This window comes from Leucopleurus acutus (assembly GCF_964270905.1).
Source record: "Leucopleurus acutus genome assembly, chromosome: 3".
NCBI lineage: Eukaryota > Metazoa > Chordata > Mammalia > Artiodactyla > Delphinidae > Leucopleurus > Leucopleurus acutus.
This window is the reverse complement of record NC_139145.1, coordinates 173,223,828-173,295,916: the sequence shown is the minus strand read 5'-3', so window position 1 is coordinate 173,295,916 and position 72,089 is coordinate 173,223,828.

The following is a 72,089-nucleotide window of genomic DNA, read 5'->3' as shown; positions in this document are numbered from 1 at the left end:
GCTTCTGAATCTTCAGGGGTAAATGGAGTAGGAGGCACGTCCTGGTTGGGGTGCAGGGCTCTCATTCATCCATTTGTGGGGTGAGTCTTTGCTGGTCCCTGGAGGCACCATGTTGGAAGAGGCACAGTTCAAGTCTTAAAGGAAATCAATCAGGATCACTGAGTTGTCCATATACTTAAGGACCAAACATGCTTCTGAAGATTAAATGCAATTTAGATTATAAGCACCTTCTATAAGTAAACTCTCTTTAAATCCTCACATTCTCCTGCATGGATATTGCTCCACTGCTCAGATTTTTAGTACATGATGCAGCCAATTGTGTCGCCCCTTAAGAAAATTAGAATCTTACAGTTAAGACATTTCCTAAACTGGTTTATACAATTTAAAAACTTTTTTAAAGATTAGATTGTATGCATAATGTAAATAATAATATAAAGTGAGTTAAGACTGAAATACCCTTTAATAAAGAAAAAAAAGCTAAATGGCAAAGAAAAACATTATTGAACTTGATTTGTAACATTTTTTTTCTAATGAGCTAGTGTAATGGTCATGCTAATATTTTAACTCTGATTGTAGTAAAGATGAAAATGTCAGCCTGTTATGTATGATTTGTTCAGTAAAAGAAAAAAAATGAGGAAACTGCAATTCAGAACATTTAATTCAACAGTGAATTCAATTTGTAACAAAGTCTTCAAGAAATTCACCAAAATGGTTCAGAATAAGTTTGTACTTCTCAATTATCTCAGAAAATGGAAAAACAGAAGCAAATGATTTGGATAAAAATATGTTCTTTCACACAATGTTGTACATTCAGAGGAATATATTTCTCATTTGAACAATTTTGTCTCCTTATATCTAAATATTTGTAAAAATACAGTTTTTTAAAGGATGAAACTTGCTGGAAGCTCTATGCATTTGCTAATGAATACAATAAGAATATTTTATGTTGCTTTTATGTTAATGATATTTCACTGTACTGCATAATCTTGTTTATAATTTTAGCTTAAAACTAATTTTTAAATTGATTATAAAATTACTATGCAAAAAATCTTGAAAATGACTAATTTTACTGTTCATTTTATATTTAATGTATTTACTTTCAATTTTTTTCTTTAATAGTAAAAAGAGCTAACATTTAAAGAATGCTTGGAGGATTTTGTATATTAAATTATTCACACACATCTTGTCTTGTAACATATGTAATGATTCTCTGAAGTAGGTAATATTGGTAAAACAACATATAAATGTATGTTTTTAAGTATTTACCAAAATTCTTATCATAGTAAACAGATTTCTACATTGCATTTTAAACTTAATGTTTGATGCTGACTATTTTAAATATAATTTACTTATTTAATATTATTTTATTTATAAATTTATCTGTTTTATATTATTCTACTATTTGAATGGACTCTCTTTAGCTAATCTCTACTACTGGACATTTATATTTTTACCTGTTTTTCCCAATTCATAATTCACTAAGATTCTCCAACATAAATCTTAGTGTTCTTCTTTGATTCTTTCAATCTAAAATTATATATCAAACAAAAAACAGCATAAAAATATTTATGAATTGTCAAAAACTGGCAGGAATTAAGTTGTCTTTCAATAGAAAGGATCAACCATTTGTGGTAAATCCATTTAATGAAATATTCAGTGATAAGAAGAAATGAACAGGCCTCAGAAAGCATGGATAAGTCTTAAATGCATATCGCTAAGTGAGAGATATCAATCAGAAAGGCCACAAATTATTTGATTATATTCACACAACATTATGGAAGAGGCACTACTGTAAAGATGGTCTAGAGACCAGTAGTTGTCAGGAATCCCAGGGCTTGAATAGGTAAATCATAGCAGATATTTTAGGGCAGTGAAACTATTCTGTATGAAATTGATAGGGTGGATACATTACACTTTTCAGTTTTCAAAATCTGTAGAGCTCTACATCACAAAGAGTAAACACTAATGTATACAAAATTTAAAAGTTCACTTGGGAGGTAGAGAAATATCTTGTCTAAAAGTGTAATGTTACCAAATCTAACTGTATTACAAATATATGAAACCATGTCACTGAAGGGGGAAGAGTGAGAAGGTGGTGACCTATACATCTTTGGGAATGGATGGAATTTGTAAGACTTAAAGCAGAAAGGAACTGCACATAATCACTGTACTCTAATTGATAAAGTTGTTTTCCACAGGGATGTATGTTAACAACTCTGGAAAAACTATACACATCCACTTGTATTGAACAATTATGTAAATGGATACAGATCGTGAGAGCCAGTTTTCTGACTCTTGGAGTGGAAGGTACAGACAAGCAGGTGAGAAGGCTAAGTTATCCATATGTAATGACTTAGACTGGGAGACATCAGTAGGAACCTATATTGAACTTAGTGTAGATACAGATAAGGTCACATATAGAAATATATATAGATATAGATACACATAAGTATATATGCATAAGTTGGTATACACTCCTATGTTTCTTTGCTGAGAGGACTGGGAAGCAATGACACCCCATCAGCAACAAGAACAGCTAACACTAAAATGTTGGTTTCTCATACCATTCTCTAATAAAAAGAATCAGGGGTATTTGGAGAATAGCTTCTTGTGGGACTGGGGCAAGAAATAGACAAGGTGAGCCTAGATTATCTTACATTAATCTTATATCTTGTAGCACAAAAAATAAGGAAGTGCCAAAGGAAAAGAATATGTGTTCACAGAGGTATGTCAAAGGGACACAGAGCCCACTGCAAGCACCAATAATCAAATCTGGGACAATTTTAACAACAAAATATATACCGTAGTATTGTATCATAATCAAAGTATGAAATAAATATCCATGAGTCCAAGCTGATATAAATGAATGAAAAAATAAATGAGCAAACAAACTGATCAGGAAGTGAATGTGAGATCATAGAAATATCTCCTGTGCAGAAGAATTCCAAATAATTTATGTAGACATTCTACCCTGAAGGAGGCGAAGCATAACTTCTCACATATTAAGTAGGAACTGCACATAGTAACATCATTCCAAAAAGTACAATATGAAAAGGGGAAAAAAAGACTGAGTTTACAGTTGAAAACCCTGAGAAATACGAGAAATACTACCTTAGCAGATGATCAAGTTTACGATTAACAGTTTTAAGTCATGTTGATAGTATTTACCCTTACTGTGATGTGAGCAGAATGTCAATTTACCTCTTGCACTCCTCTGTCAAACTAATCACCCCATCTAATCATGAGAAAACATTTAAGACTAATACCAATTTAGTGACATTCTAACATATGTGACCAGTGTTTTTCAAAACTCTCAAGGCCATCAAAAACTAGGACAGTCTGATAAATCATCACAACTAGAAGAGACATAGCAACTAAATGTATTGTGGTGTCCTGAATGGGATTCTGGAACAGGAAAAAAAAAAAAGAAGACATCTGGTAAAAACTAAGGAAATCTGAATAAAGTATGGTCTTTAGTTAACAATAATACATCAGTCTTCATTCATCAATTGTAATAAATTAATGTAAGTTGTTAATAATAGGTAAAACTGGGTGTGAGCTATGTGGAAAGTCTCTGTACTATCCCTTTTGTTTTTCAGTAAAAGTAAAACTATGATAAAATAAAAAGTTTATTTAAATCACTCATTTGAAAGGGCTTAATATTGGACCTAAAAATAGAACATTGGAGTCTACATAAGAAAGGGTCATTAATTTGAATGTATACAAATAGAAATTTTCAAATATGAAGAGCAGAGAGAATATATATTGAAAAGAAATAAACGCATCCTCGATGACCTGTGAAAACATTTTTTCTATAATATGTTTAATTTTAGACCCAGAGGGAGAGAAGATATAAATTGGAAAAAAAAATAAAAATAAAAAATTAATGACAAAAATTTCCCAAATTTGGTGGAAAATGTTAATCTAGACAACCAAGAAAAACATGAATCCCGGGAAGAATAAATACAAATGGAACTGAACCTTGGCAAAAAGTATTCACACTACTGTATACCAAAGATAAAACAAAGAGCTTAAAAGGCAGAGAAAAGAAAAGACACATTATCTGCAGGAGAGCAATAAAACAAATGATGGCTGACTTGTCATCAAAAACAACTGACATCAGAATTATACAATAAATTTTTTAAGTGCTGAAAGGAAAAGAAAAAATACCCAGTCAAGACCTCACTTATAAATGAAGGTGAAAGACAAGTTTTTTTTGTGTGAGCAATAGCTGAGAGGTTATGTAGCCAGCAGATCTGCACTACAAAGATTGCTAAAGGAAATTCTTCCTGCTAAAGGAAAATGAAAACAGATGGAAAAGAGCATAATAAATGGTCATTTGTGGGTGAACATATAAGATCATCTTTAAAAAAAAAATTGAAGACAAACTGTAAGACCAAAAAAAAAAAAACTTTGTATTTTTTTATGAATGTACTTATAAAATAAATAACATTCACACAAAGGACAAGAATAAAAGTTATTTTACGTTTGAGACTTTCTTATATTTCACTTGAATTGGCACATGTGACCTCCATGTAGGATGTGGTGAGTTGAGAATGTATATAGTAACTGCCAAAGAATCAGAAAATATGAATATCTATAGCTGCATACCCAATAGAGGAATTAAAATAGAGCACTTTTAAATATTACAGTAATCCAAAAGAATTTGGAAATGAGAGGAAAAAACAGATGAGACAACTAGAAAGCCAATAGAAATATACTAAAAATAAAATAAACCATATCAATAAATTAATTATGAAAGGCATTTTATGTATAAAAAGACACATATGTATGTAATTATAATTACAACTACAGGCAGAGATTGACAAATACAACTAAAAAATATCAGAACCCATTCATTAGCTATCTAAAATAATGCACTTATTTATTTATTTTTTTAGTTTTTTCAGTTTTTGGCCATGTCACACAGCATGTGGGATATTAGTTCCCTGATGAGGGATTGAACCCACGCCCCCTGCATGGGAAGCACAGAGTCTTAACCACTGGACCACTAGAGAAGTTCCTAAAAGAATGCACTTTAAATGCAATGGCTAAGATACCTTAAAATGCTAAGATTAAAATTAAATTGTGAGCATAAGAATGCCACTGTGGGTATATTTAATACCAGAATAACTTGACTTGAAGACAAGAATTATGACCAGAGGTAAAGAGGGGCATTCCACAATAACAAATTTAACAAATTGTCATATAGACATAACAATTGCAAATGTATATATGCGTAATAGCAAACTTCATTTACATGAAGCAAATAGTAACAGGACTAATGGGGACTATAGTTAATTCACAATCACAATATTGACAATAAAATATCTAGATTATTCTCATTAACACATTAAACAAAAAAGAAATCACAGAAGAAATTAAGAAATATTTCAAATAAATGATAATGAAAATACAACATATCAAAATTTGTGGGATTCAACTTGAGCAATTTAGAGGGAAATCTATATGTTAAAATGCTTATGTTAGAGAATTAAAAATGTTTATTATGCTTGTTTTTGAAAAAGTGAAAGAGTAGATCAAACAGTAAGAAGAAAGAAGAAAATCAGAAATGTAAGAGTAAAAATTACTGAAATAGGTAACAAAAAGAGAAAAATAATTGACAAAGGCAAAAGTTGGTTTCTTGAAATTATAGAGAGATAATGAATTGAAGTATTATAAATGAAAGGAGAGATACACTACAAACCCTACAACCATTCAAAAGATAATATAATAAATAATTTGTGACAATGAATTTTGCAACTTAGAAAACATGGAGACATTTCTTGCACTACGTAATTTACCTAAAGAGATTCAAGAAGAAATAATACAAATAGCTATGTATATACAGAAAATTCACTACATAAACAAACAAAAGAATCACCCAAATAAAATTCCAGATTCAAACAGTACTCTCAGAATGTTTTCAACCACTTAAGAAAGATATAACAAACATACTATTATTAGTATTTTTACAGGGAATTGGAAAGGTGGCTATTAAGGTAGATTAAATAGAAAAAATAAAACTCTATTTGTAGACATTATTATAAACATTATAAAAATCCTAAGGGCTGTACATAAATTTTACTTGAACTAATGAGTAAATTAGGGTACTCTTTAGAATACAAGGTCAACCTCCAAAAATTACTTGTTTCTTTTTGTACCAGCAGTAAACATTTAGAAATAAAATTAATAAACTATTATATATAAAATAAATAACCTACAAGGATATATTGTACAGCACAGAGAATGTAGCCAATATTTTATAATAACTTTAAATGAAGTATAATCTATAATGTATTGAATCACTATGTTGTACACCTGAAACAAATATAATACTGTAAATCAACTGTACTTTAATTTAAAAAATAAATGACATTAACAAAGCAGTACAATTTACAGTAGCAACAAAATATGATACCCTTAAGCATAAATTTAGCAAAATGTATACAAGTTCTGTATCCTGAAAATTTAAAAATATTGTTCTGAGAAAATGAAGATTTAAATAAATGGAGAGATATACAATGTTCATGGATCAGAAAACTTGATATTTTTAAGATGTGAGTAATCCTTCAAACCAATCATTTCTATGAGTTTGAAATGAAAATCTCAGCAGAGTTTTGTGGAAATTTGACTAATTGATTTCAAAAATTTATGTGGAAATGCAAACAACTATTATTAGGAAACAAAACAACAAGAAAAAATGACATCATGAACGTAAACAGAATTGTCAAATGAATTAACTGAAGTTTTTTTTTTTTGTACTGTGTCCTCAAATTTAATTGATTTATGAGTCGTATATACAAAAAGAAAACCTCTAAAAAAATAATAGTAGTAACCAGAAGTTTTAAAAAATGAAGAATGTAATAGGAGGACTTAGACTATTTAATTTCATGACTAAGTGTAAACTACTGCAATCAAGTCTCACTGGTGTAAGAATAGATGCTTAGGTTAGTGGCACAGAAAAGATAAGGCAGAAATCAATGCGCACACATATGATCAAATGCACTAAAATATTTCAATGAGGAAAGAATCTTTTCATCAAATGATGCTGGAGAAACTGTGTATTTTATTCACACACACACATACTGGACATCAATAAAAAATAGACATATGACTTGAACATTCCCTTAACAAAGAAAATAGATAAAATGGCCAATAAGCCCATGAAAACATGCCCAACATCATACTTTGCTAATGGAAATCTAGTATGTATTCAAGAACTGCAGCATAATATTTGACAACTGCCAATAAAGTTAAGCTTACTGCTGTTTTCTGATCCAGAAATTCCTCCTGATATATTTACCCAAGAGAAATGAGAACGTGTATCCACCAAAGAACTTGCTCAAGAATGTTCATTTTGGCTTTATACGTAATAATCAAATATTGGAAATGAATAACTATCAAGAAGAGAATGGATAAACAGATTTGCTATATTTATGCAATACTTATAGTACTGAGTAATAAAAAGAATAAACGTCTAATACATACTTCAATATGGATAGACCTTACAAACTTTGCATTGAGTGAAAGACGGCAGAGGTAATAGAGAATATACTGTATGATTATATTCATATCAAGTTTAAGAACATACAAAGTAAATCCACGTTGACAGAAATCAGAAAAGTGGTTGCCTATGGAGTGTATGGCAGGCATGAGAGAAATTTCTAAGGTCATGGAAATGTTCTAAATCTTGACAAGTATGTGGGTCAAACGGTGTCATGAATTTATAAAATCTGTTTAATTATACACTTACAAACTCCTCATTTACTCTATGCAAATTTCACCTCAGTAAATAAATGGATTTAATTACTTCTCTATTCTTTCCATAATATAGAGCTGTGTCTATGTTACCTCACATTATCTATTTCTTGTAAGATAAAAGAATTGATACATAAAAGTGTAGTTTTCTTATATTCAAACTGTTTTTATTCATGCATTTTTTACATCATTTGCCAAAAAACTTGGTGAGAAGTTAGTCACCATTTTATATGTACATTTTACCAATATAAATTATTCTCTTTGTACTGCTTACCTTTCTAAAATTTGAATTCTACTTTGGCATTGATATCGCTACTCTGTTTGCTAATATGTTCCTTAAGTCTTTATTTTACAGTATTTCTAATTCTTCTATATATTTTAGTTTTAGGGTTGTCTCTTGTAAACAGGTTTTAGTTAAGCTTAATTCATTTTTTAATATGGTTAATCATTTTGTATTTAAAACTGATCATTTGAATTATTATCTTCACTTATGTTTTTTAAATTTTATTATTATTATTATTGGCTGTGCTCCATCTTCATTGCTGCACTCAGGCTTTTCTCTAGTTGTGGATAGTGGGGGCTATTCTTTGTTTTGGTGTGCAGGCTTTAAGCACGTGGGCTTCAGTAGTTGCAACATGCAGGCTCAGTAGTTGTGGCTCATGGGCTTAGCTGCCCTGTGGCATGTGGAATCTTCCCAGACAAGGGATCAAACCGGAGTCCCCTGCATTGGCCACTTAACCAGTGGTCTTAACCACTGGACCACCAGGGAAGTCCTCTTATGGTTTATTTTTATTAGATGTTATTTTCTTTGCTGTTTTGGCCTCTAGTGATTTCAAGGGTACAGTCCTAACTATTAAGCTAAAGGATGCCTATGAGTTAATTTTTTTCCTATCAACATGAGGAGCAAAATAGCCTTTATTATTCCTATAACACATAAGATGAGAACTCCAGGACCTTTCACTTGTTGACCCTACTTTCTTCCCACTCTACTTTTTAATTTTCATTCATGTAATAGTGGACCTTTCAATGGTGTAACTCAGTGGACTGAGTTATTTCAATAAACATGTTATTCATTATTGTTTTCAAGCCTTTATTTGGTATTTATGGATTATAATTTTGGATAGGATACCCTTCTGCTGTTGGAGAACTTGGAATCTAAGGCCGTGTTTCCCAACCTCTGGATTTAAAAAGTGATTAAATTAGCAATATAGATGCCATCCATCATACTGATTAAACATCAAGGGCGCTGAATCCATTTCTTAAATTTTATTAGATTATTTCTGAATAGTAGTTAAACAATTCAAACTTCATGTAGGTTTTTTTTTAACATCTTTATTGGAGTATAATTGCTTTACATTGCTGTGTTAGTTTCTGCTGTATAACAAAGTGAATCAGCTATACATATACGTATATCTCCATATCCCCTCCCTTTTTCATCCCCCTCCCACCCTCCCAATCCCACCCCTCTAGGTGGTCACAAAGCACTGAGCTGTTATCACTGTGCTATGCAGCTCCTTCCCACTAGCTATCCATTTTACATCTGGCAGTGTATACATGTCAATACCACTCTCTCACTTTGTCATCCCAGCTTACCCTTCCCACTCCCCATGTCCCCAAATCCATTCTTCACATCTGTGTCTTTATTCCTGTCCTGCCCCTAAGTTCTTCAGAACCATTTTTTTTTTGAGATTCCATATATACGTGCTAGCTTATGGTATTTGTTTTTCTCTTTCTTATTTTAGGAGAAAAACAATGTGCTTACAGAAGTCACCTATTTCCAAAAATATAAATTGGTGTCCAGAAGTTCAGGCCATATACATGCAATGCATCAACACGAAGTCACAGGGCCAGAGGACACAGGGCACAGTTGTCCCTGGTGAATCTCGTTCTCCTGAATGTGCACATGCCCCAGACACACAACAGGCACATCACCATCAGCCTGTTCACTGCACAACCTACAGCTGCAAATACCATCTGCACGGCTTGGAAAAGCATCCTCGCTCATAGGTAGATATAAGAAAACACTGAATAGGACACCTGTATGGGAGGAGAGAGGTGGAACGTTGCTAACAAAAATTAATAGAAAAGAAAAATCCTCCAAATATATGGTATTTAAAAGATGAATGTTGAGGATGAACAGCCATCTGCTCTTCTCACTTGGGCTAACAGCTTCTCCAGTGTCACAAATAAGGAACCAGTGGCTGCATTTGGAGTCTCGATTTTTTGTTGTTGATTTCATTCCACATAGATGTGGGGTGGTCAGTTACACCAGAAACAACAGTTATCTCCTATTTCTTGTTTTGAGAAGAAATCTGGCTAACTGTATGGTTGTCTTTGGGTCCCTTTCTGTGCCTGGTGGAATGGGGAGGGTGGTTCCTGATCTTCTAGAGAAGGAATTACACATAAATTACACATTTGCTAGCAGAGCTAATATACTAAGTGTAGTCTTGTCTATGAAGAAAATAAATCACTGAGAATATATCATTAATAAAGACATATGAAGCCTTTCACATTATGTCAAATTACTAGAATTAAGAACTCTGAGAGAGGGAGGGTGAACCAATAAAACTTGAATATGCTAAGTGATCATTAGAGCTGGGTGTGATAATTGAAATTTGCTTTGCAGTAATTTAATTAAAAATTCATAACTCTTCTGGCCTTTCCTGTCTTCTCTCTGTCACAGTGAGGAGTTTAACCTGTTGGTAAAGGTTGATTCAGATGTGTACACATTGGTGACAACAAAGCTCAAAGCAGGAGACAAGTGACAAAGGTAAGGGAAAGACATTATGCATATTAGCTAAAATACTTTCTTTGGATCCTAAGTTTCATTCTTTTCCTGAGGAGTATGTCCCTACCATTCTGTTTGATACTCCTGGAGAAACTATTTTTTTAAACTTATAATCTCGTAATCCCTTATACAATGACTTGTGTAACAATAAATACTTGTAATTAACCTAGACAGATTAATTATACAAACTATTTCACCCCTTATGGTGATATATTCATTATCTTTTAAATTATTATTTAAAAAAATACACATGTGGGAGAAAAATAATTGTCATTAATTTATTCTCCTCTGAAAGTTGCTCTGGGAAATTTTAGTAACAGACACACCTTGTACAAACACCCAGTGTATATCCATTTATACAGGAGTTTCTATGGCATGTTCTTTCAGAAAGGTGTCTGATGTCATCTTTTGGTCATCATCAATTCATGGATTTATTTTCCAAAACTTTGGGTGTTGAGTCTGAGAAATGAGTTATGGTTTAAATTCTTCAAAATTCTATACTTTGTGTTAAGATAGGTCTGTTAAATTTAAACTGCATTTTGCTGAATACATTTTCCTTTAAAAAATAGGTCCTGTGTGTTTGAAGGACAGTTTGACCATATGTTTTTAATCCATTTAAGGTTAGCTTACTAAAATATTTATTTGTAAGAGCTCTTAGAAGTTCAGGAAGGCTTACAAATTTGATTTACCAGCCATTTGAAGCTTTTATCTTGAGAAAGGGTATCTCTCTTTGTTAAGACCTAACCAATTAGAATCTCTCTGGGCTGGGTTTTCCATAAATCTTAAACTTGCAAATGTTTTGGTACATTCTAAAAAATTTAATATTCATTGGTCATTCTCATCTTAAGACTTTAAAAGTTAGAGTCTAGATTTTATAATCATATAGTGTACTAGATATCAATCTGTTCAAATCACCCAAGATATGCACCCTAAAAACACTGATGTATCGAAGGAACAACTGTATAATTATATACCATGGAAAGCAGAGTTGCATCCATGTATACATTTCTTAAATGGGATTTGAAATGTTAAAGTCCAGCATTTGACAGGTTGATGTTACTTAGTAAATAATAGTTCATACCCCTGATTACCCTGTTTAGCAAAAAATAAACAAAAATTTATTTGGACTAAACTTGGATTCTACCAATTCACTTTTGGCCTCATACACACTTGCACAAAGGATTTCTAGAAGAGTTGATATCTAAGGGGCATATGAATAAAAGGTGGAGAATTACATTAAATTGTATCACTGATTTTATTTCCTAAACAAACATCAGTAATCAAATCTTCTTAGAAAGTTTCAATAAATTAGGGCCAAAAATATCCAGTACTCACCATCAAAAATTTAACATAGATTCCTTACATTGTTTATTTAGATTATTTATTTTTCAGCCTCTATAAATCTGGGGAAAATGTGCAGAATCCTGTCTGTGGGGAAAGCATCATTCTATGGGTTACCTCCTTAGAGGCACCATGTAATGAGCTGGAAGAAAATCAAATTACTCTCCAGAAACCGTAGTTAATGGAATTTTACAGGACCTAGAAAAAGTCTTCAATTCCAAGTATAGACCTGGTGGACTCTCTTGCAGTCATCTGCTCTTCCTTTAGTTCTCCACCTTCACAAAAGACATAGGACTTGATGAGCACTTTTCTTCACCTATTATCTTCCCACAGTGTTCACAGAACGCTTACATTCACTTCTCTCTACTTGCCCAACCTCGGAGGGTATTCTGACCACGAGTACCACCTGTGATGCACACACACCACTCTCCAAATTCCTTTTGTTTTGCATGGTGTGTCTAGCATAGTTGGCAACAAGAATGCTGATCCATCTACACACTCAAGGTGCCCAGCTCAGGTCACTGATCTCTGATCCACATTTTAGAGCATCCTTAGAGATTTTGTATCAGCATCTCTTTTCCTCTTGCCCAGTGAGAGTTCCAAATGTTCATGTGCTGTTTCCTAATTAAGTAAATTGAGACCACCTGGGAGGAGAGATTTGCCCATCCCTGTCTCCTTCCCACCACTAATTTCTATCTGCACTTACTTTTCCTTCCTTCTCTCAGTTTTTACACTAATGTTGGTCCCTCTACCTAGAAAGTCCCCCCACTCTTCACCTGTGTAACCTATTCTTCAGGAGGGGTCCTTCATTAACCTTGTCGGTGTGCTCCCAGGATGTACACACCTGTATTCCTCTGTCATAACAAGGACATTTTGTCCTACATTATCAGTGTATAGATCGCTCCTCAATGCACACTCCCCTCAGAAACACCATGAGCCCCTAAATAAGGAGCATTATGTCATACTCATCTTTGTATTCCCTCAGTGCCAAGCAATAATGGTCCCAATATTTATCTAATCATACATTATGAGGACAGAAAGTTGGTGTTTAGTGAATGAATGTATGGTGGGGTCTTCTTGAGGTCAAGGGAATGTTTGAGTGGCTCATTTCACTTAGCATGATGGTTAAGATTCAAAACAGGTTATTGAACATTAATTACTATATTTCCAGAGTTAAAGATGCCAGTTTTAAACAAATTTGTTCACTTATTTACAGCCACACTCAAGTCACTTTCTCCAGGTCATGGGCTGCATGTCAGATTGCTAACTCTCAAAGTCCTCTGATGGTTTCCATTGTTCTACATCAATAGAGGTTTTCCTCAGCTTTCTAATACATTTTTCTTCTCTCTGGAATTTCTTTCTGGACTATCTGATCCAAACCTCTTGATTGATTCTCTGCAGTTATCTCAAATTCATACCCCTGGTTTCAATGTCTCCCCTGATGGTCAGTCTGCTAAATACCTCTAACTGGATCAATGGAAAACCTCTAGCTCTCAGTCCATCTAAAGCACAATATATGATCCTCCTTGTAAAATCATGACACTCTTCCTGGTTTCCTGTCTTGGTTCATGATGTCCAACCAATAAAGACAATTTTCTCTGCTTCTTTCTTGTATTCTACAAAAGATCCAAAAAACCCTGCCCTTTAGAAGACATGTACTCACCCTACTCCTGCTGTGATAACTCAGGCCTGGGAATACAAACACTCTCATGACCTGAATTCTTCCCCCTTGCTGTTCCAGAAATGGGACCGTTTTTGTGTCCTACTCAGGATGTGCCAGTTCTGAGCTCATGCTTCCCTTTCTGCCTCAAACTTATTTCTCATATTAAAAAAAAATCTTTATTGGATTATAATTGTTTTACATTGTTGTGTTAGTTTCTGCTTTATAGCAAAGTGAATCAGCTATACATATACATATACCCCCATATCTCCTCCCTCTGCGTCTCCCTCCCACACTTCCTATCCCACCCCTCTAGGTGGTCACAAAGCACAGAGCTGATCTCCCTGTGCTATGTGGCTGCTTCCCACTAGCTATCTATTTTACATTTGGTAGTATATATAAGTCCATGCCACTCTCTCACATCGTCCCAGCTTACTCTTCCCCCTCCCCGTGTCCTCAAGTCCATTCTGTACATCTGTGTCTTTATTCCTCTCCTGACCCTAGGTTCTTCATAACCAGTTTTTTTTTAGCTTCCATATATATGTGTTAGCATATGTTATTTGTTTTCCTCTTTCTGACTTACTTCACTCTATATGACAGACTCTAAGTCCATCCACCTCACTACAAATAACTCAATTTCACTTCTTTTTATGGCTGAGTAATATTCCATTGTATATATGTGCCACATCTTCTTTAACCATTCATCTGTTGATGGACACTTAGGTTGCTTCCATGTCCTGGCTATTGTAAATAGAGCTGAAATTAATATTGTGGTACAAGACTCTTTTTGAATTATGGTTTTCTCAGGGTATATGCCCAGTAGTGGGATTGATGGGTCATATGGTAGTTTTATTTTTAGTTTTTTAAGGAACCTCCATACTGTTCTCCATAGTGGCTGTATCAATTTACATTCCCACCAACAGTATAGGAGGGTTCCCTTTTCTCCACACCCTTTCCAGCATTTATTGTTTGTAGATATTTTGATGACCATTCTGACTGGTGTGAGGTGATGCCTCATTGTAGTTTTGATTTGCATTTCTCTAATTATTAGTGATGTTGAGCATCCTTTCATGTGTTTGTTGGCAATCTGTATATCTTCTTTGGAGAAATGTCTATTTAGGTCTTCTGCCCATTTTTGGATTGGGTTGTTTGTTTTTTGATATTGAGCTGCATGAGTTGCTTGTATATTTTGGAGATTAATCCTTTGTCAGTTGCTTCATTTGAAAATATTTTCTCCCATTCTGAGAGTTATGTTTTCCTCATGTTTATGGTTTCCTTTGCTGTGCAAAACTCTTAAGTTTCATTAGGTCCCATTTGTTTATTTTTGTTTTTATTTCCATTTCTCTAGGAAGTGGGTCAAAAAGGATCTTACTGTGCTTTATGTCATAGAGAGTTCTGCCTATGTTTTCCTCTAACAGTTTTATAGTGTCTGACCTTACATTTAGGCCTTTAATCTATTTTGAGTTTATTTTTGTGTATGGTGTTAGGGAGTGTTCTAATTTCATTCTTTTACGTGTAGCTGTCCAGTTTTCCCAGCACCACTTATTGAAGAGGCTGTCTTTTCTCCATTGGATATTCTTGCCTCCTTTATCAAAAATAAGGTGACCATATGTGTGTGGGTTTATCTCTGGGCTTTCTATCCTGTTCCATTGGTCTATATTTCTGTTTTTGTTCCAGTACCATACTGTCTTGATTGCTGTATCTTTGTAGTATATTCTGAAGTCAGGGAGCCTGATTCCTCCAGCTCCATTTTTCTTTCTCAAGATTAATTTGGCTATTTGGGGTCTTTTGTGTTTCCATACAAATTGTGAAATTTTTTGTTCTAATTTTGTGAAGACTGCCATTGGTAATTTGATAAGGGTTGCACTGAATCTGTAGATTGCTTTGGGTAATATAGTCATTTTCACAATGTTGATTCTTCCAATCCAAGAACATGAATCTGTTTGTATCATCCATCTCCATCTGTTTGTATCATCTTTGATTTCTTTCATCAGTGTCTTATAGTTTTCTGCATACAGGTCTTTTGTCTCTTTAAGTAGGTTTATTCCTAGGTATTTTAATCTTTTTTGTTGCACTGGTAAATGGGAATGTTTCCTTAATTTCTATTTCTGATCTTTCATTATTAGTATATAGGAATGCAAGAGATTTCTGTGCATTGATTTTATATCCTGCCACTTTACCAAATTCATCGATTCACCCTAGTAGTTTTCTGGTAGAGTCTTTAGGATTCTCTATGTATACTATCATGTCATCTGCAAAGAATGACAGCTTTACTTCTTCTTTTCCAACTTGGATTCCTTTTATTTCTTTTTCTTCTCTGATTATTGTGGCTAAAACTTCCAAAACTATGTTGAATAATAGTGGTGAGAGTGGGCAACCTTGCCTTTTTCCTTATCTTAGTGGAAATGGTTTCAATTTTTCACCATTGAGAACAATGCTGGCTTTGGGTTTGTCATATATGGCCTTTATTATGTTGAGGTGAGTTCCCTCTATGCCTACTTTCTGGAGGGTTTTTATCATAAATGGGTGTTGAATTTTGTCAAAAGATTTTTCTGCATCTATTCAGATGATCATATGGCTTTTATCCTTCAATTTGTTAATATGGTGTATCACGTTGAGTGATTTGCATATATTGAAGAATCATTGCATTCTTGGGATAAACCCCACTTGATCATCCCTTTAATGTGCTGTGGATTCTGGTTGCTAGTATTATGTTGAGGATTTTTGCATCTATTTTCATCAGTGATATTGACCTGTAGTTTTCTTTTTGTCTAGTTTGCCTTCAATATTCAGATCAAGGACCACATAATCCAAAGTTCCTCTGATAGTTGGCCTCAGTGCACACATAGACAGATCTCATCTCTATTATAAGAACATCTAAATAGTTTTAACTTTCTAATTAATTTCACAATCAACTAAGATGACCTTCCATCCCAGCTGGCACAAATATGGGACTTTTGGTGCTAATCCCAGTAAAGTCCAGGAAAAACTAGGGAGGTTGGTCACTCTATATTTAACAAATTATTTTGTCCATAAAATGCTGAAATATTGAATAGATTTCATTTTCATTGAATTTACCACTATGGGATACTGAAATAATGTCATATAAGTGGAATGATTGTTTTACTCTACTGCTAATATCTTGTAAATAAATCTATGCCATTTGTAGTGTTCAATGTGATTTTAATGTTTTATAATAGCCTTGCAAATAGTTTTCAAAAGACTCATATGTACTGTGAATATTCTATTTGGATTTCCATTTTTCAATCAGTTTTTCTCCTATTTAGTGCTTCCACAATGATTCCAAACTTTTCTTATTTCTCCATCCAAAGGAGCATAGAATTTAGACTCCCTGACAGTCAGCAGTGCATCAAGATTCATTCATGACTTTTTGGAGCCTCATCAAATTATTTCTACAGAAATGGTTTAGTTTTGTGGAAAAATGTTTCAAACAGTGTATAAAATAAGTGAACACACAGAACTGTGCATTCTATTGTCTCCATCATGCCGTCGTCCCAAAGGCAGCCTTGTGAAGGGGGGAGGGAGAAGATTCACAGGAGAAGTCGTGCAGCCTGGTGATTAAAGATGCAGAGCATGGTTCCTGGAGACTCAGGCCTGAGTCTCTGAATCTGTTATGTCATGTAAAATCATGCATAATAGCATCTGTTCTTTAATTGCTAGCTTAGGTACACTATTGCCCATACCTATCTCTTAGGTGAATATAACCCTTAACAATCTTGCATGGGTTTGCATGAAGGGTGCTGTGAGAGTTAAAGCTAGTAACCTTGCAGGGTAACTGGTAGGACCCCTCCCCTAGAAGGGTCAGCAAATGGTGGCTCTTATTAATAATAACCTTGTCATCTGTCACCTTATCTTCCTTAGAGCTGGCAGGGGGGAAATGTCCTAGAAGCTGATATTTAAATGTCTCCATTACAAATACTATATATTTGGATTACTTTTCAGTTTGGACAGTTTCAACTTATACTGAACTCTTTACATTGATATCCATTAAGAGTATCATAACTATATCCATAAGATATAGTCGAAACATAAGTTATATCCATTAAGAACACCAAATCTATAGGCATTGTACAATCATTTTCAAATTATTCCTCTCTTGGTTTGTAATCTATGCTACCCAAATACATAGATTTGTTTTGATTTTGCTTATTTAAAAAAAATAGTAAAAATTGTATATATTTAGGATATACAACATGGTGATTTGATACACACATACATAGCAAACACATGGATTTTAGACAGTACTAGTCTGGTTAATACTTAACATCTTTAAACTCCAACAATTCTTCCTCTCATAGTAAATACAGAGTGCTCTGTATCAATGAAGTTGAAAATGATTGGAGTTGTTTTTATAAGTCAGAATTTAAAGACTGACTGGGTTCTAGTCTTGACAGAATGATCCTTTGTCTATAGGTTTTAGCTGACTGAATGGATGATGAAGAAGGTATCTGGAGCTTGAAAAAACCACGAGCCTCAGGAGGAAGACTGAGCTACTTAAATCTCTCCAGGGCCTTTTTTGCTAAATTTTTTACACACTTTTTAACCTTCAATCATTTTCTTGTATGTCACTTGGTCCCTAATTTCACTGTTAGTGTTCTTGAGGTTTGTTTTTATTTTTTCTTTTTCTTTAAGTTATTCTGCTTAAAAAAACAAAACAAACAAACAAACAAAACAACAACCGACTTGCTGTCTTGGCTTATCCTGTTTCTACAAAGGGAGAATATTATTTTTGAGTCATTGTTTTGGAAAGTTGCTATCTGGCCTCACTCATTTATAACAAACACAGATGTGGATTTCATACACCGAAAGGAGATAAGCCACCTTGTTGCTGCATGTAAGAAAAGACCTCCTTTCTGAATAATTGCATCTTATGTCACTAAACAGGTTCACAAGGACGTCTTACAAGAGAAAAAACATTGACACTAGTCTCTGATGGGCTGGCTGAGTGTGTGGGGGTGGTTTCTGTGTGTGAGGCTCTGGAGGAGGGGAAGAGAGAGACCACAGAAGAGAAAGGGCAGAGGAAGAGAGAGGAATTGCAGAAATAAACACCAGATTTCTTGGCAAAATATAATAGTTTGTATGTAAAGTCTGGAGATGATAATAACTTAATGTCATGTATATCAGGAACGTTAATTAAATAAAATTAAATACAAAAGGAAACAGATATTAAATGTTGAATTTCGATGTAAACATTGGTTGAAAACTATGAAACCTGGGAACATGAGGACACACAGGCTTGGAGGCAGCTTGGAGGCAGCTCTCGCAAGGCAGATAGCAGGTGTGAGCACAGCATCAGGATGGGAGACCAGAAGGTGTAATTTAGATGATGTTGAAGAGGAATTTGGCGAAGAATTTGTTGCTCAGGCAGGTAGCCTTCACAGTTGCACTTTCATGGACGAACAACAATGAAAAACTTGCCCCTTTTGTTCAGTGGAGACCCGTATACCACCCACCCCCCAACTCTTCCTGGACACAGGATGCTTCACTGCCTGGGGGCTCCCTTGAATTCATGGTACTTTCTGTGTAGGAGATGTTTCAGGCTGTATGTAGGAGATGTTATACCCCCAGGGAGAAAGAAAGTTAAGGTTCTTTTAGGGTGTCTGGTTTCTGATTCCAGAGGAACTATTAGCAATATCTTCCATGTATGTGATGTAACATAAGCTGCTGCAAAATCATAACCACATCTGGTAGTGGAGTCCTATGTCCTGGTACTTTAAGAAACGTGAAACCATATATCAACATATCCAAAGTAGTTTTGAGGATCTACTCTGTCCTATTAACACAACATGTAGGCTATTGAATAAAACAAGGTCCCTACCCTAGAGATGCTCGTGTAGGTGCTGATACCAGGGACATAAATATGAAATGGCAAAGGAGAGGAACATCCTGTAATTCAGAACACGCCATTCTACTCTGCTGAATGTTCCCCTCCCCCCACCCCCACACACACCTTCTTTCTCTCTGTCTTTCCCGTTGAGCGTCCACCAGGGCTTCTGCAGTGCACCAGCTGGGATGAAACATGGTCCTGGGGTTAAGGTGCTCTGCAGCGTTTTACCCTGACTTACATTGTCTGTAAGACAACCGTGGGGGGCACTGGATAAGACTTACCTCCTCACCAATTCTTTTATCCCCAAAGCCTCTGCTTTTTTTTTTTAATTTATCTTATTGGTGACATAAGTATAATTTTTTCCCCTTCCAAGGACCCTGTGAAGATCAAATGACAGGTCACAGCCAAAACACTTAGGAGACAGATACAGGGAGAAGAAACCAAGTGCACAAAGGATTTGGGCTGAACCACAGGCACCGTAACCTTTACTAAGAAACATTTTAGCTATAAATGGTAATGCTTACCTCAAAAGCTTGTTGTGTGGATTAATTCAGATCCTATAATTTAAGAATTTAGTACAGTGCCTGGCACAAAATAAAGCCTCAATAATTGCTGTTACTATTTTCTTTATTTTGTCCGTGTGATTTTCTTATCTCCAAATACACTAAAATTATAGTCCCTAACAAAGTCCCTGGCTAATGGAACCAAGCAAAATCATATTTGAAAAAAAGGAGGGGGATTTCAACACACAATTGCTTTTCTTCTTAAGTTTATCCCAAAGCTGCTTTTTCATGCTAAACGTCCCCTTAGGGCATTTTTTTTAAATTTTTCTTACTTTTAAAAATATGTTTTCATTGTGGGAAATATATTCAAACCTGGTTCTTACTGTTTTTCCTACTGAGAAACCTACTGGTTTTCACTAATTATACTTGGTTACTGAAATTTCTTGGAAAATATTTTAATGGTCACTATTTCAACTCTACCATGTTGATTTTACTATTCCCTTATATTTGTATTTATATCTTTTCAAATTTTCTATTAAAAATAATGCTACAATAAAATCATTGAATAGAAATACGCTCTTGATTATTTCCATTGAACATATTTCTGGAAATGAAATTACTGCTTTTACTTGTATATGTATGAATTTTTTATATGTATCAATTTCTGGATACATTGTTAAATTGATTTTAAGAAATGTCGTATCAATTGTTACACCAACAATCTCCAAAAGAGGCTGTATTACCAAACCCTTCCAGTACTGAGTATTATAATGTTCATGCTTTATTAACTTGATATCTTGATAGTTTATTTTGTTTTCATTTATTTTTATCACTGGAAAAATTAATTTTATGCTTATTACCATTTTTCACTTTCTCTTCTGTAAAATGTATCTTCATTTTATTTTCTCCATTTTATATTGGGGATTTTAGTGATGATCTTACAGGTAGCTTTTGTATATTAAAGATATTTCTATGGTCACATTTGTTACAGAGATATCTTCATAGTTAGTCTTTCTCTTTTAATTTTATTGCTGTTATATATGTGTTTCTCTGAGATATATTGCTGGTTTCCTTCCTTAGAAAATGTTTCCTCACCAAGAGATCAGTCGATTATTTGATTCTATGTTCATTTTGTTGGCGTGATTTAAATTTTACATATTTCTCTATAATTTAATTAAAATGTACTTGTGTTTTAATAAGAAGCAAATATATATTTTATTTAAAATTTAAAAACCCCACAAATAGGTCTGTATATTTTTTATGCCTCACTCAAGTGAAAGGGTCAGCATCGCACTTTTAAAGTTATAACTGTCAAGTTTTATGCTCTGGGTAGCTAATTCTAAATTGGGTTTTATAAGTGTGTTGGTCATTGTAGGTCTCAGTAACCATTTGAAAATCAACATGTTATGTTGTTTCTTTGGGTTCCAATGCACTCACCATGAAAGTACCCTTAAATTAAAACTTGGCTTCTGAGCTCTAGTCCTGCTGGCCTTCCAAAGGCTGTCCCTGTAAGCCAGAGATGTGCAGTCAGAAATGTGCCTTCTCAGCTCAAGATGCCTAGTCAATAAGCTAATGGCATGAATCAGTGAGAAAGATTTGGAGGAGATCTTAATTAAAGAAACAACTGTTAATACAAATTATGTTTCCGATGTATTGATAGAGCATGGGATGCCGGTGGGCGGCAGTGAGCAGTCATCTGTGGGTAGTGACAGAGTCCCTCCATCACTTCCTGGTGTTTGCTCCCAAACAGATAAGGGAATATTTAATTGATCAGGGATAGCTCAGGCACACATCCATATGAGAGCAGAGTCTCTAATAGATTTGTTCTTAGTTTCCCCATCTTTTACTTGTTAAAGTGCTGGTCAATGACTTAGAATTCTCTTTTCCTTCTTTTTAAAACTCAGACATTAATTTAGACTTTCTTATCTACCAAAATCACCAAATAATTAAGTTTACACTATGACTTGAAAAATCTCATTTTAGTTCTCTTAGCATTATGTGATAATAGCTTTCTTAATGAGCCAAATAAATGTGTCATTAAGAAGCTTCATAAAACTTTGCTGTTCATACGAGAACCATTCCAAGCTGTACCTGCACATCCAAGTGAGAAAGATACACCATTTCGGAGAACAGAAAATTTAAAAGTTGACAGGGTAAAAATAAAATAAAAAAGGGGGAGAAGTGGGACAGAGGGAGAAGGGTGGGGTCTAGGACCAGGGGATGGGGGAGATGAGGAAGGGGAAGGAAAAGAGGCGGGCAGAGCAGAAAGCGCTCTGCCCTCTGGCAGGACACCACCACCATTTCAAGTCGATAGCCAGAGTCCCCAAGTGGTTTCCTCTGAGACGTGGCTTAAAGAGGTGTCCATCTGTGCTGTCAGCAGTATTCAGTGGAGAGCTAATGGACCTTCAAAGATCAATATGCAAACCTGCCCATTGTAATGTCTAAAACCCACTCCTCCAACAGCCTCTGCTGACCAGAAGGAACAGCTGATGTTAAATAATCCATTTCTAACCGGCACTCAGACAGGCACAGATGCTATGGTGAGAGGAGTATTTCTCTTCCCTTTGGTTCTTTAATTGTGGGAAAAGACGTTCTTCTCTAGGAAGCTGGAGGGGAATCAGAAGGGCAGCTCATTAGTTGCCATGCTGTGCCATCTTATTTATATGTCAGGGTTTTAACAAAGTCATGAGCATCCCCACCCTGGTGACATTGTCATCTAGAGCTGTGTAAGAATGAGAGCTGGGAATGCAGGTCTGAGCTGAGACTTTTCCAGCCACTGTGAGGTTCCAGTATTGTTTGGGCAAGGGAGTTAGGAACCCTCCAAATAGAGCAAGTATTTAGAAAAAAAAATCAGTTTGTAGGAAAGTCACCATGACTTAGAAGATATTAATGAGAGTATAGCTCTGATAATTAATTAAATCATACTGATCTTAGGGCAGGGACAGAAAGAAATTTAGGATTTATTTGTGTGACATTACACTGATATTAAATGTGTGCAATCAGGAACCTTGTCACTGGTTGTTTTTGAGTGCCTAAGTGGCCCTGTTGTGAAAATTTTATGAGACAGTGATCTATCTCCACCCATTCACAGATTGCTAAGGAGGGAATGAGGAGAAACATTGTATTCAAGTCCTATTTTACCCTCCCTTCTTCCTTGAGGAATTAAAGAAAAATGAATCTGAGGTTAGGAGTATAGCAACCATTCACATATTTTGTTGTTAATTCAAACATGGGCTGAAGTTCATTTCTTTATTTGAGAGAAAAATACAAGGGCTGCTGAGCATTCACTCCATGGCCTACGTTGCTAGTTTACTCTGCAAATGAGAAACCCAGGGTGGGTGTTTGCAGATTGCCATTTGTTAATCCATGCATACACCAGAGAGAATCTCCTGCTAGACTTAGAGTTGGGGGGTAAACTCTACCTGTGTGGTAAACTGGAAGGAGAAATTTCTGTTCCTGAGGAAAATCATATACTTTTTGTACACATATGAAAGATACACCTTATATTTAAAGGTCAGATATGCTCAGTGGGTCTCCTATTCTGAGCACTAAGATTTAGATCCAAGTCACGCATGAAGCTTATCAGCACCCAACTCAGCAAATGCACAAGGTGTTGCCACTTGTTAAACAACATAAACTGACACGTGGACATTCAGAATCCAAGTCTAAAGCCACTGCCAGCTGCTGTTTCCCTGTGCCTGGGAGTGGTATGTGTGAGTGAATACTCTCTCATCCAAAGTCTCTGGGAAGGAGGGGTTGGTTGACTATTTGAAGGTGGAGATTTGGAACCAGTTCAGTCAAGCCAAGTCACCTTATTACTCCATTGCTTCCTATTATGGGAAATCACACTCCTTCCAAAATGACATTTGAATACATGGGTAACAAAGTTCTCATGTGAATATAGAAATGTTGACCTGTTAGGCTCAGACGTGAGGCAGGGAGGTGAGTTTGATAAACACGTTATATCTCCATGGTAGTTCCCTACGCGATTATTACCCCAATAATCATGCAGTTTGAAGGTTACAACATCTGAACACTTAGCTCCTTTCTACAGCACTTCTTCCTCATGGACTCAGCCTGCAATGACCTTAGGAGTTAAAGAAGTGCTGGACACAGCCTGGACATGCTCACAATGGGGCTGGTGACAAATGCATATGCACCCAAGAGAGACACCTCTGTCCCTTCCTTACTAATCAGGTTACAGACCCTCCAACCAAGAGCAAGGGGCTGGCAAAGAGCATACGGTATTTGGGGGTTAAGCTGTTTAAAGAGAACAACTGCTCTAATCACACCTAAACCTCTGCCCAGATTTCCAATTTAGAAATGGTATTTCATGGGTAGATGTTGCCAGCTAGAATTGGCAGCTTTCAATATGTTAGCCTTGTTTCTGTTGCTTCCAACATTCAGTTTGAATAAGCATCTCAAAAGAGGGAAATTGAGCAGAAGAAACAAATGTTCACTGATCCCTAAAAAAAGTCATTTCTGATCTTTTCAGCCCATAAAGATTGAAGCTGGATGATGTCATATATGAGACTCCATGCTTCCTGGGAGGTTCAGGAGAATGAAGAAAGATACATGTAAGAGTTATGCTGTTGCTGGTTTTTTCCCCTCAAATCTGCAACGGCTGAGAGCCAAGCTTGACTGCATACTGTGAATCAGCCAACCAGACCAACCTGATCAGGATGTTTCTGGAGTCCAAAGCAAGGAGGCTCTGGACAGTATAACCAAGCCCTGTCCTCATTTCCGGTTCTGCCATGGACAGGCAGTATGGGTTTGGACACATCATTTTATTCCTTAAAGCCCAAGAATTCCACCATTTAAAATGTGTATAATGGTAGTAGTCACTATCAGCATGTTCTATAAAGAAAATATATTTACTCTTATATTAATACAGAATTAATAGTTGCAATTTATGTGTATATATACATAAACACACACATATCACATTGAGTTCTTCATAAGAAACATATCATTTAAATGCAAATTGACATTAATATTTTGTAAATAATTCAAGAATGAATAGTGGCTGTCATAGGAAAAAAAATATATATATATATATCCCTTATGCATTTTGTAACCTGCGATAATTAAGGTGTGCATGTAATTTATGTTTACATTGGATGATTCTTTTCCTTATGATTTCTGTTATTAAATACAAACTGTAATTTGGTGTGGGTTAATTGGGTGATAATTTATTTCAGACCACTTGAGTCCTAAAAGTATGGCTAAAGAGACCAGCTGCAGGTTCTAGATGAAACAGCAAATAAGCAATGAGCTGACAGAGACACGTGGAGATCTGTGATTGCCTGCTGCACGCAATTTATCTCTTATGTGGGGTTGGAAAGAGCACCAGGTGTATTTTCCAAATCTCAGCTGTCTGAAGGTGTCCTGCCTGGGGTGATTGCTCCATGGTTTTGTGCTGAGTGCAGAGGGCATTCAAGTTAGGGGGTCTAAGATCTGTCTCCACTGTTGCAGGGCAGGAACGCATATCAGGATTAGAGCTGACCAATCAATCAATCACCGATCAATAAACAAATACACACAGAGAAACTCACCATCGGATTCGTTTATATAAAGCCATATAACTAGCTTGCCTACTCACCCATGACAGAAATAAATACCTAGAATCCATGCTAAAATGGCTGTATTGGCAAAGAGGCTTCACTCTTATGAAGACCCAGCTGAAAACCCCTGTAGGCCATTGATAGAATTGGTGCTTATTAATCAAACCTTCTTCTTTCAATGACAGCTTGATGGACCGTGATTCACTCTGAATTCATAAAAAGAAGCAAAGGCCATCAATGTGTTCTGTGCAGTGATACATATTTTGTACCCCCATCCTTCTTCCCATAAGAAGTTCACCACCTCCACCAGGCAGAGTTCTAGGGGATGGGGCAAGCCCATTCTTAGGAGAATGTGAGCACCTCTGGAGGTTCAAAGGGTTGCTTCTCAAGTGACTCACCCACTCACACACACATTTCAGAGACTCTAATGCCTTGGACACCCCCCACCATTGCTGAGAACTGTCACCCTCCTGCACCCAGTGACTTCAGGGTCGACATGTGCATCTGGTGGTCAGTGGGAAACCAGCGAGGAGTGAAGACCTGAGAGCCAGCACTCAGGGCCCTGAAGCCAGCCCAGCCTTCGCCAGAGACCCAACTTGTTCCAAAGCACAGTCATGATGCTACAACAGAAAACGAACACTGCCCTGCATGCATGCAGCCATCTGGGCTTCCTTATTGGGTTTGTTCCTTATGAGTCCAACAATCAGCTCAATTTCAGGTTAGGAAACCAATGCTGAAGTTAGGGGACAAGGTCAAGATCACTGAGGGTATCCTGAAGCTGCTTGTGGGCCACATAACAATTTCTTAAAAGGGGAGCTCCATTTCATTACAAATTCAGTGGAGTCATAATAGTTTTTAAGGAAACTTCAGATACACTAAACAATATTTTATAGGGTGTTGATTCAGTTAAAGTACACACTTGCACACAAATACACACACACAAAATTCCCCCAATATAATGAAAGTTGGTTTTTTTTTTAACCTCACTTTGTCTTTATTTCAGTTGGCAAAGGCAAACAAGGAGATTGTATACATCAGCCAATGTCTGAAAAGGTATATCTACCCTTTGAATATTGTTTAAGCTCCTGAAAAGAGAGTTCAAGTGTGTCTTTAAGGTCTTGATTTTGTAAATAAACACTATGAATGAGAATTTCTTAAATACCAGTGTATTATCTACCCACTGCCAATGAAGGGTGTGGAAAGTGAGAGGTTTCCAGAGAAAAGTCCCTCCAGCACCACTGCCAAGGGGTCTACACATACCAAGCATGTGGGCCTGGAACACTGGACAGCATCACACACTTTGGATAGAGACGAGGTGGCGTGAGAGCTGAGAGGTTCCCAAGCAAGGGAGCTGAGGTGCCAGGTCCCAGCCCAGGTGGCCTGTGACTCCAGAACCAATACCAGCTTTTACCAAGAGCAGGGTGGACTGGAGGTCAGCAGCAGGTCCTGAGATCCTTCACTTGTCTGCGTTCACCTTTCCTCTCCTTGTGGCCTGGATGCTCAGGCCCACAAGTGGGTGGCGCTCTGTCCAGCTGCGTCCAGGAGCAAGAGATCACGTGATGATCTTCACAGTTCATCATGCTGAGCACTTCTGAGGACACAGCACCTTCAAATCCCTGATGTTTCATAACCACTTCTCCAATGCCTTTTCCTACAGGATGTGTTTTCCATACCTAGTGTGTTGGAGTGGAGCGGGTGTCTAGTAAAAAGGACTATCAATAAAGAATAAATCGTCCTTTCTTAGCTATACATATGCTTGTGTCACCTGATGAAGCAATTTCCTTTATGGCACACATCTGACCATTGGACCAATTCTGGGCAAAGACTGATGTAAGTAACGGGAAGGGGGAAATCATTCATATTAATGTTGAAAGAATGTCAGATGTGAGTGACTTCTCATGAGTTCTGCGTATCCACTCATAGATTTTACAAGTGAATTTCAAGAGAGAGAGTGGTGTGTTTCTTATTTCAACATTTAGACTGAGAAGTGGCAAAAACATTGTTCCTATCTTGATTGAAATTAGTCCTTAGGTATATTTAAATGGATGCTGAGATTAAACTCAGATGTTCAAAAGATAGCAAAATGCTACAAGTTACAAAAATGATGCATCTGTCTTAAATGGATGTCCTATGAAATAAAACATCTAGGATAAATATCAGTGATCAATTATTTTCCAGCAATGTTTAAAATATGTGTTTTCTCCAGCGGAAGATTGAAGTCTTCTTACAGCCAGGGCTTGGGTTTTGGTCCATCCTGCTGACCAGAGAATAATAGTTTTCCATGTTATTAAGTGAGAGACTGAACACAGCAAGGGGGAAATGAAGAGAGAGCCAGCACCACATCTTTCCAGAAAAAGTGGGGCGCACAATGACCTGGTGTTAGCATTTTACAAAATATTTCCTGAGCAATGTTTTCATTAGTAGCCGTTCAACACTTCTCCAAGCCAAAATCCATTTGTGTTTTTCTGGTGGTTATAAACGGATGGGTGAAAGATAAAGATATTTAAAATGATCAGATAAGCTCTTCTCACCCCCAAAAGTTTATGCATATAAGAGCAAAAAACACTTTTGTATCTTTGATTTAACTCTTGAGGGAGAGAAAGAAAAAAGTCTCCAAATATGTCCCACAGCTTCTTAGAGAAATTAGTAACAGTTTAGCAACTCAAATTTTCAATTCAGACTTGCTTCATTGGCAAAAGCCACTAGAAACTTCCTCAGGAAACCATTCCCATAGACGCCTCACCATACAATAAGATATGGGAAACTCCTCAGTATTACAAGCAGAAAGAGTGCTTTAGTTGATTCTGGGAACAGGCAGGAGGGCTGGTTCGAGGACAAAACCAACAGGAGAGAAAATGAAACAACCACAGCTCACACCAAGCCCCTCACCCTGTCTGCACCTCCTTCCTTTAGAAGCTAGTGAATTCAACCAACTGCAGGTTAGAACCGGGTCACCACAGGCTGCTGTGTCCAGTGATGGCATTTGCATGCTGGAAACTCCAGCAGCGATGCGCAGGTAGCTCGTGAACGTTGCCCACACCCAGAGAAGAACAGAACTTCACCCCACATATGGCTTTAGAGGTGTCTATTAGCTGGAACAGAGGATGTGTTTCTACTCAGCCCTATACCTCCAAGCTCTGGGTTCACTTGGATCCTGAGTAAAGGGCAGGTGGGGTCGCCTGAATTTCAGTTCATCCTTTGATTCCCATCATGCTTCTTAGAGTCACATTCTGGAGGGAAGTGGCCTGGTTGCCAGGAGGTGTCCTTGGATGGGGTCCACTCCACAGGTTTGCTTTGGACTGATCAGACTGTAACCATGTCAGCAGGCACTGAGACTGGGAAAGAGAGACCTAAGGTCTTGAGCAGGTAGAATCAGCCGGGGACGCGGACCCACCCCAATCTACAGCACGATGTGTGTTAGTCCCACGCACACCCCACATTTTATTGCTCTCCTGTCCAGAGTGAGCTACCTCAGATGCTTTCTCGGATAACTTCCATGAGACAAAACGCTCTGACATAACGTCCACAAAGCTGCCATCCTGGGTTTCAGCGTGGGAAGAGCCGATGATAAACCTGGTATGTTCCAAAGTTCACGGTTCTTAAAGTGACAGCAGAAGCGTGAATGTCCCTTTCAGGAAGCAGCGCCACCACTGTCAAAATCAGCAGCCTCCTCTGACAAATTAGATGGAATCACATGCCTGGTATAATCCTGATAAAACTCCAGGGACAGAACTCTGGGCAAGGCCTGGATAGATTTTTTTTTTTTTCAGACAGCCAGATGATTCAAAATTATGGCCATCAGACACTGGTGAGGAAGAAAAATGGTGCTACGTTTAACTGAAAGCACTTAAATGCCACACGTCTCGATAATGTAATATCTCCACAACTGTTTCTGTTTAAAGCTAATGAAAGTAAACATAAGACATTCCCGTCCTTTCCTATCAAATTTATTACTTTGAGTGACAAAATGACAAAATGATTAGCAGTTAATAAGGCCTTGGCTTAAAAGATTGACTGACATTGCATTACTCATTTAATTTCCGCTTCTCTGAGCTTTTTTTCCCTCTTCCTTCCAGCATGGAGGGAATTAATATTATCACATCAAAGGCTTTCCTTTAAATGGGGAAAAAAATCATTTAAAAGGACACAGGCTGTGATTATTCAAACTAGGTTATTTGCACCTTGTATATATAACAATATCATGGTACAACTTCATTTCACTCAAATTGCTGTCAGTCACTAATAGAAGAAATTTGCTCCCGTTTTATCAGTGCCATTGTGTGGCGTCAGATGGGGGAGGGGTATGAAATGCAAAATCTGATAAGAAGCATATGAACTGAGAGCTGGGCCTGGGCCACGTGATAGAAGACAGATTTCTAGACTAATGCTCAGTATGTAAATTCTTCTTCTCCCGCCTTTTCTCCTTTTGCCTCTTTCTACTCTTTGTTTCTCCTCCATCCCCGTTTTTCTTAAAGCACGGTACACTCAGAGAGATAAATGGCAGCCTCCGTAGAATTCAGGATGTAATGCAGTGACACGACGTTAGTATTTACTTCCTTTCACTCTGAGCCTGGCAGACAAATTACACCAGGGCTGATTTAATACCTAAAGAAGTATGTCATCTTCCCATAGAACTGAAGTGTCCGTGGGTGAAATTGTGAATGACCCAACACTTGGCCCAAGTACCAGCCAATGATCTATGAGCATTTAAGCCTTGACAGATGGAGGTACTACCCTCTCTAACTGTCACCGTGTTAGAGCATGCATGACAAACAGTTCGTTTGTCAAGTGTTTATTCTTTCTCCCAACAAAACGAGGGGGGAGCAGGTGCTGACCAGTGAGTTGGGGGGTGCTAGGAGAGTAGGGAAAGCTGACTCCTGCGTGAAAGATGGAGCATCCATCACACAGAAGGCAGAACTTGGTTACCAAGGCTCCAGGTGGATTGAATCCCGGGGGTCCTGGGGGAGGAAGTGGAGGCCGGCAATCAAGTAAGATGGGAACAGGGTGTCCCCACGTCGAAAGGTTGGAAGACAAGCCATGTTAATTCAGGAAACTGCAGAGTGAAATTAGTCCAGGACCTGGTGAAAAGCAGTGCTGCCTGTTGTGCCAGGGAGATAAATTTCCCCTCGCCAGCTCTGACACACCGGCCACTGACAGAACACTGCTGTGCGGGGTTCATTAAAATGTCCAACTCACAGGAAACTTTACAAATTTATAACGCTTCCTATGGATGGTGGGGTCAAGTTCAACGGGAAGGAAAAAGCAATCAAATAGCTGAGGGAATTATTCACGGATTACTATTTCAACAAGTTAGCATCTATAACAAAAATTAAGACCACCATAATTGTCTTTGGGATTATAACACTAAATCACAGAAATAGACCAAAGCTCTTTCTTTCCTTTAACTTGATATTATTCAAATAATGTCTGAGAATGCAATGGACTACCTGCCATTACCAAAATGACAGAGGATGACTTCTGAGCTGTTCTAGATCTCAATTTAAAAGGATGGATATATGACCAGGAATGGGATTGCTGGATCATATGGTAATTCTTTTAGTTTTCTGAGGAATCTCCATATTGTTTTCCATAGTGGTACATATATACAATGGAATAGTACTCAGACATAAACAAGATGAAAATAATGCCATTTTCAGCAACATGGATGGAACTAGAGATTATCATACCAAGTAAAATAAGTCAGAAAGAGAAAGACAAATACCATATGATATCACTTATATGTGAATCTAAAATATGACACAAATGAACCTACCTACAAAACAGAAACAGACTCACAGACATAGAGAACAGACTTGTGGTTGCCAAGGTGGAGGGGAGTGGGGGAGGAATTGGAAGTATGGGGTTAACAGATGCAAACTAGTACATATAGGATGGATAAACAACAAGGCCCTACTGTATAGCACAGGGAACTATATTCAAAATCCTGTGATAAATAGTAATGGAAAAGAATATGAGAAAGAAGGTACATATATGTATAACTGAATCACTTTGCTGTACAGTGGAAATTAACACATAAATCAACTATATTTCAATTAAAATTAAAAAAAAAGAGATGGGATGGTGGTTTAATTGTATTTTAATGCTACAACAGGATTTCCCTACTTTCTTCTGATTTACTAATATGGCTTGAAAATCAAACAATACTGCCTTCCCATAGGAACATGTATTTTCCTTGGTGGATTTTTCTTCTTAAGGTCTGGGACTGCTCTCCCAGGATGTATAAGCTCTGAGTAATTATACTTGTTTAAGTAGCACAGCATTTTGTTTAAATGCTCACCTAGCATGCCCACGTCTTGCTCCAGGGTCTACTATAACAACCTTCCTTGTTGAACAAAGATACTAAACAGGACATCAATAGTCAAGCTAGTTTGAGATCAACTCCAGGAGTCACAGAAGAAAGAAGAAAGTCTCAACTCATTAATATTCTGTTCCTAAAGTCTCTCCTTGGGTTAATAACCAAAATATATGAGAAATACCTATAACTCAGTAGAAACAAAAAAGTAACCTAATTACAAAATGGATAAAAGACTTGAATAGACATTTCTCCAAAGAAGACATACAAATGGTTAAACGTATATGAAAAGGTGCTCAACATTGTTAATCACCTGGAAAATGAAAGTCAAAACCACAGTGAAATATCACCTCACAGATGTTAGAGTGGTTACAATTGAAAAAAAAAAAAAAAAACAAGCAAGAGTTGGTGAGGATGTGGAGAAAAGGGAATTCTTCTACCATGTTGGTGAGAATGTAAAATGGTACATACTATGGAAAACAGGATGGAGGTTCTTCAGAAAATTAACAATAAAACTATCATATGATCCACATAGACAGTGGGATATTTAACCAAAATAATTAAAATCAGGTTCTTGAAGAGATCAATGCATTCCTATGTTCATTGCAGTATTATCCATAAAAATGCAGTGATATGGAAACACCGTAAATGTCCATCAATGGATGAATAAAGAAAATGTGGTGTGTATATACAATGGAATAGTATTCGCCTTAAGCAGGAAGTCCTAACAGATGCAATGACATGGATGGTCTTGAAGGACATTATATTCAGTGAAGTAAGCCAGTCCTGGAAGGACAAATGCTGACTGATTCTGCTTACATGAAGAATCTAAAATAGTCAAACTCAGAAGCAGAGAGTAGAATCATGGCTGCCAGGGGCTATAGGAAGGGAGCAAGGGCTGCTGGTGTTCGGTGGGCATAAAGTTCCCCTTATGCAAGGTGATCAGGTTCTAGAGATACTCTGTACATCATATGGCCTGTAGTTAACAGCACTGTGTTATACATTTACATTTGTGAAGCGGGTAGATCTCCTGTAAGTCTGCTTGCCACAAAAAAACAAAGTAGATCAAAATAACAAAGGGATACACAAAACTTTGGGAGGTGATGAACATGTTTATAACCTTGATTGTGGTGACTGTTTGAGGGGTGTGTGCAAGTCCAAATTCATCCAATTGTGTACTTTAAACATGTGCAGTGTTTCGTGTATCTATTAGACCTTAATAAAGCTGTTAAGTAGAACTTACTTAACTCCTTCAGTGGTCCACATAATTACAGTGATGCTTGAAGTTACTACTGTTTCTATTTCAAAGGTAATCATTTTTGGAGAAGCAATAATTCATAATTTTAATCATAGTAATTTAAATAAAGTTTAATTTAATCCTCATCAAAAACATATCCAAACAGATATATATATAGATATATAGATATATATAGATATATATAGTTTATGCATGTATATACACTTTAAAAATACACTGAAAATCTTGACAAACTATCGGCTTAGCTTTTATTCCTTAAGATTTCAGACACATGTATTGACACCTGTTTACTGTAATATAAATCTTGTGTTCTATAAAGATTTTGAGTAAGTGTTATGATATTTAATCAGGAGCTAAAACTAAATGAAAACTATAACCTGGTCAGAACGGTGTGTTAGAAACCAGATCTCTGTGAGCCTCCAACCTGTTTCAATAGCAGCTTGCTGTCCACGTCCAATGTCTGCGTACATCTCTATAAGGCACAGGACGATGGAGCAACCAAGTTTCATGGCAAAGAAAAAAAATAAATGAAAGTATAGCACTCATATTTTGAAGAAAAGAGAGTGAAAACTCCCCAATTGATAAAGTCTTAAAGGCACAAGGGGAGGCTGCCCCCAGTCCCCTGGCTCCCCCGGGCTGGCGATGGAGGGTGTTCCTCTCTCAGACCCAAGGGCAGCAGGTGGAAGGGGCTGCAGCCAGGCATGGCTCCCGGAAATCGAGAAGGGTTCTTAGGCTGAGAACATCTGCCGCAGGTGGCCTCACTGCCAGGCTCTGAAGAGTAGCATTCCAAAGAGAAAGCTTTGCGTCCAGACGTGATGAAGTTTAAAATGGCTTCAAGGACATGTGTTTTGGGTTTGTTTTCTCGTGATACGGAGAAAGTTCTTAATTATCCAACATAGGTATTGAAAGGAATAATTGTCTAAAAACAACCATGGAACTTCACAACTCCTCGGACGCGTAGGAGTGATCATAAGTCCAGAATGTTTTCTGAGGTCCACTCTGAGAAGGAAGGTGAGACTGTGGGACTCATGTGACCTTGGCCATTGTCTCCTAAACAGAAGTCACCTCTAAATGATGAAATTCAACAATAATGATGACACTTCCCGTTTGTATTATGCTTCACAACATATTAAATATTTTAAGATGTATATTCTCAACCAAGACTGCTGTCCTTTCATGAAGTCAGATTTGACGACATGGGGACTTTTAGAGACATGTAGGAAAAGGCTCTTTCCAGGAAGACCAGAAGTGAGTGGGTGAGGCTGGAGATGGTTGAGATTCATCGGTGATCACCTGTCAGGAAGTAAGTTCTATTGTCACCTCGGTGTTTATGATCTGTCCTAAAAAACATAAAAACTGCATTAGTCTATAATGCACTGGGCCCGGAATCGATCTGAATGACACTTGAGAATTATGAGGTCAGGGAGGAAAAAACAAACTAGGGAGAGTCCAGGTGTTGTTTTGGAAACATATTTAATGAGAGACTATGGGTGGGAGAGCGATGGACTCCACAGATCCCTCTAACATGATGGATGAGATGGAACTGGAGTGGGTCTCAGGAACCGGAAAATACGATGGTCTGGAGACAGTGGCATCCCAGTCCCACTGAAGCTATGGAGCTGAACTCCAGCTTGGAATGAGCTGAAGCACCAGTCGGAGGAGCAGCGAGCCCTGTGCAGGAGTTGGCCCAGGAAAGCAAGACACTAAAGGGGGCAGGGGTAGCTGAGGTGAGAGGTAAGGGAGTGGTGGTTGGGGGATTGTATGTTTGTTTGTTTTTAATAGGAGCTACTGTAGAATCTGGGATTCTTGATGGAAATGACCTGACAGTTGTGGGGAGGATGAATGATGATACAGGAGAATGAGAGGATGGCCAGAGGAAGGCCGTGCAAGGCTGGCCACTGGGGTAGGTTCATCTGTCGGGAGGTGAGGTTCCCTTGTCCCATCCACTCTACTTCATGGACATGTGGAGCCACAGAACGTACATGCCTGGGTTCTAATGAATGCTGGGGAGAGAGAGGGAAGAGAGCTGCAAGAGAGAGATCCTATGAGGGTGCCTTGGAGTCTGGTCTGCAAAGAAGGGAAGTGAAAAGAGGAAGGGGCTGATGAAGGAGGAAACAGTGGAGATCTTCCAGCCGTCACCTTGAGCATGGGTGTGTTTAACCAAGTCTGCTGGAAGGGCAAAACATAGTGGTCAGAGAGCGGAGGTGGTTATCATCAAGGGTGATAAATCATACATTGCAACCTTTTGTTTAATGTTTAAAATATTGTTAACATGAGTGATGCTTGTAGCTGTCTTGTTAATTTTTTAAGGAATAAGTGGCAACAGATTAAAAACAAAAACATGGACTTATAAAGAAGGCAGATAATGGGAGACGGAATTAATATCTCAAGTAACAGTTTTTCCAACTTTCTAGATATTTCAACTGTTCTAGAAACTCATGCCTCGTAACCATAAATCTCCTAGCCTGAGTCATGATAATGGTACGAGACAGGAGGTAACAGTTGCTGAACAAGTGAAAAATACCAAAATAAATGTTTTGTGGCCAATTAAACACACCCTGCATTTTAAGCATCACCAGAAACGGTGCTGAAAACCATTGAGGGGTATGGTGGCCTAGATATATTTCCTGGGAGTTTCACAAAAGTGTTGATCAAGGATCTTTTTCACTTCAGTAAATTCCACAAGATCTGCTTCTCCCCGTTCTCCATTAGCTAATTTGCTCTCACCTGCCATCCTACGAATGCAGATCAGCCTCGTCCCGCCATGCCGAGTAGGCAGATTTCTCCTACAACCTCGAGTTCTCCCCCTGGGCCTGTGGGCATTGCTCGGTCTTCTAAGCTGTCATTTGTGGTCCCTGGGTATCCAATCTGTTAAATGAATTAGCCCTCAATTGTTCTGTTCGGCCTGCTTGAGCTGGCTTGGCATTTTCTACCACTGGTCCCCATCCATTACCGATGCACGGCCAGGGTACTGGCGCTGTAAATCATCGAGAGACGGGTTGCCCTTTCTCCGTCTGAGAGCTGGCGGCCCCCTTGCTTTGCATCCCTGCATTTATGTCAGTTTAGCCCTCGAAGAGCCTGTTTGGGTGTCCACATAGTGTTTGGATTTAAGTGAATTAATCACCCAGTTCCTTTTCTCTGAGTCTATGACAGACCTGGAAATAACTTTCAGTTCCAGTATTGGATATTTCCTATAAAAGTTCAAAGCCCATCCATGTGCACTGATGACATCTCACATCAGTCAGGGATGCGTTTATTCTCGTCACACATGAGCTAGGTGGGCAAAGATAGGTGTGAAGGACAAGAATCGAGAGCAAGCCCTGATTAGGGGATTCTGGTGCTAGACGTCCCGAGAGCCTGCTCACTCAGCCTGTCTTCGCCTCTGCTCCATTAATTTGTGATGTCATTGTCACCTCTACGTGTGCCTTTGTGTGGCTGCGTTTTCTCACATCCTCCCATAGGCCTGGGCTGAATGATTGTACAGTAAATAGAAGCCCCTTTCTGAGGGCTTGTGCTGAGCCGATCTCTGCTCCAGGAACCTGACATACTATCCTGGGTTTCCTGCTCAACCCCTCCACCCCTGGCAGGTGATCCTGTTATGCACATTTTACAGATGGCAACACTGAGGCTGGGAGGGGATCCGAGACTGGTACAAGGACACACACAACAAGGGTTGGAGTGGAAGCTCATCTCGCAACTGGTTACAGAGGCTCTGCTATAAACAATATTCATATGGAGAAGATGACACAATGAACCACACATGGAATGATAGCCACTCTGGTCCTTCTGGCCACCAACTCAGCAAGTTGGCTTGATGCATCTATGTTGTTTATCTCTTCACTACCCGTAGCTTGATTCAGGTTCCAAATGCTTCCATTTTAATCTAGGTATTTTACATCAAATTTCCTTTTCATTTTGTGTTAATTCATCCGATTACCATGTATTAATCGGCAGTGATGCATTGGTTTGGAATATAGAATAGAAGGGAAATACATTATCCTGAATGTACAGTTACCACCCAATCTGTAGCATGATGTGGTGTAAAATGTAGGGTCATGTGCATCAGTGCAGGATGGTCTGCGGGAAAGGCGTGTCCCTCCTGGGCTGGGGAAACTCGCTCAGAACAGCAGGAGGAAGGGTGGTTTAGAGAGAGGTGTAAGCCCCCTAGGGGAGAAGCAGGCAGAGTCCGGAAGTAAAGTCATTTACTATGTCAAGATTCTGATGCTGACTTTATTGAACGTGATACTACACAGTCTTTAAGAAAAGCATCCATTATGAGTGACAGAACCCATGGGAGGGGCTCTGAAGCTTCCAGGTCAACCAGCCAGGAGCTGCATTGGGGAAAAAGGTGAGGCTACTGATGGGGAGTGAGGGGGTGGGACAGAGAGTTTGCTGAGATGGGGAGCGTGGATCCGAGCCATTTAAGGGGGTTGCGCGTCATCAGAGGTGCCTTCTAGAGGGCCCTCTGGGAGCTTAGCAACGTCTAAATGGAAGGCACACACACAGGTTCACATACATGTGCACGCACACACCTCGTGTACACACAGTGGCTCATAAGCACACCACGAGTGTGCATGCACACTCACCTCGAATGTGCTTTCACACGCATACATACACAAGCCGGTCACAACAGTGCATGAGGAAAATGATCAGAACAACCTCAGAGTTGCTGTGATTCGGACGTAGCACAGGTTTCAAATCCTGTCACTGCTAGATGTCCCACAGAAAGCACTTTAAGAGATAAAGAGAAGAAAAGGGCAGCATACACTTTCCTGTCTAGTCTGCTTCCCCGAGTTTCTTGTTTTGCTTAATTCTGGGGGCAGTTGTCCATTTCTGTCGCTGATTCACCACCTGAGAAACCCCAGGTCTCTGCAACTGGTTTCTTTTTGTCATTTTCCTCCATGTGAAATTACCATCCAGCTTAAGATATTCAGGGTATATAAGCCCTAAAGTCATTTTTTGTTTCAAAAGTAATAAATTCCTGTAAATCGAGAAAAGGGATGCCACCTCCAACTCCCTTCTGGAATTGCTTGTGTAATGCCGTGGCTCCGTGATTGTACCTTGTTTTAAATTCATATGTATTCATTTCTTAAAAATATTCTATATTTTATACTGATAAAATTATCAATAGAAAAAAGATATCACACAAAGATATAAAAAATTACCTGCCAAAATAATGATTTATGCTGGTTTTGAGCTTCCCCTCTATTATGCATGTGCATAAGACTTTTTTTTCTTTCATTTTGACATTTACTTCGCATTATAAAAATGTGCTCCTCTCCGAGATGTCTTCATCTGAATAGCAGGTAGGCAGGAATGGACCAGAGTCAGGCTCCCGTGTCTGACATCCTCTGTCAGGACGCAGCCCTGTTGTGTGGCGAGCCCGCCACGTGGGTAGATCAGAGAGGGCAGGCAGGCTCACAGCCACCAACGAGGGGACAGATGCCCACAGAAGCTCCAAGCTTTGCAGGAAGAAATGATCCATCCACAAGCACCTTCCTTTCCCAGGGCTGATTGGTAACAGGGCTGTTTTCTCTGACTTGAGTCATGTTTATTTGGAAGATCAAAGGCAGCATGAAGCCATTCATATTAAATTGGAAGAACAAGGGATTTGAACATTGAACAGGAGCTGGCAGGAGGGTCAGAAGCCAAACAAAGCCTGGGGGAGGCAGTACCTGTTCCTGCTTCAGTTTCCCCACATGAAGTTCCAACGGTGAGTCTGAGTTCAAAGACGTGGGGAAGCACATGGGACACTGAAAGTGCCCACCTAGGGTGGGGCGGTGGGTCGTCTGTGCAGGCCACTGGGCTCCATCTGGAGGGAGAGTGGTGTGGGGAGGGGACGACGGAATGGGATGAGAAGGAGCCTGAACCTTCAACACAGAGGAGTCCCTTGGGGCTCCAGGTAGAGACGCTCATGTTCAAAGAACTGATGGAGTTTTTCTGGGGACCACAATCCCCTCCATCTGATCTTGGTCACAGTGTCTTCTCTTTCTTACCTAAGTTCCATCACCTGATGTCTTTGGGTACCGAAGCCCAGGTAAAACCTCCTACACGACCTGGCTTGCACTTGTATGTAGAATGGGGATAAATCTCAACCCATGGACTCAGTGTGGAGGAAATAGAGCTCTCTGCAGACTCTGCTCCCATCTCTATATTGAATCTTCTTTCCCCTGGGGTGGCAGAAACTTAAACCTGTATCAGATGCCACCATCCCTGCTTTGTGTGTAGGTGGAGGTTTATAGAGACCAAGGCATGGGGGATTATCTTGTCCTCAGTTGTCTACCTCCCTAGGACAGTGTTGGGCGGGGGACCTTGGTCCAAGCAGGTTGTTATCATGTGCCCCTCCTGTGGGTCCTCTCTCCAGATTACATCCTGCAGCTCTGTCCTGGAGGACTCTTTCTATATGCAACCCAGCTCTGGAAAGATCTTGAACCCTCCAGCATGAAGTACTACCAGGAAAGTGCTGGGCTCCAACCCAAGCACCATGGTGTCTTCTGCTCGTCGGCAAACACATGCTCCAGTATTTCCAGAATTGTCCTCCTGGCAAACATCCCACATCCCTCTTCTCTGAATGTGCACTGGTCTGCCCACACTTACCTTCAATGATGACTTCCTGAATGAGTATCAACCCAAATCCACTTTACTTGGGACAGCACTGAGGAAAAGGGGGCAGTGCTACGTGACATTTCCTACCCTGGGTGTCTGTCGCATGTGTACTAAGGCAGCCGCCAGGGTTTTTGTTGCTGTGTTTGCACAAACAGCTCCAGGATATCTGGGGCTGTGTTGTTTAGTTTACTACCCAGTCCCCAGTGTGGACCATCATGCTTTGCACATGGTAGGTGGTTGGAAAATATTCATCAAAATAAAAAGAGTCTAGTTGACTCTACTTTGTAAATTTACATTTATTGCTGTTAATTCATCTCCACCCTGTATATCTAAATATGCCTTTAGAGTCTAAATTATGTTTGACCTACAAACAGCCAAAGCCAACCCACAGGTTTGAGGAACCTGACTTCTATATGGTCCTCAAGTCATTGATGGTGGTGGGACACACAGGTGTGAGGTCCCCAAGGTCATATCACTCTACTATTGAAACCTTTTAGATATTGGTATTCATCTAGGGATGGAGGAACTGATTGCCCTGTCATCCAATCCCTGCAGATCCAGGCATCTGTAGGCTATATTTATTTTTTATTCTTCTACTTCCTTCTCCATTTACTTTACTTTTTCTTTCCAGGTTTATTGAGGTATAATTGGGGTACAGAAAACTCCACAGAATTAATGTAAACAGTTTGGTGTGTTTGGATCTACCATCATGTGGCCATCACCGTAGTAAAGGTAACAGGTATATCCACCACCTCCAAAAGTTTCCTTATGTCCCTTTTGTTTTCGTTTTGTTTTATTTTTGAGGTAAGAGCACATAACAGGAAACCTACCTGCTTAACACATTTTAAGTGCATGACACCTTACTGTTAATTGTGGGCAGGATGTTGTAGGCAGACCTCCGAAAATGAAACACCTTATGTACCTACAACTTCTACCCACGGACAACAGCTCCCCTCCCCGTGTGCCCCCCCCACAACCCAGCCCCTGGCAACAACCGCTCTGTTGTCTGCTTCTATACATTGGACTATTTTCCATACGAGAGGAATTGTGCACTGTTTGTCCTTCTGTGTCTGGCTTATTTTGCTGAGCATAATGTCCTCCAGGTTCAACCACCTTGTTGCAAATGGCAGCTTTTCCTTCGCTTTTAAGGTTGAATAATATTACATCATGTGTAGAAACTACATTTTTAAATTGAGTCCTCAGGGAGTTATCGGTCTTGTGTTCTTATCAGAGACTCAAGGTCACAAGTGACAGATGCAAGGATTACGGGATAATCCAATGGTCAACACAACTGTGTGAATCCATAGTTATCATGGAACCCATGATGCTGAGAGAGTTACTATTAAAAATAATAGGATTTACTGAGTTTTGGATATTTTGATACAAACATACAAAAAATATAGACTGCATTTAGTCCCAACACTCACCGTTTTACACTCTGAAGGAGCAGTTTTAGCTTCTTTTTCTTTTCTTACTTGGTGAACACTCTGGCCATTGGCTTCAAAGGGCTGCCTATGACCCTGCTAAGCGTGGATTTGGGATACAGCTGCACATTCCAGAACCCAGGAATTTTCCTCCTTCTTGTCAATTCTGACCTACTAAAGTCCATTTGCCTACTGGAAATCCCACTGTCAGGTTTGGGATCTATGGTGTTTAAAATTTGTGTCAACTTGGTTGTGCTATAGTTCCCAGTTACTTAATCAAACACCAGTCCAGTTGTTGCCACAAAGGTATTTTGTAGACGTGATTAACTTCTACAGTCAGTTGGCTTTAAGATAAGGAGGTGGCCCTCCTTAATGTGGCTGGGCTTCATCCAATTCCTTGAAGGTTTTAAGAGAAAAACTGAATTTTCCTGGGGAAGGAAGAATTCTGCCTCAAGACTGTCCAATAGAAACCCTGCCTGAGTTTCCAGCCTGAGGGCTTGCCAGGTCCCACAACTGCAAGAACTAGCTCCTTAAAATAAATCTCTGTCTATCTCTGTCTCTGTCTCTGTCTCTATCTCTGTCTCTATATGTATCTCTGTCTCTGTCTGTATCCCTATTTCTGTCTCTGTCTCTATCTGTATCTCTGTCTCTATCTCTATCTCTATCTGTCTCTATCTCTATGTTTATCTCTATCTTTATATCTATCTGTATCTACATCTATATCTGAATTGTGAAATAAAATTCATTTTTTATGGCAAGACAAGAAAAATTTAAACATAAGAATGTTTCTCTGCCCTTTGGCCTCCTCCCTCCCCCCACTGTACATTGTGTGTCTGCATTAGGCATCAAACAAACCTCCCCGTCAACAGAAATACCTGCTCAACCATAAACAGCAACATTCCCCCAGCACCCACAAGACAGCTCTCTAAAGATAACATTCCTTCTTGATCTCGTAAAGAGGCACGTGATGACCCACCACTTTGCACTTACAGATCTAGATTGTGAAAACTATTTACATCATTTAATGCATGGCCCTCTGTCTCAAACAACCTAAATAACTGTGCTTTGACCTCTAATGGGCAAAAGACCTCTTGAAGCTACTCCCTGGTTATAATCCTCAATTTGTCTCCAGTAAAATTTCCCATTTCTTTCTTAATCGACTGATTAATTTTTTGCTAACAGTATAATCTACATCATCCATCTCTCTCTATCTCTCTGTATATCTCTGTATTGTCTACGTACCTACCCATTTGTTTCTATATCTATATCTATACATACACATCGTGCTGGTTCTGTTTCTCTGAAGAGGCCTGACAAACACAGGGTCTATGACTTAGCTCTACCAAAGATCTAGTCCAGACATTTCTAACATTTTCCATAGAGAGCATCAAAAAGTTAGGTCATCTTCTTTTTCCTGCACTTAGAGGGGCTATTTCTCTCATTTTCCTCCATTTTCTTCATATTTAAACATTTTTTTTGTCTGGCACTATTTTACTTTAGTGTATATTATACATAACAATGTACTAAGCTATGTAAAACTTCCTGTATATCACACTATACCCTATTACATTATCCTATGTTGTGTGTGTGTGCGTGAGTGTGTGTGTGCCATCTGTCTCTACCTACAACAGGATGGGAAGGTGTAGGAGGTCAGGGGGTTCACCTGTTATCTTCTCTGTCATGGCCCATCACCTAAACTCATTCTTGGCACAATGTAGCTGCTCAGTAAATATCCGCTGAAATAATACAGATGAGGTTTACAACTCTGCTCATACATATTCATTTGATGTGTAGATCATATTACACTGTAAACACTGAAGGAAACAATTCATGAGGCTCCTTGCCTTGTCTTATAAGTAGGTACCTTGGTGAGCAGTGAAAGTACATCAGTCAGTGTGTTAATGCAAAATAAAAATGAGTCTCCAAATGGGGTGGGGGTGGGGCCCACCAGGAGAAGGGGTTGGTCTGTTGGGGGTTTGCACACAGGGAGCTAGGTGAGCAGAGCATCTCACTGCTCACCGCATTCCTTTCTCTGCGGGGTTGGCTTGGGGGGTGCTGGCCCTGATCCAGGAGGCCAGGTGAACCCAGGTTCCTCCAGGTACAACTGTGTGGCTTTCCTGCTCTGGACCTCCTTTTCCTATCCTAAAAGGGGGTAGGACACAGATGGACCTAGAGGTGATGGTACTAAGTGAAGTGAGTCAGACAGAGAAAGACAAACATCATATGATATCACTCATACGTGGGATCTAAAAAAAAATGATACAAGTGAACTTATTCACAAAATAGAAACAGACTCACAGATGTAGAAAACAAACTTACGGTTACCAAAGGGAAATGGGGGGGAGGGATAAATCAAGAATTTGAGATTAACATATACACACTACTATATACAAAATAGGTAAACAACAAAGACCTACTTATATAACACAGGGAACTATATTCAATATCTTGTAATAACCTATCATGGAAAAGAATATGGAAAAGAATATATATATATATATATATATATATATATATATATATAACTGAATATATATATATAACTGAATCACTGTGATCTATACCTGAAACTAACCCAGCCTTGTAAATCAACTATACTTCAGTAAATAAGGAAATAAATTAATAAATAAAATAAAATAAAATAAAATGAGCTACAACAGTGCTTGCCACAGAGGGAAGGATGAAGAGAAGGAGCTAGCCTCAGAGCTCTGCCTGGCCTGGGCCTTCCTACAGTGGGGCAAGCTCCACGAATGTCAGGAAGGGCAAGCTGCTTCTGTCACTATAACACACCCTCCTTCCTCCACCTCCTGACCTTCAGGATCACCTGTCAACGGCATCCAAAATCGGGCCACAGAGAACAGGATTGTTATTTAATAGTCATTGAACCTTAAAATAGCCTTTTAATTTTCAACGAATTGCTGTTCATCTTAGTTAGCTAAGATGAGCTAAGGGCTAACGTGTTGGTCAATGTTCTTCATTCTTTACACTCAGTGGGTGAATGACCTCTCTATCCCTGAATTGAAAACCTTCCTGACTTCAAACTTCTCATCTTCAATTCCAGGCTGGACCACAGTCTTCCTGAGGAGCATCTGTTCTGTGTTCAGCACTTAGTGAGGTGAAATACAGAGTTTGACATAAGTCAGTTAAATAATATATGATGAATTAGTTAGATACACAGATGATAGATGGATGGACGAACAGTTACATAGGTAGATAAATAGATACATAGGGGACAGATAGATAATAGATTCAAACCAAGAACGTCATTGAGTCTGTTGGCAGATTCAACATCAATCTTCAGTACTTGCTGAGTTTCATGTCACTATAGAGATCTCCAATATAATACACATCTAGAATCATTTTTACTCTCTATTTTTAAGCTATAAGACACAGCTCTTTCAAAACTAATACGGTATTGTGATGCATACTTAAGTCATTCACAAGTCATCACAGCCTCTTTTGTTAAAAATGTTGAAGCCACAACACCCCTCTCAGCTCTGCCCACCCCCATTCCTGACAGTCAAGGAAGAATCCGTCTCAGATGGTACATTTTTTAAGCCTTTGAACAAAGACACATATATGCATAATGTTATAATATTCAAATCCTTTTCCAGCACAAGCTTGCAAATCTGTTTTCAGTGTGATCTGATATTTGACTTCTTGAAAGAAATATATAAATAACAAATTGACTAGTCATAGATATTTATCTTTTGTCTTGACATATGCAAAGCAATATTTTTTAAAGTAATAAAAGGCCAGACTGAAAGTTGAACTATAAAGATGTGACATTTGAGAAAAGATGCCAAAAAATAGTGGGTGACCATAAAAAAAAATAAGCTGTGTTTTCCAAACGCTAAGAGGGCTGACCTCAAGAGACCTCTGTGATTTGCTGCTAGAAGTCTGGTGGTTTACTTTCATTTAGGAGCCGCTGGCCATCCAGCCATGGGACTTGATCTCAAGTATAAACTAGGGATTGAACGCCCTCAAATTGCCAATCAGACCCCCGTCAAGCAGGGGTGTATCTCTGTACACACAAAGCTGTATTTCACATTAGTGCCTCCCAGCTGAGTGTGGAGTCCTTCTGTTTTATCCGCAGAAAACTGTGCCAGAGGAAAAAAAAGCACTCTCCCCGAGATACCTGAGACAGGGCTGTGCAGATGAAATCTCAGTGCATCCCCTGAGAGGTGCCTCAGTCACTGTCTTTTCAGCCTGTAGCATCACCCCAAGGCTGGGCTCTGAACCCCACAGTGTAGGTCTTCAAGGAGGCCCCAACATGCAGAAACCCTAAACAGTTCAGGTGGCTTCTCCTACCAGAGGGTGACAGATCCCCTGTAACCCCAAAGATGGCCTTGGGGAGCGAGGGAGGAGCTTCTTATGTGAAGCTCCATCCAGCTGGCACCAGATTTAAATCCTTTAACTGTTAGCACCCCTTGGTCAGGGGCGGACTTTCACATGTGGGCATGGGAGAGTAAAAAGGGGTCACCGCCCCCAGGACTCCCAGTGTGGCCACACAGCGCCCTTCCCCCTCCGCTCTCTAGCAGAGATTGGGGGTGATGCCTGGGCCCAGGGAGGGCTGAAGGAAAAGGGCACCCGCGAACACAGAGGTGCAAAGCTCAGAGTCAGCCCAGACATGGAGGGTGTTCCAGCAAAGGCAATTCTTTTTGTTCCTACTGAGAGGTGAGTCATCAAAGATCCTTGACATCTCTTAGCCTTAGCTTGCTTGCATGTAAACTCCCATGACCTTTATGTCTGAATTTCACAGGCCAGGGAGCTGGGGCAGGCACAGCAGGACGTGGTCACCAGGAGGGACCTTACCTGTGGGGGACTCACGGTGACAGCAAGCTGCCAGCACCACCCCGCCAACTCGCGGCAGCATCTTCACACGGATCGGGGTCTCCCATCCCTCTGTCATCTCTCCACTGATAGCCTTGAGGGGAGCTGTTTATTTAAATATCTTGGTAAAGATGAGATATCAACTAGTTCTGCTAGCAGACAGACCCTCATGGGCTTTTTTTCCCTTATCCAGTAACCCTCCTTTAATACAGAGATTCCATCATGGGCAGACGTATCTGCAAAACATCTGTAACTATTTTAAGCTCAAATACCATTATTTACGTCACGTTGAAGACAGTGAATTGCCAGTACAATGGGCCATCTCACAAGTTCTGGAGATTTTACTTCCCTGCAAAGTTTTACTTTCAGGTATAACTGCAATAGATCTTTGCTTTTGTGTAATTCACACTATTCCACATTCCTTAATAAATGGATGTTTGGGACAATAACGGAATAAATAAGCCCCCGGGCTTCTGTCTCCTAGGCCTCTTCTGTTCTTGCTGAAAGACCAGCGGCTCTGTCTTGGTCATTCCTTCTTCCATCCAAGACAGGCAGAGGCTACAATTGGTAGGACCTCCTGCCACAGGCTCTGGCCAGCACGGGTAGTGGGTAAGCACCACCATCGGTGGTCCTGGCTGGTGGAAGTATCACTCACCTGGAGAACACAGCAGGTGTATCCAGCCAAGGCCCAGGTGAGAACCAGGTGGCCGGAGAGTCAGTGGCTCAGGTACGATGAGGCAGGGAAGACGGCAGGAGGTCGGGGCAGAAGGCCTGGCCCTGCGGAGTCCAGGCAGAAATGCCTTTACCTGCAGGCTTCTCAGGTGTGCCCTGTGGATTTTTTGGCTCCATTTTGGTGCGGTCCTAGAGAATTGCATTAAAGTGTTTTTCAGGTATTAGAAAGCAAGAAAACAGCTCATTAGGCGGAAAAAGGGCTGCTTGGTAAAAAGCAAAGACCCATACAAACTCAGTAGAAATCCCATCCGGGGTTTTTAACCCCTCACAGCGTTATGCAGGCAATTTCAGGATGATGTATCAAAGATACCAGGCTAGGTTAACTTAAAATTCATACCCAAGCAGAATTTTTTTTAACAAACATTTTGTGTTTGTTAAAACTAGATGCCAGGCTATGGACCACTGAGAGCCATCCAGACACCTCTGCTCTCCTGAATTGTTTGTCAGAAGGAAAGCACATCAGAGAACATCACCTATTTTAGGAAGATTTTTATTAAAACACCTAGCAGTTAAAAGAAAAAAGGTAGTAAATTTCCACTGAACTGAAATGACTTATTTCTGAATTATAACAAGTCCTTGGTGGTTTGTACGTAACTCTTAGAAAGATTTCCAGTTTCACATTTTCTGGGGAAGGGTTTCTTGCTTTTATTAAGATTTCCTTGCTTTTATTCTGAAAATGTAAAAGAGAGGGGAGGATACTTTTTGAATGAACGAAAAGATTATTTCATTATTCATACCCCACATTGTGCGCTGCTGATTTCAACCGAGGAGCCAGAAGAAAGAAGAAAAGGAAGAAAGTTGTTTGTAGCTAGTGTGTGCTTTCCGCGGCCTTTTTGGCAAAGGGACACAGGCGATGATTCCAGCATCCTTCACTCCTCCTCCTCTCTCACCTGAAGGTCTCTGCTGTGTGACAAAGACAAAGACAGCATCCTCCTCCTTAAGGTCTTGGCCCACTCAGCCTGGTGGTGCCCGCACTCCCGTGGTCCGTGGGGGGGCATCCTATCACTTCCTGTCACAAACAGGGTCACCTCTCTGCTGGGCTCTCTCCTGAGCCCTGCTGTTCAGGGTGAAGAAGAAATGCAGAGCTGTTGAATGATGATAGGGGTAGTGAAGAAGGAAAGAAAGAAAGAAAGAAAGAAAGAAAGAAAGAAAGAAAGAAAGAAAGAAAGAAAGAAAGAAAGAAAGAAAGAAAGAAAGAAAGAAAGAAAGAAAGAAAGAAAGAAAGAAAGAAAGAAAGAAAGAAAGAAAGAAAGAAAGAAAGAAAGAAAGAAAGAAAGAAAGAAAGAAAGAAAGAAAGAAAAAGAGAAGAAAGAAAGAAAGAAAGAAAGAAAGAGAAAGAAAGAAAGAAAGAAAGAGAAAGAAAGAAAGAAAGAAAGAAAGAAAGAAAGAAAGAAAGAAAGAAAGAAAGAAAGAAAAGGAAGAAAGAAAGGAAGAAAGAAAGGAAGGAAGAAAGGAAAATTAAGTGGCGGCAGCAATCACAAAATAAAAGGCGGGTGTGAGAGAAAATGATTCCTGAAGAATGTGAGAAAGATAAATAGGGCCAGGACTTTGTTTTATTGTCAGGAGCACTCTGGGGTTATTGGAAGCTCTTATTTATGCTCTGTAAGCAGAACAATACTGGAGAAGAAATGATTAAATACCAGCTCTGTGAGCAGCAGACACCTCATTGTGGCGTTGGGTGGTTTTGATAAAGGCAATATGAGCTGGTAACTGATACAGTTTGCCAGGGAGTCATCTGGGGCTGCTGACAGCTCCAGCCCTTTAATAAAATCATTAGAATGTAAATGTTTTTATTGCGGAATAAAGAGCCTCCAGCGAAGGCGACAGCGCTCTCCCTCCGCCGGATGGGAGCGCTGATTAGCATTCAAATGATATCATGATAGGCTGGTTATCTTTATTAAAATTTCTCAAATCTAGTCTTCATTTTGCATGATTGAGTTTTAAACAAATGCAATATCCAGTCGGCTGGTGAGCTGGCCTGAACACTCCTGAAATAATTAAAGTGTTCCTTTTCTTTTTTTTAAACATGTGTTTCATAAGAAATGAATTGGATTTGCTATTTTAATATGACAATATCTAGTTAGCTTTGCATAAAAACAGGGATGTTATAGCATAATTATTGAAAGTGTACAGATTTTAAACATATGTTTCATAAAGCTGAATTCAATTTTCTGAAATATGACAATACCAGTCGCTTGGTGAAGTGTGAAATCAAGAGATGGCTTGATTATTGAGATCAATCCCGCAAAAGTCTTCGTAATTGATGGCAGCCCACAGCGCTCATCCGCGGTGTTTCCAAAGGAGAGAAGTCTCTTTTCCCTGAACATTTTATGCCCCAGCTCTGATGGAAGGAAGGGCCTCAGTATATACTTTGATCACAGGCTCTTGGTCATGAAGGCATTGATTACCTAGAACAATCTAAACCCTCATTAAGGGCTAAGAGACTCTTGGGTGGATAAGAGCAAAACGGCATTGTCTCTCAGTAGAATCCCTTTGTCAATGGAAGGGCGATCGGGTCCATTTCACTTTGCATCTCTAGCCACCCTTTGCCCTGAGTCTGGGCATCCTTTTTCCGCACTGACCATTCTTAAAGGTCACACTGTGTTGCAGACTCAACCATTGTTAGCAAGACTAACAATAGGTCGTTCTTGGTTATAAAGAGCTGAGAAAATCAAAAGGAATATTTCTTAAAAGTATGTCCCTGGAATAACTGGGCTACAGAGCTGAATTCCTTTAAGTGAAGCCATCTGAAGAGCTGGCAAACCATGGTTTGTCTGTGGCTTAGAGAGGGGAAGGGTCAGACCATTCCACTTTGATGTGAGCTGCTTTTGCTATTTGTTTTTTGGCTGAGATAAAAACATATATTGAGATGAATGACACTGTATTTTGTCAACCTATCCTATCATATTAGCAGACTCTGAATTTTGTAATAGTAGCTTTCTAACCAGGGTATAAATTATTAATCAGATGATTTTGATTGATAGGTAAACACATATTGGTTAGTATGACTAATAGGGCCAATATGTATATAATAAGTTAGGAGTTTAGAAAGTCTGACGTTAGATTCTGAATTGGCATATATGCCATACTTTAATCTTTCTAAGTCATAATTTTAGAATAGAATGTTGAGCATTCAGGGAAAATAGAAACAAGTCTTTTTCTCACCAAATCACTATCACAAAGAAGAGGTGTATTGATGGTCAAGATAGAAAATAATTATTTTGAAAGGTACTCATAAGGGCAGGTTAGTGTTTTGGAGCTGTAGCCATTAGAGAGGAATTCTTAATATCCGTGCAAAGGACAGAACCATGTACTTCCAGGAGCGATCTATAATCCCGACTAGAAAACAGCTGGTGTGGTCAGTTGAGTATTTCTATCACACGGAGAGAAAGCCAGGGCCAGGGACTGATGAGGATTCACAGAAGAGAATGGATTTAGAAAGTCCTTTGTGGCAGGGACCTCAGTAAGGGTCCTCCAGCATATTAACAACTCAAATTGAGACGGAGAAACAAAAATGTGATGTGATAAAGTGAAAAATGACCCTCCTTCTAAAAGTCTGACTGTGATGGAGGAACTGGGAATTGAAGCAGAAACCACCACTTCAAAATAGGCTGCAGGAGGAGCTGCAAAACAGATAAACTCTAGCAAAACAATATAATACCGATCGCAGATCATTGGGCTCAAAGTCCTTAACCCCAGAGTGCTCAGATCTCATGTTCTAGGGTCAGACCACAAAGTGATGAACAAGTAACTCTGCTTGGACTCATGTTTTCTAAAATAAGACCAGTGATTGTACCAGAAATACCTAGGATCAGAAATACCTGATCCTTCCCCGCCAAGATGCCTTATGAGTAACTCTGGTTCTTTAAAGGTCATATGTAGACTTTTCTAAAAACCTCCTTCTGAGTTCCCTGTAACGTATGATGTTCCTTGCTGCAGCAAGTAACATACTTATGGTAATTGACTTTAGGGGGCCTTTGACTGAAGACCATTGTTGTGAATCTTATTTTGGGAATCTTAATTCTTTCCATGTTCTCAGAGTTTTAGGGGAGGAAAGATCCACAAATGAACTTGAATTTAAAAGACCTCCTCTGATCCATGGGCAGAGAGAATCAAGTGTGTCGTGCCACCGTGGTCCAACAGTCCCCTGGTTGCAAGAGCCCAAGCACTTGTACACTCTAGGTGGGGCTGAGTGGGCTATCACCATCCACTGTGGGTAGGAATTATTTCTCAAAAAGTGCTCTCAGCCCCTGGCAGAACACTGTTGCTTCTTGATGAAGACCTTTTTGAGAGCTGGGTGCTGAGCTATGTGCTGCAGAAGATGCTCAAGATGGGAAGAGGCCCCTGCCCTCAAGGCCAGAGAGGAAATACGCACAGACCAGTGCTTGGTGTGGGTCCTGTCTGGAGGTGCTGTAGAGAAGATCAGTGTAGCCTAGATTTTAGCCTAGAGGGCATCAAATCGGGTACACTTAGCAATAAATGAATAAGGAGGGAGAAAGAAGAGATGACTCATGTTGTAGACTGGATGGACTTCAATGTCAGTAATTTCCTTAACACACCATGTACCCAAGGAAGCATTTAATAGATGTCTACCTAAGTGGTCCAACACCATGCTGGAAACCCAAATTGCCAATAAGGTCTTCAAGTACTTATCTGTAGTTCTTAGTGCTTCCAATAGCTTTTCCTTTTCTTTCTTTCTTTTTCTTTCTTTCTTTCTTTCTTTCTTATCATTTGACTTTTATCTGGTCATATTTTGAGAGTTGAGTTTTATGACTCATTTGATTAATGTTGACCACATGTTGGGTTAATGACAGTTCACATTTAAATTAGGGAGTTTTCATCACAAATATTATGGTGTGACTTACTTCAGAGCAATGGCTGTTTTATCCTATTGCAATCTTTATACCAGACATTTTACCTTCCAGGTACAACAAAGAAGTGAATGAAAACATGAGGAAATATGATCCAGGTCTCTTACCTGCATCTGAGTTTTGTGTTTTGTACATTTGGAATTTCCCACCTCTGAAACTCATGGTACCTGTGTGGGCTATACCAATATGATATTTTATTTTCAGTTTTCTTCAATTGTCCTGCCTTAAATTGTTCACTTTCAGAGTTGAACTAAGTCTTGGGTGAAAACACTTTGTTGCCAAAAAAGGAAATAAAATAAAATGAGTGCTGCCTGGCCTGCAGCTGATCATGTCCATAATCTGGGGAGTACAAGTACTCAACTCTATACACCTGCTGTCAGGAGGAAGCAAAAAGGACAGACACAGGGACCAAGGAAAGAAGACTCTCAGAGCCAAGAAGCTCTCCTCCAACAGAAAAGGCTCCCATTCCCTTCAGACTATTTTATTCACCCAAAGATAAAGTTATTTCAAAAGAATTCACTGTGCTTAACTCAACAACAGAGATATGAACTCAGTGTCATCCATGGGTGTGAATTTCTCATATGACCTCGTGGCCGTGGGTACCATTACAGGATAGCAAGCCCCCTCACCCAGGAGGTGCCAGAGGAATGGCCCACAGGTCAGTGGGTTGAGCAAGAAAGACCATGAAGATTCCTGTCAACAATTAGAGTCTATTATAATGTTAAATAGGAACTCAAAATGTTGTTCACCTCACATTTTATTTAAGTGGATGCTGGTGATTTGATATCTTCTTTAGCCTGAGAATGGAAGGGTTTGAAGTCGCATAGCTGAGCACCTGGCCTTTGAAGGTGGATGTTGAAGGAAAAGGAAATTTATGTGCTTCCCATCTTAAGGGAAGTCAATCCGTAACTCATTGCAATGTCTCGTTTCATTTTATATTTTCTGTTATCACACATGATAACCATACGTATGAGTCTAAAATTAGGACGTATAGCCACGTGCATGAGGTATGCGTTCCACCTCGTTTCTAGGTCTCACAAGAAAGACCGTAATAAGAAAGACCCATTGATCTTACCTGTGTCTCGGACCTCCTCCAAACGGGTGTCAGATTTTCCATATTGATGTCGTCAAACGTTGGCAGTCTCGGTAGTGACTACGCTAGACAAATTGTCAGGGGAAGAAAGAAGGGGATTTTTTTCCCTCTCAAGCAGCTGGACTTAGAAAAGAAGACAGGCATGAAATTTGTGGGTTTCAACAATGGCAAGAACTACCAATTGTGTAATCCAGTTTCAACAGGGGATTTCTCTTTATCTTAATAACTAGTGAAATGGGTGGACCTCAAATTTCATTTCAGTTTGGAAACACGCCTGACATTTTGGAGATGTTTATCCCAAACTCAGCCAACTATATAAACCTCTCCAGGTCCTAAAATCTTTCTGGGAATGGCACCAAAGCAGATTTTTTGGTGAGATTTCTAATACTTCCAGCTTCTGGAACAGCCTCCCTCATAATCTTTCAGTAATTCAGCCTCTAATCCAGACCTGAAGAAAGAACACAGACAATTCTGGAAAACAAAAATAATGAACCTGTAGGAACCTGTCTACATTTCAGATAAAGTTTCAAGGAAGTTCTGTCTCCAAATCACACATCCCTTTCTATACTTCAGTGAAATTCTTTTCCTGCTGTGTGTGTGCTTAATTCACAAAGCATTAGGAAAATAATATGTCCCAACATGGCCAGATTCTTCAAAATAAGGAAGATTATGAATAAATAGGAATCTTAACATGCAGGTTGCTATTTTTGCAAAGTGTTTCTTCATCTTCTGCAATCTTTTCCAATTCCAGAGATAAGCAATTCTATCCAGCCTTCCCGTTCCCCCAGGAAGTTCACTTTTTCATGTGAAAAGGAATATTAAAAATGTACTCTGCATGTCAGTCACTTCTCATGACAGCCAAGTTCAGGCTTCTTTGCCAGAGCTGTGCTTAATTTTGAGGTGTTTCAAGTCCTTGCTGACTTGTGCCCAAAGACATAAGAATGTTGAAAGTGCAAAGTCGTACAAGTACCAGTAAGGATGGAGCTTATGTAATTGGAAGTGGCAAGGAAACAGACGGGTCCCACAAGGCAGGGATGGATTACTGGGCAAAGCAAACAGATCTGAAGGCCAGGCTTGGTGCCAGGGAACATGGAGAATGTGGGGCTGTGCCATCCAGGGGACTCGGCAAGAGAGAAGGCTCTGTGTGGACTGGAGGGATGCAGAGAGAGGGCAGTCACCCCCAGAGCACCCGTCAGCCCCAAGTCAGTTCTGGGGGCCCAGACTATAGAGGGCTACTCAATCCACAAGTGAGTCTAGGGGCTGCAGGTCCCTCCACTCCACCCAGTATCAAGGTCATCACGGGAGCTGCCTGTGCCCCTGGGGAAATTCACAGGAGGTCTCAATGGAGATGAAGCTGAATCACCTTGGGGAAAGACACCACCACCACCCCCCGCCCCCCCTCCCCCGCCAAGGATGCATGTGAGCAAGAAGGAGAGAGGCTTGGCTCCAGTATTCTCTGAACAGCTAACGCTGAGAATAGTGCATCCAGGAAGCAGTTTGATATCTTCCTAGTCACTCTGACTTGCAAAAAATTACAACAGACACACACACACGCACACGCACAAATGCACTCAGGAAAGACTTCTGATTCATCTAGGTTTAAGAAGGGGTGTTGGGCTTCCCTGGTGGCGCAGTGGTTGAGAGTCCGCCTGCCGATGCAGGGGACATGGGTTCATGCCCCTGTCTGGGAAGATCCCACATGCCGCGGAGCGGCTGGTCCTGTGAGCCATGGCCGCTGAGCCTGCGTGCCTGGAGCCTGTGCTCCGCAACGGGAGAAGGGGTGTCTGCAAATTCTGAGCCTGGGATGTTTATATATAACATAAAATTTACTTTTTTTTTTTTTGTGGCCTCTCCCGTTGCGGAGCACAGACTCCGGACGTGCAGGCTCAGCGGCTGTGGCTCACGGTCCCAGCCACTCCGCGGCATGCGGGATCCTCCCAGACCGGGGCACGAACCCATGTCCTCTGCATCGGCAGGCGGACTCACAACCACTGCACCACCAGGGAAGCCCAGATTTACCTTTTTTTTAAATCGCTTTTAAGTGTGCTATTCGTCATTGAGTGCGTTCACATTGTCATGCGGCCATCACCACCATGTACCTCCAAACTCTTTTCAACTTGCAAAACTGAAGCGCTGTCCCCATTAAATACTAACTCCCCACCACCCCCAGCCTGTGGCGCCACCTTCTACTTTCTGTCTCTGAATTAGACCACACTGGGGACCTCAAGTGGGTGGCATCAGGCAGTATTTGTCCTTTTTCATCTGGCTTCTTTCACTTAGTGTAATGTTTTCAAGGTTTGCCCATGTTGTAATATATCTAAGATTTTCATTCCCTTTTAAGGTTGAATAGTATTCCACTGTATGTACATAGCACATTTTTTCTCATTTATATTTATTATAAAATGCTGACTCAATTCCCCTTGTTGTGCGATATATCCTTGTACCTTATTCTATACATAATAGTCGGTATCTCTTAATCCCCTACCCCTATCTTGCCCCTCCCCCCTTCCTTCTCCCCTCCAGTAAACACTGGTTTGTTCTTGCTGCACATTGTTTGAACAATTCATCTGTCAGTGAACACTTGGTTGCTTCCACACTGGGCTATGGTGAGTAATGCTGCTATGACCATAAAGGTTTATACCCGCAGTAAAAGTTTGGACCTGCCTTCCCGTTCAGGCCGCTCATTCCCCTCTCAAGAGAGAAGTTGAAGTTACTGAAGTTACTTTTTCTCTTCCTCAATAACTTATTGAAATCATCAACTTATGTACGTATCCATCAATATACATACTATTTCTGTGTGCTTTAAAGCTAGCAGACAATCTATATTGCCTTGTTTTGTACAAGATTCTATAAGTATATGTCTATATTTTAAAGAATAAGAGAAAGAAGGAAAAGAAAACCAGTGTTTTATCAAAATCTACTTGAGAGTTGAGGTATGATTTCTACAAATGTTACCCATAATTATTTTCATTTTTATTTTATTTCCCTACAACTATTTTACCTGGTACCAGGGACACAATAAACTTAAAAATAATTGTGAATAGAAGTTTTAAAAGGACCTTTTTTTTTTCTTTTTTTTGACGATCTAAGTCTTCATGTCAGGGCAGACCCTTTAAGAAGGAAGGTGCTGGGCCCCAGGATGTGCAGGCACCCTGTTTCAGTTAACGCAATTTTAGCTGCAATCAGAGATCTGAGGCTTAATTCTGCAGGGCTTTATTTCTCACACACATAAACCCCATCTGGAGGCTGGGAGTCTGTGAGGTGGTTGTCCAGACAATCACTCGGGTCAGGCTGGCTGCATCTGTACCACGTGGCTTCCCACACGGCCCTGGACCAAGTATCCTGCAGACAGGGCGGGAAGCAAGCCTGGGCGGTAGTGCTGGAGATCGGGGCTGTGCCTCCAAGGAGCCTGAGTGGGCTGCCTGGGCCCACATGTGGATGGTCATCACCCGGCCCCAGGACACAGTGAGTCCCAGGCCCGGGTGGGGTGAGATGATCATGCTGCGGTCCAGCCGTGCACCTGGAGGAAAGGGAGAGGGGCTCAGGAGCGGGGTGGGTGGGGTGGGTGGTGGTATCCTCCACATTCATTTTATCCGCTGCTCTGAAGAAGGACTCCTCCCACCCAGGGGAAAGTAACACCACTAGGGGTTGTCTCTGGGCCTCCAGACACACCTGTGTTTTGCACAAGGTTCCTGCAGGTTTAAATTTCTCCAGAATAGGCCTTGTTCTGCTGTGTGTCTGACATTCTCACTAGCGTTCTCTGCCCCATGGACTCCCTGATTCACGTTTTCCATCTTATTTTTTTCTTTCTGCTTTCCTTTCTCCTGTCCTTTCTCTAGTGCTCCTGGCTCTATAAGGTCCCCAGGTAATATACGGACAAGGTAAGGAATGTGTGTGTTGGGCCAGCAGGAACACCGTAGCCCTTTCCTCACCAGTCTTTGGCCAAATTCCGTGGGAAATGTCACACAAAGAGCTCTCCCAGGATTGCCCTGGGGACACTGGGTGCCCAGGAGCCTCATGAGATTCCGGTCCAAAATTCAAAGGCAAGAACCAGGCCTACAAGGTGACAGTTGCAGAGACAACAACACTTGGTCCACACCCGGGGTCAGCTACAAACAGAGCCAGCTCTGCCTGGCCCCATGCAAAGAGCCCCTTTGTAGTCCCTAAAATTCTGCTTCCCAGAAGCCTACTCTGCCAACACAACAACACATGAGCAAAACAAAAGTTTTCTGTTTCATGTTAAAGAGGACAGATATTCTATCATTGATTCAGAAAGGAAATGTGCTGAGGGTGAACTCAAAATGCAGCTGAAACAAACCCTGGGGACAGCTTATGGGATGGGATTTGAGCGCCGCTGTAGAGTGGAAACAGATGTACTTCATGAAGGAAAGAAAAAAAGTTTGCTTTTTGGGTCAAAGCAGCAGCAGGCTAACACCTGGACAAAGGATTTCCAAACGAAAATGCTCAACTGTGTCTGTTCTTGAGAAGGGTGCAGGGAGAGGAGAAAGGTAGCTGCCATCGCCAGTAGTAACACGATACGTGTGAGCCCCGCGCAGCTCCGAGAGGACAAAAGGAGCACAGGCAGCTCCATTTCATCTGATGATGGGAAGACACGTGGATAAGAGGACCACGGGAAGAACAGCTGGGATGCCGGGTCCGTTTTTATGCCTGGAGTTCCCGTAGCTGCCTGCACATCCTGCTGTCCTCCCTTGCATATTTAAACTCTCCCCTGCTTGGGCAAGTCAACCGGCAATTTCTTTTTTTAAGTTTGAAAGATTCTTTGCCTTCACTCATCTGTCACTGCTGTCATCAGGACTCCGAGCATTTCACCTGCAGCTTGCAATGTGTTAACTCAGGCCTTTGATCCCAGCCACGTCAAAAGCACTTGATACCGAGTGTAATTTTGCAAAGAAAAGAATCCTGCGGGAGAGCTTTAGGAGATGCCTCTGTTTTTAACCCTGCTTCCAGAAAGAATTAGACGCCAATGCTTCCACTTAGTGCCTTTGCTTCTCAGGTGAAAGGATCACTTCTGATATCTGAACAGGATACAGTGAACATTTCAGAGATGAACTTGAGAATCACGACGTGGCTACCAGAGTCTTGGGCTGAGTCGACCAGATGGTGAGCAGATTTAAGCAATCTTCCAGTATCTTGGTCAATGACTGAATTTCCTGTGCATATTTGCTGCCCATCAACAGATAGAACTCTTTCTAGAGCAGCATCTTGGCACTTGGGAGCATGGTTGGAGGCTTTTTTGGAGGCCCTTGTTTGGTTTGTGTAAGACGTGTGCAGCCTTTGCCTGCAAAGCTGGGCCTGGGTCGGTGGCCACCTTTGTCTTGCTGGTGTGGACAGACCCTTATCTCTACAAAATAAACAAGGGTGAGCAAAGCAGGGAGAAATTGGGCATCCACCTCAGTCTTGCCCTGCCTTTTCAGAGAGGAAAACTGAAGAGCACGAGTCCTTCAGCTGTGAGGAGAAAGATCGTTCTTTCCAAGCTCTCCCCAACGGCCCTTGTCAACACCTCCCCAGGGTTACCCACCATCACTGTGGACGGGAAAGACCTGGGAACACCCCAGGTCATACTGACCCCCACCTCCAACAGAACTGATGTGCTTCTGTGGCCCCAGATCTGACCCTCAACCTGGGAGGCATCGGTGACCCAGGAAAGGATTTCAAGGAGGCAGCGATCACCCCGGGAGCCCCCAGAAGGGGCATCAGCTCAATCACACACTCCATTCTGATAATAAAAACAACCACAAAACACTCATGTTTAACTATCAGATGTGATGATTAAAACAACATTTTCCATTTGCCATATCAAGTCTGGACTCTTCCACATGGTTCTTGAATTAAAACAGCCATCTTGCACACTAGTTCTCTTAGATAAATAATCTCAGATATCTGAATAACCTAAGTCATCGAATCTGACTGAGATGAAGAGCTGCCCTGCACTGGGGTGAAACGGACTTTAGGATAAATCAATGGCCCCAGGGACTAACAAAGACGGCCCCATGCAGGGCAGCTGATCACTTATTACGAGAAAGGTCAGCACTGGTGCTTCCACTGTACCGTCCGTGGCTCAAGTGGCTGCAGCTGTTTTTGTGGATGAAGACGGTGAGGCTTAAAGTCTGAGATTCAAGTCCAGACCCATCTGGATCCAGAAGGAGAGCTAGAGTTTTACTAGATCCCTGGAATCATCTGTGTGTGTTAGTCTTACATATGGAAGGCTGACAAAATTTCAGGATTAAGTGTGGTCACCTTTGTAGCTGTGACCCCGCCCCCCCTCCCCCCACCACCAATCAGGTCTCGAAAAGAGCACATGGAGCATCTTCAATGAGGAGAAGAGTGAACGGAATGTCCCCCGAGAGACCGCGTGGCCCTGGCAGGAGATTCTACTAAGAGAAGCAGCCAGCCACCTGAGAGCCTGGCCCTGGCTGGAGTCCTCTCCAGCTCCCACTGTGTCTACCAGCCACACACAACCCTCAGCTCCCTGCCTTTCCCACCCAGGAGCCTGGGAGCCCTGGTCTTCCCCCAAACCACAGGCCAAGCCCTGATTATTTTCTCCATTCACGCCAGAGTGGGGAAAAATGCATTTTGTAGCAAATAAAACAGTTTAAGATACCGGGACTCAAAGTTTTCATTTCTTGAGCTCTTGCAAATTGCAAGCCGTCACAGATGCACGACTTTCAAGAGGGTCTATTTGACGTCATAACCTTCTGCTTTGATGGCTTTGCTGGCACAATACTGTACCCCGTTAATTCTCATTCCCAGCTCCTCTCTGCCTCCGACATGAGGCTGCCTGAGGAATGCTAGGCTGAGGCGGGGCAGGGGGACGGTTCTTTCATCTTCACCAAGAGTAAGAAGTGACGGTGAGCATTCGAGGGGGCTCAGGGCTGCTTGGGAAGCTGATTGAAGATGAACGAGCCCTATCTCTGGACCCTCCCTGAAGAAACAAGGGGCCCTGGCTCTCTGCGGGGTTGTGTGGTACCACTAACCAAGGTGCAGGCAGAGCCAAGGGCTGGCCCCTGGCAGGTCCATGAGTAGGTGGGCTTGGCCACACTCAGCATCTGGTGACCTCTGGGGAAGTGCTCATTTGAGCCAACTCAGAAGTGACCAAGGGAGCCTAACACAAAGAGGAAGGTAAATTAGCAGAAAAACAGTGTAATAGAGCCGGTCACACCATGCTCAAGGGGACTCCGGGGACCAGCCAATCCATGCAAGAAGAATGGGACCACTCGAAGGGGCCCGCAAGATTAATCACCGCCGCAATGCAGATTTAGCGCGTTAGGTGAAAAGATAAATGTGTAAAAAGCTGTGTCAAAACCCATGGTGTGGCCCACACGGCAATTCAGGGTCAGTAATTGAACTTCGCTCTAATTATCCCGGGGAGATAATATTAACTTACAGTCGGGCGCGAGCAGGAGAGCCCATAACTCATCACTGGATGGGCGGCTCAACGCATTGTGTTATTGAAATATGATGGCCCCATTTTTATCCTGTCATAATGACAACTGATGTGCTTATTTTCTTCCTCTGTGCCTCTAGGGGATGATGAAATAGTAAGCAAACATTCTTTCTGGTGAAAGAGCAGCACTTTATCACGCAGGCTTCAGCTCTGAAAAAGCACTTGTAACCTCAGAAACCATTTCCCCGAAAGGAGGCTGCCTCCTGGTCCATCCCGTCCCCGGCCACCGGCCCGGAGGTGTGGCTGTCAGCAGCTCTGGCTTCCCTCCACGGCTCCAGACCCCTCTCCATGCAAAAGCATGATCCCGTTACTCATTTGTTGGGATTCTTAGGCACCCAGGCCTCTTTAATTTACTGGTGTCGCAGGGTGGAGTGTTTGGGAAGGAACAGAGATTTATTAAAGCCCAAACTCTGGTTTTATTGCTGTGTTTACTCTTCAGGCTTCAGAAGTCAACACCCCAACTTCATTGGTCGCTTTTTTTTTTTTAACTTTGCTCCCCTTGGTGATATTTTCTTTTTGTTTACTTCACAGATTTGTATTTGCATCCTGAGAATTGTTCTTAATAAATTACAGACAAAGGCAGGGATAAAGGCCTCTGCCTTAAACTTTAATATAAAGTCCCATACGATTCAAAGCAAACACTGTTTTTCTGGTTTATTTCAAGTGAGGCTAAAGAGTATATATTTAGTTGGAAAGAAGGGGAATCCCCTCTAAAATACAGAAGACGTGGTTAGGAAGGACGTGGAAGAAGCCGGAAGCTCCTTTCAAGGTGTCAGGGAAAGTTCCAGGGTAGCTACAGGGTCCCTACGTGCTGACCCCCTGGAGGGAAGTGCGAGAACAAGGTCAGCTGCAATTAGGAAGAGTAAGTGAGGGCGGGGCGGCTGGGGCACCTTGAGAAGAGGCTGCAGGGAATGAGATGTGGCAAGAGACAGAGGCCTGGCCTCTCCCCAAAGCCCCTCACAATTGGGAAATTAATGGAGATCTTCATTCTCAGGGAGGTGCTGGTAAATAAAGGCTTTAGGAAGCCCTCCGCCCTCCCTCTGGGGAAGTTTATCCACAATTCGACAGTTTGCTATTTTAATTGAGAACAGAAAGCCAGTGCAGAATCCAAGATCTCAGGGTAAAAAGGAAGTTTGTCTAAAATCATCTGCATTCGGTCCTTACCCTGCACCTTGGAAGGTGGTGGCCATGGGCAGCAGTGTCCGGGCTGTGGACTGGGCAGAGGTGGGATGCCCTCCCCAGGGACCCCTCCCTCGGAGACGCATTCGCTGTCATTGTTTGAGCTTAAAAAGAGGCTCCCAGAAAGCTTTTGATGAGAGGAAAATGTAGTTTCATACGATCGCAGGGCCCTGGTTTCTGCCTTCCTGGTCCTAGCGTGGTGCAGGGTCCATGGAGTACAGGACTGAGGGGGAGTTTGTAAGACAATTCACAGGACAGACCATGACTGATGCTGCCCATGTATTTAGCGTTAGTGGGAAGGCAGAGTGAATACACTGACTTATCAAAATCTGCTTGGACCCTTGAAGGCATCCATCAAATTTCAGGGTCACCGTGGTAAGAGGCTCTCTCCTCTCAATTATTCTGATTCCTGGACTAGATATTCAGAAGGACATCATTCATTCATAATCACCGTGTGCTGGCTTTCAATGGGGAATGAAGGACTTTCCATCTATATTTCTTTTTGGGTTTTCTGGTCAGTCATCACCTTAACACAGGAATAAACGCACAGAGCAATACGCCTGGGAGCTGCAGGTGACAACTGCCCAGAGATCTAGTCTTCTTCGTGGAAAAGAGATTTAAATGCTCCTAGTAACATGAACATCAGATTTGGGTCCACGTGAGGACCAAACTTGCTGGTCTTTCCGTGAAGGAGCAGAGGATCAAGGGTGATGGGGCATCTATAATCTGAATCCACAGCTCCCCACAGGTTGCGAGACTTTGCTCGACATTTGAGCATCAACATGAAGGGAGCAGCAGGGTGAACCTGAACGAATCTCCTTACACAAGCTGCCAGTTCCCGTTAGAACAGCCCAAAATCATCCCCCAAATTATGTTGACTCAAAGTTTCTTTCCCAGTTTCCACTTTCTTTAGCGATGTCTCAGCCAGCCGGGAAGACAAAACAGCACTTTAAAAAGACATTAGGCTCATATTTACATGAAAGATCATGACAACCTGGCAAAGCATTACTGTCTGTAAAGTGTCATATATTTTAAGGGCCCTCACAATCTATGTTTCAAAATTTTCTTCCTACACACTTGCAGTGTATAATGGACGTTTCCTATGACGTTTATAAAGGAACAGCTCTGATCTCCCAGCTAAATGGTACGCAGCGTTCTATAAATTACAGTCTGAAACTTGCTCAAATGTGCAAGTATTTCTGGGACAGATTTTTCTCCAAGAAAAATTGAAAGGAAATGTGCAAAGGTATAATCCGTTACAACTGTGTTAAAGGTGTGCCTGGAACATTACTCTCAGAGTACTCGAAGTAGCAGATGGGAGGACATTTATTCGGTGGTTTATTCTATTAGGCCTGGACTTTTTTATTTATAGAGACTCTAGCCAACAACTTTAGGCATCTTGGTGGATCATATCAGGCAGTATTCTTCAAATTTTATTCAAGATAAAACCTTTTAACTGAAATCTCATCCCTACCTCATAACTCTGCTTCTCTCAGTTTAGCTGAGGTCAGATCACCTGGAATAAGGGGGTGTCTCAGCTCCCTTGCAGCTAAATGTGACCATGTGACTAAGTTCTGGTGAGCAATGTAAGTGTTCAGCGTTGTGTGGCAGCTTTGGGGTAACGTCCTTTACAAGAGGGGATGTATGCCCTTGGCATCTCCTACATCTTGCTTCCCTTGGACTGTGATCTGACTACCAGAACACCTCCTGGAACCCGTGGTGAGCCCAGACCAGGTCACAAAAGAACCCCCAATGCCTGCTGTGGATAGTCACCATCCAAACATATATATAATTTCTTTATCCAATCCTCTGCTGATAGGCAATTAGGTTGTTTCCACATCTCAGCTATGGTGAATAATGCTGCTGTGAACATAGGAGTGCAGATATCTCTCTGAGTTCCTGATTTCATTTTCTTTGGACATAGACCCAGAAGTGGGATAAGTCAGGCATCGTGAGAAAAACACTGCATGGTTTCACTTATAGGTGGAATCTAAAAAAGTTGAACTCATAGAACCAGACAATAGAATGATGGTTACCAGGGGCTGGAGGTGTGGGAAGGGGAAGATGTTGGTCACAGGATATAAAGTTTTAGTGATACAAGATGAATAAGTTCTAGAGGTCTGATAAACAGCTTGGTGACTATGGTCAATAATGCTGGGTTTTATACTTGAAACTGGCTAAGAGAGTAGATCTCAGCTGTTCTTACCACACACACAACAAAAACAACTCTGTGAGGAGATGGGACCATCAATTAGCTTGACTACAGTAATCATTTTACAATGAATATGTATATCATAACATCATGTGTCCACCTTAAACATATACAAAAAAATTTTATTAAAAAATCTCTTTTGTTCAAACCTTATGAGTCTCCATGACACAAATCAATCTACTCCTTACTGACCCAAGTCCCCATCATGTGGTTGTTTATGATGCAGAACTTTCCCTTTTCTATTTCTCCTTCCTCTGCCTGAGTCTCTCCCTCTCTCTTGCTCCAATGAGTCCTCCCTCTGTCTCTCTCTTCTCTCATTCATTCTCATTTTGTTCAACATATTCCTTTCTCTCTTGGTCCCTACTTAATCAATAGTAGCCCTTGGCATCCATCTACTGCACGATTCTAAGAAGATTGTGGAATGGAAAATTTATCTAGTACAAAAAGTCTCCCCAGATTCAGAGCTCTGGCACATATATAGCCTTTCAATTGAGTACTGTGTTTCCAAAGTTTTGCACTGCTATTCAGAAGATAAGCATTGAGAAGAAGAGCCCCTGACTTCAGACTACACTACAAAGCTACAGTAACCAAAACAGTGTGGTCCCGGCACAAAAACAGAATATAGATCAACGGGACAAGATAGAGAGCCCAGATTAAATGAATATACTTATGGTTACTTACTTTATAACAAAGGAAACAAGAACATACAAAAGACGAAAGACATTCTCTTCAATAAGTGGTGCTGGGAAAACTGGACACCTACACATAAAAGAATAAAATTGGAACATTCTCTAACACCATATACAAAAATAAACCCAAAATGGATTAAAGGCCTAAATGTAAGACTGTATACTATAAAACTCCTAGAGGGAAACATAGAATATTCTTTGACATAAATTATAACAATTATTTTTTGTATCTGTCTCCTAAGACAAAAGAAACAGAAGCAAAAATAAACAAAAGGGACCAAGTTAAAGGAAAGGAAACCACTCACAAAACAAAAAGACAACCTACTGAATGAGGGAAAATATAGGCAAATGATATGACAAATAAGGGTTTATAGCCAACATATATAAACAGCTCATACAAATCAACGTCAAAACAAACAAACAGGTCTTCCCTGGTGGTGCAGTGGTTGAGAGTCCACCTGCCGATGCAGGGGACGTGGGTTTGTGCCCCGGTCCGGGAGGATCCCACATGCCGTGGAGCGGCTGTGCCCATGAGACATGGCCGCTGAGCCTGCACGTCCGGAGCCTGTTTCTTCGCAATGGGAGAGGTCACAACAGTGAGAGGCCTACGTACTGTAAACAAACAAATAATAATAAAAACAAACAAACAAGCAACCCAATTAACCAATGGGCAGAAGAACTGAATAGACATTTTTCCAAAGAGGAAATGCAGATGGCCAACAGGCACATGAAAAGGTACTCAACATCACTAATCACCAGGAAAATGCAAACCAAAGCCACAATGAGATATCACCTCACACCTGTCAGAATGGCTGTCATCAAAAAGAACCCAAATAATAAATGCTGGAGAGGGTGTGCAGAAAAGGGAACACTTGTGCGCTGCTCGTGAGAATGTAAGTTGGTGCAACCACTATGGAAAACAGTATGCAGGTTCCTCAGAAAACTAAAAATAGAACTACTATGACCCAGCAATTCCACTCCTGGGTGTATATCCAGAAAAAAACAACAAAGAAACAAAAACATAAAGACTTATCCAAAAGATACATGCACCTCAATGTTCATAGCCAAATTATTTACAATTGCCAAGATATGGAAGCAACCTAAGTGTTCATCAACAGATGAATGGATTAAAATATGGTGTGTATACACAATGGAATATTACTCAACCATAAAAAAATTAAATTTTGCCATTTGCAGCAACATGGATGGACTTGGAGGGTATTATGCTAAGTGAAATAAGTCAGAAAGAGAAAGACAAATACTATATGATATCACTTATATGTGGAATCTAAAAAAATACAACAAACTAGTGAATATAACAGAAAAGAAGCAGATTCACAGTTATAGAGAACAAACTAGTGATTACCAGTGGAGAGGGGGGCAGGGGGCGGGACAGGATAGGGGAAGGGGAGTAAAAGGTACAAAATATTAGGTATAAAATAAGTTACAGGGATACATTGTACAACACGTGGAATATAGCGAATATTTTATAATAACTATAAATGGAGTATAACTTTTAAAAAATATAAATCATACACTTGTAACTTATATAATATTTAAAAAAATTAAAAAGAGAAGGTTAATAAATTAACCTAGATATTTTTTTTTCAAAAAGAGCAGAACCCAAACTCTGCTACCTGAAGAAACTGGGCACTGAAATCTTTAAGCATGTTGTGTCCACCTTGACCTGGACAGGCTTCATGAGGTGGTTGTAGTGCCCTCCTTAGCTCTTGACTGTACCGGGTAGAACATCCAAAATGTATGAAATAAGGCAGCAGCAATCTCACCCGTCTCTAATAAGAATATCTCGCTCGTGTTCTAAAATGCTTTTGTCCATCTACACAGTGCAGCCTAAAATGGATTATTTTCTTCTCTTGTTTCTCCCATCAAATGGGTTCTTAGAAGTGGGACTGGCTGTGGTTCACTGAGTGTCAGTGCCCTGCTTCCGATTTATTGGCCAATTTTGCTTGAGCAAGAAATAGAGGGATATGCACACCTGAACATTTATGTTTGGTGATAATTGTACACATTTTCTACATCTGTTTTCAATTCTTCCACAACAACATTTTTAGCAAAGTTCTCATCTGTAAAAGTCCAAGAGAAAATCCCATGTTTATGGGTGGGGTCAGGAGTGGAGGCTTGAGGGTCCCTGAGGACAGGGGCTGGGTCTCCTCTGCTGTTGGGTCTACACTCCAAGACCAAGGGGGAAACAGAATAGGTTCCCAAGAGATTCCTGTTCAGTGAATGAAGACAAGAATGATGAAACAACTCAATTTGTTTGCTGACCTTATCATACATTAGAAAATACATAGAAAAATACCCAGATGAATTGGACTGATTAGGCTTCAATGAGGGTTGATTTAGTGATGTCTAAGTGTCTAAATGATACACTGTTTCCAGCCACAAACAAAAATAGAGACAGGATTCCATATTTCTTTACCCTCCTTTAACCAGATGCATGATTACCACCAGATTCTGGACACTCTGGCAGGTGGAGATAGAAGCCACTTTGTTATAAATTCATAAAATGAAAAATCTACCATTAAGCCGACACTTGACTCACAACAATGGATTCAAACGTAGAACCATTTCTCGGTACCTTTTGCCTCCCTGTGCCAAATATTGAGAAAATAATTATCCTAAAAACGTTATGATTATTTTAAAACCGCAATGAAACTAAGACATGCCATGACAGTTCAGGGGAGAAAATATAGCTTAAAATTTGGCATTTAACAATGACAAATAGTTTTACATTAAAATTAATTCTATTAACACATTACAATATGTTCTATGTTAACTATATGCTCTATAAACATTTTCTCAAAGGTAAGAATCTCAAATCCCATGAATGTCTCAAAATCAGTTAGAAAAGTAAACTAAAAATAGAAAGTGAAGAATTAATGAAGCAACATTTGCAGGGTTTACAGTATTCCAACCCCTTTTACATATGGCCCAGTCACTCAAAACAAAGCATTCTTAAAGAGGTTATAGGTCACACAGAGGAGATGTAGCTGTGGTCCTTGCTTTGATTTTTTTTTCTGTTGAGTAGGCAGAGGAGACGTGAAGATTAATTTTGAAAAGAGAAATGCTTGGTGCCAACAGAGAGTTGCAGATGAAGTGCTGGAAGAATCTCATGAGCACAAGCTGAAATTGTCAGGACTCTCATAAGCAAACTCTAGGGTAATGGTAAAGGTTTCACGGAGCGATTAGAACCTGATGGAAACCTGAAAGGATATGAATGATTTAGACACAGATACAGGGGCCGAAGAGGAGAATAAACAAAGACTCCTGCACTGTTGACTGTCATCGTAGGTTGGTTCCCAGAGGCAGGGTCAGAGGCAAGAGTTTGGGAGGTGGTCCCAGGAAGAACCAATCAGGAAGGGAGGAAGGAAAAGGGTGTTAATTAACAGGGTACCAGGGAGGCACCACTGGGGACACTGGGAGTTCAGGCTCCAACGTGGTCCCCCGGGGACCAGGGGAGAGGAGCTAGGGATTCCCCTCCGACCCCAACAGGTCGCTGGACGGGGATGCTGTGCCTGGCTCCTGGGTGCTAATTACACTGCACGTCCAGCTTCCCTGGGACCTGCACACAGAGCAGGTCCTCAGGCAGACTGTGTCCAAGGTAGGAGCAAGCTTTCTTTAGGAGACTGACGGGTGCCGAGGGGTAAAGGGCAGGGCACCGTGGGGTCGGCAATAGTCATGAACAGAAACAAAGTCCAATTCTTCTGAAAGATTTCCTTTTTGAAAGAATATAGGAGAATGACTTTTAAAAAGTAAGGGGAATTTTTTGTTACTGTTTTAGATGAAGACACATAATTCTGGAGATGACCACCTTTTCTGAGTTTATGGACTGCCTAAAACTCAGATTCCACGGGATCAAATGTACTTGCTAGAAATGTAACAGTATGAAAAAATTCAACGAAATCTAGAGGAAATTTCCAGACTCCAAACTCTTTACATCGTAGAGAATATACAATATAAAGCTTATCAGGTTTGGAAAAACTCAGGGGAAAATGACTCATCATCAGAAGGAAAAAAAATTCCATCACATCCCCACAGAAGGCAGAGATGTTGGAATTAGCAGACAGAGATGTCAAAAGAACTGTTATTCTTATTTTCAGGCATTCATGGGGGAAAGGTGGATAGAATTGGTAAGCAGAGAAGGAATCTTAGCAGAGAAATGTAAACTGTTCTGGCAAGGAGTAAAATGCTTTCTGGGGACCTAGAAATCCACATTTGGCAACCCCAAATTAATCACTCATTTGTCCAACAGACACTTAGGCCAAGTCTGTTCTGTGCAGAGTGCTATTCAGGACCGTGGGACACAGGGATACTGGATAGTTTACATTCTGGTGGGAAAGCATCTAATATATAATTACATAAATATAAAGTATAATGTCAGGCAATAATTACATGTGCTGTAGGAAAAATAAACAGGGTGAAGGGATAGAGGTTTTCAAGGGATGCTATTTCAGATAGCAATTTCCTGGAGGCATAAAAAGCCCTCCCCCACAGGACCATTGGGCCCGTGTGGAAGGCTGGTGTCAGGAAGAGGAGGGAAAGCCACAGGCAGAGCAGGAGCCATGGACAGGCTCCTGAATTACTGCTGAGAAGTCGGGGTGGAGTTTCCCCTTTGTCTCCACCTCAGGGTGCCTGTTTTCTTCTCCTTTTGTCCACTGCTGAGTTCAGGTGTTGAAACCTCAGGCAGAGCCAGCAGAATTGGGTAACGTGCCCTGCAAAGTCCGTTACGTGAAGAAGGATGGAGGGTGATGTACAGATGTGTCTTACTGTGACCCCGGACAGTGTGGGTCAAGTTCTCTTATCAAAGTACAGGTTTGTTAGTTTATAAGAAATAGGGTCAAAGTCATTCTCTTTGGTGTTGTTGAAAAAAAGTTTTTTCAAATGAAAAACAGATGTAGGCCTTTGAAAGGAAATTCATTCTTATGGTAAAAAAAATGTGTTTCATTTCAAGCATTTTAGAGTAAAGTGGGCTAGCTAAGAATGAAAGCATCTCCCCATTCTCAGGAGACCTGATCTTTCCTCCCCTCCCCCTTCCGCGTCCCCTCCCTGCTACGGGCCCCCTTCCAACACGTAAGTGCACAGAGGGCCTCCAGTCACTGCGGACCCAAAATTATGCAAGAGGTCAGGCCAGATAGTGAAGACAAAGATGGGTTACGTCCTGGAAGGTCAAAGGTGGAGGGAAGGTCTTAGACACCAAGAGGAGGAAAGAGGAAAGAGAAAAAGGAAGGTGAGGAAACAATTCACCTTGGAAACAATTACCTGAATTTGACAACACAGAGTGTCCACGGTTTTCCCCAGTGTCAAGAACAAAGTGTGCAGGAAGCAAGACAGGGCATCGCTGGAGCAGGGCAGCCTCCTTTCCCATCGCAACCTCAGCGCCAAGTTACGGGTCCTGGTGAGGAAACACTGAGATCCACCTTCCAGACATTTTCCTTTGCAGAGAGAAGAAGGAGATACACCTGTGGGATAGAGAGTAAAAACTTATATCAGTAATTTAATAAAGCAGTAGATGCAGAGACGTATACTCATAGGTGTCTCAAAAATCTACGTGTTAGCTCCAGGTGTCCTCTGATTTGAACACAATTATGACTTGTTTATTTCATTCTGTGCCCCCTCCAGGTCGGGGCCTGTGCCACATTAGAGGAAGCTCTGCAGATGGCATCAAAGGTTCCCGATGAACTAGTTGTCCTCTGCGATTATCCTTGGAAGCAAGCCCTGCAAAAAGGCAAAACAACCAGCAGTGTGGAAAGAGGCAAAGTCTTGAAACAGCCCTTATCTAGAAAATGTTGGTTGTGTTGGCTTAGAAGAGGCCAACTTGCACAAAGAAGTATTTCAGCTGCATTGGGGGAACCAGAGCACTTTGAATTCACTCTTGGGAAAGTTTGTTCCCCAAGCTCAATACAGAGGGACCCCTCCATCAGTCGGTCCATGTGTTATGAACCACCAGCTGGTCTTTGGTGCTCTGAAGACCTTCCAGTGACTGTCTTGCAGAGGTAGGCTGCTGTGCCTGAGTGCAGAGTGTGTGAATGATGGGCAACCCAGGGCCACAAAGGTAAATCAGAGAGAAATGCCACCAAGCAGAGCATTCTTCCTGTCACTCCCTGGCTGTCCCTGAGGACGGTCCCTTTAACCTCTCCAAGGCTTAGTGTTTTCAGCCATGAAATTGGGACTTACATGTGCCCAGGGTCCTTGCTAACACTAACATCGATGGCGTTCTACTCTCTCAAATCTAAACCAGTTTGCCACAACTGACCACCATCTGTAGCTTCTCAAGATGAGAGAGGGCCTCCTGACACTGTGTTCTCTCCAGGCATCACTGAAGGTTCCTTGAAAGCAGCATGTATTCAACTCTGGACCCCGAAGGAGGTAGTCCCAACCCCAAGGGGAGACACACCTTCTGTCCTTTTCAGACAGCTTCCATATACATCTTTCTTCCCAGGTCCTTGAATTGTTGTAAAATATAATTGAGGATCAGTCTTGCATAGTTTTTCCCCACTCTTGTATTGATTAAAACAAAAACCATGATCTTTGCTGTGACCTAGAGAAATATATATATGAAATGAAACCCCACTCACAGTCCAGGTAATGTCTTTGTCTGCATATAGGAATAAAGTTATAATTTAAATATGATTCTTTCTGCAATTACAAAATACTCCTGATTCTTATTCTAGGTAGATGTTTTATAACTTTTGAAGATTATTTTTTCTACTCCAAATATCCATTTACCTATAAATTCTAGATTCTCAGAAATTACATCAACCTCCACTATTATATTTTCTGAACCACCCAGAGTTTATGGTTAAACATTGCAAAGTGCAAACAGATCATTACAGGTTTTTAAAATGTCAAAATGTTTTTAGAGACATGTTTCAGACACCTAAACAGATATGAGGATTAAGGAAAACAGTACAGATCAAGGAAAAAATAACAGAAAACCTATTACACAACACCTGGTGATGGAAGTTTGGCAAGGCTGTAGACGGACAGGGCATTACTGAAGCAGAGTAGAAGCAACAGAACGTATCGGATTGTTGACCTCTAATTACTGTAGCCTACTTAAGATAGGAAATAGCCTAATAAGAGTTTAAATTAAAATGATATATTATCTTAAATTTTGGATCTGTTGCTGCCATAGTGAGTATGTCCATAGTTACTGGCTAGCCCCTCCCAGGGATAAGATACTGGTACATCACCCACCCTGTTGCTGTTCGTGACTTTTCAAATCACTGCTCACGCATAACAGAAATTGACCACATTCAGTAAATTGAGCATCTTTTCCCTTCTGTACTCACATGAGCTGAATCGGCTTTATCTCTGGGGGAAAGCAGCTCTGTTTACATTTACTGACAGGTGTGTATAAAAGCCTAATGTCAAGAAATCCATTTGCTCTTCAATAAAAGTTATCATAACGTCTGAAACGCCTGATTTATGGAGAACCTGCTTCCCCCGGATGGCCTGCCGTGTATAGTTAGAAACCCAAGACAGGTCATGCAACTTACACCAGGGGGGATAATAGTGCCTCTCAGATGAGGCTCCTTGACAACGCCCGTTCTCCTTATTTAAATGATGAACACGATTGGTGGAAAGTGCAGGCTGTAACCCAAACACACAAAGGAAATGACAAACACACTGCAAAGAATAATAAGGCAAAGACTGACAGGTATCACGCCCTGCTTGCTGCGAACTCCTGGTCTTAGATTTACGTATTTAACCTTCACAAAGTAGATTTGATAAAAAGTCCAGATGGTTAAGAGACAGAAAAATGAAAATGTTTTGTGAAGCCTGTTCTGATAAGGGAGCCTGCCTCTCGGTGCTGGCATGGCCGTGCCCTTCTGATTGGGGGCTGCCCTGCACCACCCACCCTGTGTCAGCCCCACGCCACATGCTCAGGGGCAATACATCACCCGAAGATCACCTTCAGCTTGCAA